This window comes from Semicossyphus pulcher, unplaced genomic scaffold, assembly GCF_022749685.1.
Source record: "Semicossyphus pulcher isolate SPU_LCO1_2020_fin unplaced genomic scaffold, fSemPul1.0.p SCAF_18, whole genome shotgun sequence".
In the NCBI taxonomy this organism is placed as follows: Eukaryota; Metazoa; Chordata; class Actinopteri; order Labriformes; family Labridae; genus Semicossyphus; species Semicossyphus pulcher.
The window spans coordinates 9,298,936-9,371,024 of NW_027211691.1; the positions used below are offsets into that span (position 1 = coordinate 9,298,936).

Here is a 72,089-nt window from a genome sequence, read left to right on the forward strand (position 1 = left end):
ATATTTTAGCATTGGCTATGTGCAAAATCTAGCATCAGTTCCTCATTGGAATTAAGTGAAATATATCCACCTGAAAATGCACTTAGAATATTTTTTCAGATTAATAAGATGTGTTTAGCATGTGTGCATGTAATGTTTGCTCTAAAGTTGCATTAGCTCAAGATTCGGTTTGCTTCCTGGTTGGATTAGAGGCCTGTGACACCAGTGTTAGTCTCTGGACAATAGGGACGGATGTTAATGTTATTCTAGTACATTAACACAAAATAGAAAGTGCTAAAAATGTGGCTTTAAAAAAGTTTAAGCGCTAAAAAAAAATATGTTTAAAACAGCAAAATAAACAACAAAACATTGTCAGTGTTTAATTATATTTTCCACCTACTGTTCTGTCCACAATATTCTTAATATTTTATGCATAAAGCTGTAGTTTGAATTAAAAAAGAAATGAAAAGAACATGTAACAGTTCACAAATCAGTTTTATTAATTTAAACACAATCAAATAATAATGTCAAAAACATCTGTACACATATTTTGCAGACACAACAATCTTTTGCGTTTCACAATGAGGCCCGTGTAGTTTAAAGTATTTCCAGTTTGCATTTATGATTGCAACATAATAAAAAAAAAGCGTGCTGTATGAATCTATAAAACATTTCCCCTATTTACCTACCATTACCTTGATCTAGCAGCAATATGTAGATACCCCCGGAGCGCGGGGGAAGAAGTTGTATGAGTAGATGGAGGAGGGTGAGTGGGTGGGGGTAGGCAGGGATCCAAATTGAAATGTAAAGGCCAACAGTGATCATGTGCAAAGGAGGGAAACATTAGAAACGCGACGAGTCGGTTTCTGTTTAAGAAATTCACAGTCGATAGCACATGTCCTGTCTGTTCACGAACCCCTCGAAGCTAGTGGCTTTTCTCTCACTGTTCATTATGGTTTCCCTGTCCACAGATGTTGAAGCGGTATAAAAAAAGGGCTTCAGCTATTTCAAAGAGGGACACAGAAATAAAAACACTACATCATACAAAATTATGCTCGCTGTACAAGAGTTGTTATAGCGCTTGTATAAAAGATAATAAAACCTATTCAAGCCTGCTTTTAAATCTCTTATTTGTTGTGGCTCAGGAGGCCGCCATGATTGAGTTCCAAATTTACGGGGTCAGGGCTGCAAGCTGGTGAAATGTAAGGACGCAAGTTTTGAGCTACCTTTCTGAACAACTAAAAACACTAAACAACTCTTTCCCTTTAAAAGTCTAAGAGGGATTGCAGTTCAGGAGACCAGTTAATGCTGTGTGAAGATGAAGTTTCCTGTAAGGACGAGAAACATCACAGGATCAAATGAGAGCTCATTGACACTTGACATCCATGCTTTTGGTCTTGACAGTCATCACAAAATCCCATTATCTACATATTTGTTTACTGAACAAAACTCGAACACATCAACACTTTCAGGCGTCGCACAAGCCTTCTGCGCGACGGGATGCCTTTGAATTTTTTTTTTTTCTTCAATGAAAAAGCATTGCCACCTTTCAAGAGCACGTACCTAAATGAATATAGGAAGGAATAGTCCAGTGATTACAAACTTACACACACCAAAAAAAAGATTTCCTCTATACACGATTGTCTCAGCATGTAAATAAAGTTTTTTGTACTTTTCTTAAATTATTAGAAAACCCCTTTTTTCTTCCATAAACGTCTTCCTCTCGCTGTGGTTGTACTTTGTAAAAGGCACGAGTCTTTTTGTCAAGGTACCTTTCTCGGTGGCGCGGCGCCACTCACAAAGTCTTCATAAATAAGAAGCACAGGACTCACAGGCCGACAGTTAACAGAGGAGCAGTCGCTTTGTCGGTCTGTCACATGACGGAAGAGAGTCAATCGTAGGTAGACAGATAAGGAGGGAGCAAGAGGGACGGAGAAATGTCACCACCAGTAGTTGTGCTCCTGCGTTCTGTGGCGAGGCGAGGCCATCAGTAGCTCTGCTCCCCTCACAGGTGTGAACCCCGACAGAGTCCCGGCACAAACAGGGGGCGGTAAAACACTTTGACAGCTTCAGAAAGCGGCCGATTCACAGTAACCAGGGCAAGCAGCTGCAGCGCCGTAAATTCACCTCTCTCCTTCGCTTCCAGATTAAAAAAAAAACAAAAAAAAAAGAAAGTTTCAGGTTAAGACAAAGTGTGACCGTGTGTCAGCACATTAACCGCCCTCCTGTTCTCCTCCTCTTCTTTTCTTCCTGCAGAGTGGAAGACGGACGCCAGGCAGCACTGAGGAGGGTGTAGGCAAGGGGGGCTTTTTTCTGAGCTGCAGGGTCTGCGGCAAGCAGGGGACGGAGCTGGAGGGCAGGAGGTGAGAGGTTGCAGGGTGTGCTGAGGCGGAGCCGGGTGTACGGTGGTGGGGCAGTGCTACAAGTACTCCAGGTCCAGAGCGTGGTGGAGGGCCATGAGGTCTGAATGGCTGGAGATCCTCCAGAAGGGCATGTTGTGCTGGGGGGGGAATCAAACAGCGTATAATGTAAAATATTGTAAAAAAATATATATTTATCACACTTTAAAAGTTGAAATAAGTCAGCAATAATTGTTTTGTTAACTTTTGGCTTTTAACAAATTTACCTTTGAAGAAAAATGGCAGAAAAATCTCAGATTCCAGCTTTAAAATTTGCTGATTTGTTGCTTTAATCTGTTTTTTTTCATCGTTTTAAATGAAATATGTTCGAAATTTGAATTTTTTTTAATGACTGTGAGCCATTCTTAGCGCTTACAAGAGCTGCTGAGAAGACTTTATTGTTCACACTGTAGCTCATGAATTCAATGAATGACCAGGAAAAGCAATCATATGAATAACACACTCCCACTGCTCCTCCAGCTCCCCTGTGCACACATCAACGCGGCCAAATACTTCTAACTAATTTCTCTCCTGCATTAAAGAGCACTTTTATTCCAGCCGCTGTCTTCAACCTCCTCACAAACCAACTCCCCACAGTGTCTTTTGAATGAACCTCCCGCCTGCCGGAGTGCGTTTAGGACAGTGCGAATGAGCTGTTGTTCCCGAGCAGAGGACGGGGGCAGAAACCCGAGTCGCGGGGAATGAAAAGAGCCTGTCAGGTAGAGTCCTCAGCTCCTCGGTGTGTGGAGCCCATTACCCTCCCCTTATCAAAGGTACGGCCTCTCCCAGGCATATGTTCCGCTTTGGAGGGCCTGCACTGACCCTTAAAAAGCTCTTTGCTTTTTGTTTTGTAAATTGTCTTTGCTTTTAAGTTTAAAAGCTGGAGATGTTATCTGCGCCGCGTCTCCCAGGCGATGCTTATAACTGAAGGCAGAATTGTTTCAGGGATTTTTTCTGTCTTTAGATGAAGGAATGAGGCCTGAGAGGACTTTTAGACATTCAGCTTTTGTAGTCACGTCTGATGTGTGCCTCCTGACGGGTGAAATTGTTGTGTTATTTCACGTCCTCTCTGATGTTGACACAGAAACCTTTTACCGCATGGCGTGTCGTGGGACTCACACCACTCAGACGCGGGGGGGGGGGGGGGAGCTCCTTATCCTTCCATCAATGTCACACTCCGACAACTCAAGACTGAGTAAAAATATTTGCATCTTTTTCCACAATCATCCCCCAAGACCATATTCCCAGGGTGTGTTCGCTTTTCATAACACAGAGCTATTGCTTTACACTTTCATCCAGGGGAAAGGTTGCTACTTCTTCCTAACCGCCGCCTATCACTCTTCATCTGTCCTCACACCTCTACTCATTGTTTACTGAGAAACAGGTGAAAAAGGAGCCGGAGGGTTTTCAAAGGGAAACTCCACGTCTTCACGCTGACACTGCGGCTCACCGACTCTGAGAGTGAAATGTGCTCTCGGGCCGCTTATTAATTCGCTAATGAATATGTTTGCTGTGTGCGGTTTGCATGCGGCGTTGGGTTTACATCAAAACTTGGCAGAAATGCTGAATTCACAAATCAGGAAGCAAGAGCCAACAGGTAGGAAAAAAAGTTCATCTGAACACAGATGCCGCCATGTTTCCTGAAAGACAGTGTTCTTGTGCTAACAGGCTTGTGATTGCAGTAAATACTCTAATTCCATCAACAATGATTTAAGTGTCTTTATGCACGCTCTGTTTACGATGTGCCTCAAAGAGCCTGCCTAGCATTACACACGCAGCATTCACGCCGCTCAGGGCACCAAGCAGGGATATATAATTATGCCATCTCTCCCCTCCTCTGCTCTGTAAACCTGAGCCGGCGGAGGAAGAGCGCTGATTACACACCACGACTTTCTCTCTTGTGCTCGGACGCGCTATAAGAGGATAAAAGTAAAGTAGGAGTGCTGAGAGGCCGAGCTGGAGCGCTGATCCCTTTCTTTGGAGTTATGGCAGGTATGTTTTTGTGTTCTGTAAGCATTCATCGTGAACTCCTGACCTCAAACCTCCTCGTAGCTTTGTGTATTTCTCACCCAATGATTCTTACCTTTTTTGAGCCTTGCTCCTCTTCCACACCGTCTCCTACAACAATGTAAACAACTTTCCTCCCGAACCTTTGAATTACTCGCTCGAAGCAGCTCTCCTTCCCTGTGGAGGAGTCGACAGCAGGATGTTAGACACACAGACCCACACTAAACACCATCAAGTTGATTCAAAGGCACAGGGTGACAAGAGCCCCTTTAAAAAACAGCACACACGCACAAAATAGGGCAGAGTGTAAACACTTTGAGCTCGGCGGGGAGATGCGATAAGATCAGCCTGGCGATAAAGCCGATGTGAAAGGCATTAACTCTGCCCTCACGCTCCTCAAACACGAGACAAATGCACTTAAATCAGTTAAATCACTCTTGCACGCTGCAGGCTCGGGTTAGGAGGAACCCCCAGCTACACTCGGCTACGTCTCTGCACTGATGGGGCCTGAAAATGGTGCGGGAGTGAAGCGGGATGTTTATTTTGCATTTGAAACAGTGAAGAAGGGGAAGGACGGGAGGAAAAAGGGGGGAGATAGGAGGAGGAGGGGGGTGCTGTTGCTGAGGAATGACATAAATGTGCAGAAGTGGTTTCATATGCAGAGACTGAACAGGAGAGGCCTGAGGAGGCCCAGCTCCAGGAAAATAATCCCAGGCTGATTAGGCTTATAGGAGAACATCAACCCTCTCCGGTGACTGAATCTCCCACCCCATCCACGCCTCTGTCCTGTCACTGAAGTAGCATGTGTGTCCTAACTTTTAACACTCAGCAGGCTACAACAGTAAGCTCTCATGTCCCCAAAGTGAGTGCTTACCTATTTTGGTTGCACTATAAATATTCTCAATAGGAAAAACTATTCCCAGGCCGTAGAGCAGGACCTTAGCCAAGGCAGGGATGAGCTGCGTGGTGGTCACCAGGATGTTCACACAGTTTGACCTACAGTAGAGAGACAAAGGGAGAGAGCAGAGGGATGAATCTAAATCACTCTCAGGGAGGACAAAGGAAAACATACATGCTGCACTGAATAAATGGTTTAAACATGAAGGATTCAGATCTATTAGCTCACTTATCTCTCAAAGTCAGAGCACAAAGCTCACCCAAAAGACAAATTTCTGCATTGGTGTTTTCTTTAATAGCTTGGGAGCACAGAGTTGACTTATTTACACCACATGTGTGTTTTTAAAAGTGCGGTATGGGACTGGGTACAATTTTCCTCACTGGAGTCCTACCTTGAGTGGATTAATGTTAGTGCTTTCAGTGCCAGTGTTAACCAAGAGTCCGTCAAGGCTTCAATTTCTGCTCGCAATTGCAACCAGGCTTCCCTTTTGGCCGGGCCCAGCAGACCTGAAACGCAGGGAAACATTGTTTGGATTGGACCTGCGCTCCGAATACCACTGAAATTTTCAAACTTCACCCCGACCGAGCGGTGTGGCATGTGTGCTTTTAGAACACACACACGTGAACACGCGCGGACTCTCGCACAAACACCCACATAATGATGGCACAAGGCATTTCTACAGAGCGCCGCTGCTTGTTTGGGGATTACCTCCGACGTTATTTTTGTAGGTGGTGTAGATTTCTTTTACTCGTCTGTAGCGGAAGGCCAGTTTTCTCATCCAGTCCACGCCTCCTCGAACGCCTGTGGCCAGACATAGATTGGCACTGGTCGCCGCTGCGTGGAAGCCGTCAGCGCCGAAGTTATACGTACTGAGAAAGACGAAGAAAGACACTATTAGCACAGGCTAATAAAGCTAGCTAATAGCTTGTTTTGACTGTTCAATCTTAAAAGTGTTGTACCTCAGGTCCTGGCCGTTGTCATCTGAAGACACGTCGTCGATGTGTACCTGGTCGCACTCCTGAAACACACAAAACACACTCTTTAAGGGAGGTTTTCTTTCTTGGGAAAGGACACAATTCACACGCTCATTTTTCTACATATTTATTCAGGAATTTGCGCTTTGGCTGGACACTACGCTCCTAAGCCCCCTTCGCCTTGACTCTCTCTTTATATCCTTTCATTTCAGACCTCCATTTTTCTCCCCCTCACAACCTCATCATCAGTGGGAATGGACTGCTACCACTAGAGGGGTCCAAAGATATGCACACACACAGACATAACCAATTAAGTCTCAATCTAGCAACTTTAAACACTCCCCAGGTTTGCATTTGAACAGCTATGTCTGCGAGTACTGATATATATACATACAGTAGAAGGATGTATGTGGGCTCGCTGGATGTATAAAGAGCCTTGGCACTAATGGCCTGTGCATGTGTGTGTGTGTGTGTGTCTGTGTGCATCTCTAAACATATGTGCACGCTCCTCTTCCCCCTGTGGGGGTGCCGCGCTCCTCTTGGAAAGGTAGAGGGATTCTGCAGCTCCGCACTGATTCCACCAGTACACAGTAACACAATCCAGACTTTCTGGTAAATGTAACCTACTAGAAAAATTGAACCTGATGCTAACCGCCAATGAAATTATGACCTCTGATTGCTGCTGCGCCACACACCAACACAGCCCCGGGGCCAGGCAGCCGGCGAGAGAGCTCAGGAGAAGGCAGACTGAAAATCTGTTATTAGTTTTCCATTTATAGGAGAGCGCGAGTGCCTCCCCCCCCCTGTTCCTCCTCCCTCCCCTCTCTGCCCCCCTCAGCCAGCTTGAAACGTGAGGGAGTCCTGCGTTGGCATTCGGATCAACACACTGCACATTGGGCAGAGCGGAGAGACTAGCTGAGCTTATTTGTGCTAAAACTTGAGGCTGCTAGCATTTAGCATTAGCCTTAAGAAGCTAATGTGGCGTCAAACATTTAATTTGTTTCATTCCGCTCAAAAAATGCTTCTGAATTTCTCTGGAAAGCGGCACATTTTAAATCACTTATGTAAACGCTAAAAGAGGTTTTCCTCACCTGTTTAAAGTTAAGTGAGAAATAATAATTTCTTGTGGAAATTGAAACTTGCAGGAGAGAATTCCTCCGGCCTCAACTATGAAAATTCCCCCTGATTTTTTAAGCTTTTAATTAAGGTTCATCCGGCTGTTAAGACACCCAAACACAGAAAGCACTTTTAAGTCAATCTAAGTGATGCCAAATGCTGACGTTATTGCATTCCTCTCTAATGCTGGAGCAGGGTAAGGGTAAGGGCTTTGGACTGTAAACCTTTTTTATTTTACTGGTTCCCCTCTGAACAAATTTTTCATCTCCCTGGATTTGTGGGGAGAGGGAGGGGGGGAGAGAGCGACGTGCGGAGAAACTCAAACCAGCTGTTCTTTAACAGAATTAAAATCTTGACCCCCAACCCCTGCTCTAATGCAGCCATTCTCTCGCCAAGCCTCTCCCAGCAAGCCCCGAGATCCAAAGAGGAAAAGACTTTGACCCCATGACCCCGCTCCCCCCTCCTCTCCAGGGCTCCGGCACCCCGATAAGGGGGGAGAGGTGGAGATGGAGGAGAGGAGAGCGGCGGGTAAAGGCAAGAGGGGGGAGAGTGCAAAGTGACCTCACATGGAGTGAGCTATGAGCCCCGCGTTCCAGGATATGGACTGCCAATTGGAGCTTTTAGCTCTGTTTGCAGACACTCACCAGCAGATCTTTAATAGTTGAAGAAAGCGGCAATTTGTCCCAGTGTGAAGATCTGCTGCCAACAAGCGTGTGGATCATTTATGATCACAAATTACCCCAGAATTCAAGCTAAAAGTATTGCTGTGCTTAATTCCTTAAAAGAGCAATTCGCCCCTGGAAAAAGCCACTGTCAGTCAAAGCTGGTGTTCTCTGTAATCGATAGAAGCAATGATATTTGAAATTGGCGCCATAGGTGTGGAGAAAGTTGCCCATTCTACATTCCTACATCACCCAGCGTGCATTGCGCCCCTCTCTCTGAAAGGAATGGCCCAGCAAGAGACACTGGAGTAAAAAAATACTACTGTTTTCTCTGCAGGCAATGGCTCAGTGCGGTACAGAATCCAAAATACGATGAGAATATACCGGTCTAAAAAATCTTCAGGTCTGCAGTCTACATTTCAAACCTGATGATTTTGAACGAGATATCACATCGGAGGCGGGCGTCCTAGATTGAGGAAGTGTAGTTTAGCGAGCTCCCTGGCCTCCGCCAGATGATGCGTTTTACGTAGTCTGGCGGAGGTTTTCCAGGGCCTGTTGGAGAAGCGGATAGCGTCCTCCAAAGGCGCAGAGCCAAATGGCATTTTTTTCCTACCATAATGGCATTAGCTCCCCATAATAGCATGATAGGACTGAGGTTGAAAATCGGCGAACTGGCCCTTTAAGTAGTAGAGGCATGTCTGTTTGTTTAGGACAACAAAAACAGCGCCCTGGGTTAAGCACCTCACAAAGCCGTCTTGTAAAGAGCTTCCATTCTGGTGCAAGTGACTGGAATGCTTCTATTATGCAGTAATTACCTGCTGATCAATCAGACAACAGAAAAAAGCTGCTTCTACCACTTTCACTTTAACACGACCCTTAAGCTCCACTTGTTTTCTACATCATTGCCTAATCGTATGCGGCCTCCTGTTAATTCCTCCCCTGCAATTTGGTTCTTTCAGTCTTATAGCTGGCACGGTTCATCACACTGATCTGAGAGTGTTAATTATGGGCCTTTGTTAGGCGCCGGAGCCAAGACTCTAACATGACCTGAAACATATATATACACGTCTCAGAAATTAGACTGTAGTCATTAAAACTGCTGCCTGATTATGAAGGATTTTTCAGGACCTTTTTCCAAATCCTCAAAGTGTTTAAATCTAAAACAGCCAAGAAAAATACAGCATGTTTGGTCGCCTGTACACCTTCCATCACATTAATTCTGTTAGATATTATGACGCTTAATTAACAGCTGAACAGGCCTCCAGATAGAAGTTCGTCGTGTGTGTGTGCTGTGAATAAAAAGAGGGAGGGAGGTTGTTGGGGGAGACTCCAACAATTACGCTTCCCAGCTGGGGCCGGTATAAACCTCTGCTCTGGCTTCCTGGGAGGACTGGGGAATGGTAACGGAGGAGGTGGCTGTGGGTAATGTCGTACAGTAACCCTTACACATACTCATTAGGAGCCACTTCTGAAGGCCTCGTAAACACCACGGAGGGATGGACGGCGCAGGTTCGAGTCAGTTAAGTGCAGTTGTATAGCGGATAAGTAGAGGAAACTATGTGGGGCTGTGACAGACAGACTCATTGTTGGATGGATGGATTATGAAGTCGTACACGTAGATATAAATAAGAAGTATACAGGAGGAAATAAGAGCTAATAAAAGCTTTAATTCATAAGCACTAAAAGTCGCTGACTCTGAGAGCTTAAAGGGGAAAATAACATCCATCTTTTATCATGTTTGCACAACACAAACACGACAATGACAAGGCTTCAACATGGTGGCACATCAAGAGGCAGCCTGAGAATTTCTTAGAACCTTTTGAACATCTCTCTTTTCCATCCAATCCCCCCGTTCTCCCCTGACCAAGCAAACAAGTGGTCTCTCTAAAACTTACAATCACCGCTAACTCACACCAGATGTTCCTACTGTACTCAGGAGTGAAGACCCTCCACCAGAAGCCATCGCAATTACTCCTTGTGCAAACACTGTGTTGTTCTGTTAAATTCATCTGCAGCGTTTTTTTTGTCTTTTATCGGTACGGTCGGAACAATCGAAGACGGGGTGCTCCAGGACGCTCCGATGTCTCCATCATTCACTCTCTTCCTCTGCCTGTCTCTCCATCTGTCCGCCAGTCTGCTGAGAACTCTTCACCGTGCAGGAAGTTATCAGAGCCCTCTTTGTTCCCTTGGCGTCTGTCATTAAGCAATCAGCGATGACGGCCCGAGTCTTCCTGTAGCCCTGGAAAGAGCTCAGAGTGGTGACTGCAGCAGTCAGAGGCCGGGAGAAGAAAGACGGGCGAGTCGGAGATACATGTTGCAAAACACAGAAAGGATTAAACGTAGAGCTGTTTTTCACATATAGGAAGCGGTCATAATGTAGACAGTGACCTTTGTTGCTGCCCACTCGCTCTCAGGTGAGTTTTCAGGGTGGGGGTGGGTGGTCAAAACCGCCCCTGTGAGCGATAACAGCCGTCATCACAGCATTCCTTGTGACCCTACAGGCTAATGCCATGTGAAAAAGGCTCATCCATGGTTCGCAGGTTTTCAATACCGCCACTCCACCGGCAGTGGCTGTCATCCCCCCCGCGGTCTGTGACCCCCAGCAACTTCCTTCTCCGTTCCCACCACAGGCACCCCTGTCTGCGGGGGGAAGGAGGGAGGGTGGTAGAAAGGAGGAGGGGGGGGCTGTGATTACCTGGGGGTCAAACACAGGATGTGGGTAACAAAGGGAGAGTTCTTCGAACCCACTTCATTCCAATCCACAATCTGTGCTTGAACAGCCACGGAATTCAAACAGCAGCGCCAAACAAAGCACAGGTATAGAGACGTGCATGCTGGTGCTACAGAATTCACACGATCGGGAGACTCAGGGACGCAGAGGCAGACGGAATATTAACAAAGTAGTCTGTAAGAGTTGGAAGAGAAAGAGATATCCCACAGGTAGGCAGCTAAAAGTATAAATTAGTTATGTGATGGATGAGCTGCGTTTCACTTTTCCTATTTATAGTGTTGCAAGTCCAAACCACACCTCGACGAGGGCGACATTAAATGCAATATCAAATCTCAGTCATTTCAGCATTTTCCCTCCTCGACACAGAGAGGCGGTTTATTCTTGCCAAGCAGACTGTTGTTTGGACGAATCCGTGCACGTTTCTCGTTCGGAGCACGCTGTGCAGGTGCCGTCACTCCATCTTTAATTCAGGACTCTTAAAAACCGCCGTTTGTCACCAGACTAATGTTTTGTTTTCCACGCAAACCTCAACCCCTATTGGTGCGCGAATCGGCAGTGTGTAGCAGAGCGGGGGTTGAGATTGACAGGGTGGCTTTGAAAGCAGCACTTTCCCTCTGTAGTCTTTCCAAAACACATCAGTAGTCCCGCCTCGAGAGAAGTGATGGAGTTATGTCGAGGAGCACGACAGAAGTGCTGCACCAGTGGCCAGGCGCATGATGAAATGCTCACATCAGACCCAAAGAAGCCCATCTGACAAAATAAACTATGCATGAAAAAGTTTTTTTAGTTTGCTGTTGAGGAATTGTTTTTTAGAGCAATGCAGATCAGGGTCGTTCAGTTTTCTCTGTTGTGCCACCGATCAACAAATGACTGAATTTCCTGATTCAATGAAAATCACAGTAAGCGTTATGTTCCACTTTACTGGGAATAGAACCACAAAAAACACTATCAAGGAAAACACCATAAAGCTCCCAATCATATGTAATAGCGAGTACAGAATCTGACTCACTACAGTGGGAAATAAAAACCAACGGAACGGCTCCGCGGTAAGAGGCTCTGGAGGGCCGTTTCAGCCGCGAGGAAAAGGTAACCATGCGTTTCACAGCATCTCTCATTAACAGGCAGCCGCTGGGTGAGAGTGACAGAGGAGGTTTCAACCCTGTGATTGCAGGCTGGGAGCTATAAAAGGCCCTCAGCTCGCAGCGTCACCGGGTCGATCCACAGGTACGTGTGTGTGTGTGTGCGTACTTTCTGTATGTGTTAAAACTTTGCAGTAGAGTGCAAGTGCGCAGCGTGGAGGCATCAGTGCACTAATTTAAAATGTTCCCACCTTTAGAGACCTCTCCCCCCACCCTCTCTCTCTCTCCCTGTGAGTGGTTTGCCCCCGTGCCCTTTATCCTCCAGACAGGGAGGGTTGTTTTCTCACCCAGGCAAGGGGGGAGACGGCAGCCCCAGTATCCCGCTGTGAGGGGAGCACATGGGGCTCGGTCAGCGAGAGAGAGGCCCCCGGTTCCCACATAGCGTTTGGGCTCTCACCTACAGTAAACTCACACCCTGAGTCACAGCAGAGCTGTCAGTCTTTGCAGTGAGCTCAGCCTCAGTGGGCTTCATTACACACATCACTTTAGACCATCAATTAAGTCCACTTATAGCTCCATGACACGCGCTAGCTAGCAAAGAGTGAAGCTAATTTACTATATTTCAAAATAAGACGTCTCAGGAAGTTACTCATTACACTCTTACTTTGAAATGTAATTAAAATGAGCAAATTACTACATGAAAATAATGGATTCTTTATTCAGATATAGCATTGATTTTACTTTATCTCTGTAACTTCTATAGGGGTAATTAATACAGTGGGGATCCCATCAATAGGGATCATATTGCCCTGTATTACTTTTCCTCAGTGAGAGCATTTTCATGGATAAAAACGGATCGTTCTGTTCTTTTAAAGAGCCGAGCGGCAAGTGGTTTGTCCGGAAGATCGATGGAGAAATTTGCGTGTGTTGGTTGGCAGGGGAAGATTATTTTTTTGGGACTCATCTTCAATTCAACCTGACGGTGAATGAAGAAAGGAAGCGCTGATCCAGAAAAGAGTCAAATGAGAAAGAGAGAAAGAGAGAGAGAGGGAGAGAGAGAGAGACGTAAGGGTGAAACTGATCCCTGTTGACCCCTTCGGCATGCCCTCTTTCTTTTTATGACTTTCCTCTGCATCGTCACTCACCAGCTCTATCAACACGGCCCAGCCTCCTCCACTCACACACACACACTCTCTCACACACAAGGCTGGAGTGTTTGCTCTGGCTTCTGCAGGCCGAGCACAATATTATGCCTAATTGTGATGTTTGGAGGCCTGTAAATAAGGCCTTGTGCGTTGTTTAAAAGTGATTATTTTACACGATTTAACACAAGCAAAAAATAAATTGGGGCGGCACAAATAGTGCAAGTCCTTATTTAATGTTCCTGCTCAGAGGCTGGCAGGACAACAGTGTTAAGACCTAGATGGAGCGCTCACACACACACCGCTAAGGCAACTAACTCTGCACCTGTGTTTCTGCACAGCCTCTGGGGTCTCCCTTTATGGCTTAGACTAAATTAGATGGACCATATGCATTTCTGCACATGCTTAAATACATAACTGCTGCTGGCTGCGGTATTTATAGTCTGACTCTATTTAGCTCTATCGGAGATGAAGGACTGTAAATCAGCAGAGAGGAAACACAACTGGTTAGGCATTGCTGAGAACTGGCACTTAACACTTGCACCGGCCGAGCTCGTTTTAAGAGGAGAGATCAATACGCCTTCGAGAGAATGTCGCTCCTCCTCTGGTATGATTGTTAATGACACACACGGCAGCGTCCGCACACAGCTTTACATTAGTTGTTCTGAGAAGGCTCGCAGCCGACCACAGAGCGCTGTTAAAGTCATGCCGGGAAAAATAAAAAAAACGCAAAGCTTTAAAGTGTCAAAACAAAATCTAATAATTTTGTCGCTGAGATGTAGCAGAAGAAACGTACGCGTTTCATTTTTGAATAATTCCATAAGCGGGCCGAGCTGCCAATTCATCTGCGAGCTGTTCCATCACACATGAAAAGAAATCAAAACACGGGACAGATGTTGGGCGAAAACCACATGTAAGCGTTGTCACAAACTGCCATCTTTTCAAATGATCGGGGCAAATCTGTTAAATAAAGCGCAGCTCCGATGGATCCTACACGGCCAGGGCATAAGGAAATATTTAACCAGCCAATTGAAGCCAATTAACTTTGATCACGATGACTGCGTTTGGAATCTCACTCACTTGTCCGTCTGGAGGAGTATGAACATTTCTCTCTGTCTCTCTCTCTTTCTCTCCTGTTTTTTCCCCCTCCTTCTTGGGTTTGTTTCATGTAACACAGACGAACACGGTGGTGAGTAATGAGACTTGGCAGACGGGGCCGCAGATCTCTTCACACTTAAGTATCAAACAAAACATTTCCTCTACTGTGAGGTCAGCAGAAAGCAGGACAGTGAGGGAGAGTGCTCGGGCAGCGGGATCGGATTCAGAGGGAGAAAGAGGAAGAGAGGAGGAGGAGGCAGGGACGGTATAAAAGATATGAAGTCAATAAATTGTAAAAAGATAAATAGAAAGAGCTAATTGGTAAGATTAGCTTAGCATTGAACAAATGTGGCACATGCTTTTCTGTACATACAGCCCGAGGCCTATAGGCATCCTGGACCCTCTGCTCTTTTACGTCTCCCCCGAGTGGAGTAGACACTCAGACACCCCACTACACACTATACACACACTTCCCTATCCTTGATCCCTCTATTCCTGTGCCCCAGGGGCAGATTTTACACCAGCCATACATGAATCAGGGAGGCAAAGAGGCGTGGGAGGGGAGACGGCGGGGGGGATTTCATGCTGTGACGGAGGGGTCCGCGGTGCAGTCGGACAGCGACACCAAGCACACAGCATGAAGCACAGACACGCAGACAGACGGAGCGGCCACGGAAACACCAGAGCCTGTCAAATTGAGGGGAGTGGGAGGGAGGCGGGGGCAGAGCTGGTGACCCAGGAATGACGGAGACTGACAGCACATGTAAAATTCATGGTGTCCCCTGAGCTCGGAGGTAATACTTCACCACTACGGGACTGATAAGTGAGGAACAGGCGTCACGCTATGAAGCGGTTGTTGCTGCTTTTACTATAAGCTTAATGGACTCTTCTTCTTACTCAGAATAGGAAGAGACTGAAAGAAGAGAGAAAACACAGAGACAGACGCACCTCCAAGTCGTTGAAGAATAAGTGTGTGTCGGCCAAGTTGAAGATCATTTCCTCCATCCTCAGGCCTAGTGATACAGATGTCGGCGGATCCTGAAAAACAGACAAAAACAAATCCTCTAAAAATCTTGGTATTTCTTTTTCCATTTTCAAAGAGTTAATGCGAAACAGTAAATAACCATGTTCCCTCTGAGTCACTCAATTAACACCGAATCCCTTTTAAATTCCTCAGTAGGCCGTTCCCATAAAAGAAGACATTAGGCTGACTTGAAAGTTTGGGCCTCCGTTTACGACCCTCCAAAAGAGACCAGAATAGGCATCAGAAATGCCACAGACTTGAATGAATGCAGTAAAAAGCATGTCTCTTCTCAGGAGGGGTGGTCGAGTTGGAAGAGTCGGGGTCACGGTCTTGTCGTAAATAGGCCATTCTCTGCATACTTGTGCCGGTGCATCATGTGACTTAACACAATTACCCCCTGAAGCAAACAGACTGAGATGTTTAAATTGTAATGTAAAATAATAACTAACCATAAAATTCAGTGTATAAGACGCACGTTTAATACATCTTTTTTCATAGAAAAAGTGGGGTGCGTCCTATATACCAGTATAAAATGCACAGAGAGGTATGGTCTTGTGTTACGGCATTTTACCCAGACGATGGCGCTATAATCGAGCTAAAGTTGTCGCTTGTTAAGTGGTGTTTCATGTCCCGCATTAAACCGTTTCCAGGTCCAAGCCGCTACAACGTCTCCTATTTACAATTTGTCGCAACACTGTTGTTGTGTTTTAAAACTAACTTGATTGTTGCTAACACTTCGTTCACGGACATGCACCGTCATGATCGCCAGTGCAACCACCGCCCTCACAACAATCAACATTACCGTAGGCTGCCAGCTACCGCTAGCTACAGCTACATAGTGAAAACAGACAGGCTGTAATTTGTGTGTGCTTTGAATGAAAATAAATTGAAATAGTGTTAAATAACTTTTAAGTTTATATTAATAAATAGCTATAGAAAACCTTTTCCCCTCTGGGATACTCACAAACACAGACTGTGTCTTATATTCCAGTGCAACTTATATTCTAGTTTTTACGGTAAGTTTTAAAGGAACAATATGTAATATATTTACTGGAATTGATCATAAAATGGCCATGATATGTCATCAGAGGTTATAAAAACATGCTTAGTTGAAATACTGGCTTCTCCGACAACAATGCTGCAGCCAGTATCTTCTCCTCCTGAAATTTCCATTCCGGTGCGGAACTAAAAAATTGGCACGCAGGACTTGTTGCCTGCAATTGTCAAAGCGCACCTCTTGCGCTCGAGTAGGTTCGGTGTCCTCAACCTGGCAACCCGCGTGAGCTTCATGTTGTACTAGAAGCGTTGCTCTGTTTGGGAGTGAGTGAGTGTGGGTTGTGGAGCAAGTGAGTGAAGGAGACAGGAAGTGAGTGTGTGCGCTTGAGTTGCGAGAGTGAACGGGGGTCAGAACGCTGAAGCAGGAAAGGCTAACATTTGAATCTGGGGAGGCAACGCCGTCCAATATTTTGAATTTAGACTGTAGTACAATTTTTAGACGCTAGCTGTCAATGTTACATATTGCTCCTTTCAGCTTCATTTTTTCTCAGATAGTGACCTCTGTCAGTAATATGAGACGTGCTGTAATGGTGACTGGGTTGCACTGTCTGTAAGATAACACCCAGAGAGGAGTGAACGACACTGTAAATAGTTAATGAACCTGTGACAATGTGTCTTTTTCCCTTTAAAATTGTAATGAAAAGGCAAAAAGTCCTCTGCGCAGACATATAACGTGTTATTTCTTATATATTTTAATTCATTTCTATCTTAAATCTCTGACTGGCAGATTGCCTTCAGCAAGCAAAGGATGAAGAGCGACAATAGCCGGCTGTGGAGGAGGATTTTCCTGCAGCTGGGTGAGACAGCCTTAAAGACGACCCGGCAGCACCAGAAGCAGGGATTACAGAGTTAAACCACCTGAGGACACACCTGAGCTTTCTGCTGATTAGCTGTCACACCCAACAATGCTTATGTTTTCACTAAAATGACAGAGGACAAACCACACAAGTAGAGCTCAATCCCCACTTCTCGCAGCTTTCTACTTCCTCTTAACCTCCCAGTTTGAATCAATCTTTCAGTCAGAATTCATCAAAAATAATTAGCAGCTCCCTCTCGCTAACCTCTGCCGCTCGTGGTTCAGTCAGAGTTGTGGCCTGGTTCGGTGGGAAAGGGCACTCTTCTACGCTGCGAGTGAATCCTTTCCAATTAAATCTAAACAATCAGTCAGTGAGGGAGTTAAGAATACAAGCAGGCCAGAAGGCCAAAGTGCTGCTGCTGTCATTGCTCCAGCACCACCTGTCCCGAGATGTCAGTGCCATCCACAGGGGCGCCAAGTCCTCCTCCTCCCGAGCCCCCTTACCAATAACAACCCCCCCATCCCAGCCCACTTTAAGCTGGAGCTCTGGCCAGCCCAATAGCGGCACAGCTGGCCTCAGCCATCAGCTTTATGGGGTGAGCTGCCTTGATGCCAATTAAAAGAGCTGATAAGAGCAGCAGTGTGTATGAGAAAGAAAGAGTCAGAGGGAGTGGGTGGGAGGTCACAGAGAGGGAGAGAAAGTGTGGATGCACGCTCAGATAAACATCTATTTATAGTAAGCTGAGGGAAAACTTTGTTGTAAGTTTATGTCACTAAGATGGAGATGACAAGAACGACAGAAGGAGCGGAGGAAGGGAGGGTTGTTGTGGTGGTGGGGGATGTTGGTCGGCCTCACTTTCCTTTCTGATGTAGTTTACAGATCTGCATTCGTGATAGCGTGCTTTGCGGTCGCTGTGAGTAAGCATGCCTCCCTCTCATAACTCTGCTTTATTGTGAGATTGTCAGCAGGTTGGAGCATGAGAAGAGGAGGAGGAGGAAAAAGAGGGAACAAAAGAGAAAAGAGAGAGTGAGAGGGACTCCAGCGGCTGTCACATCCTATATGAGCTCTGATGGAGCGGGCCCTTATGGAGTCAGGAGTGTTTCCTGTTTCAGAGGAGCACACTGGAGACTCTGTGTGTGCATGTGTGTGTGTAGTTGGAGAGTCCCTCATCACCGAGCCGGCTCCCTGAGCCTTGGCTCTCTCTTTACCCAGCATGCAGGGTAAAGAGAATAAAGTAAATAAACAGTGGAGGGTCGTGGGGCAGCCCTCTTTCACCCCAAAAACAAAACACTGCCCCCATCAAACACCCCCTCATACCAGAACAAAGGCAAAGAGCACGGGCCGCAGACACTGAGCTCTCTGACATATGAGAAGCAATATGTCATTTTTGACTTCAAACCCAGACACCCCGATAGCCAAAACAACCGGTGATTAGAAATGCTCGCCTCAGACACAATAATAATAATAAAATGCTGATGCACTTAGTTAAAGAAAGGTGAGTTTGTGGACTCTATCTAAATGGGAAAAGAAGAGCGGATGCTGCACTTTGAAGGCTATATAGAAACCTCTGACCTCAACCAAACCATGAGAATAAGATTCGCCCGTTTTTCCCAAATTGTTTGCTTTGAAAGTTTAAATTTAGAGAAGCAATTTACATGGAACAACAAATAGCCAAGCCTGGAAAAGTAAACTCTTCATCTTATAAGCATACACAGCGACATGGGATGGAAAGGACCTGGCAGTGTAATAATAGTATATGTTTGTGTATGTGTTTATATATACGTATGTAATAGATTTTAATTTGAATCCTAATTAAAGCAGGTTTAAGGGAATCTTTGTGCTCCAGTTTGACTGAAGCACATTTGGCGGCCCTCCTGCCGGGGTCTCCGGGGAGATCCCAGCCTGAAAAGGATGGATTGAGAAGCACTTAATTAAACTAACAATGTGGCATTTCTGAAGGAGAAAGGAACACTTAAGATGTGTCAATAGACATTCAGAGTGCAACTGTTGCGCGCCCCTGCAGCCGAGCCCTGTCCGGCCATGCAGAGCTCCAACAGCTGCAGAGAGCAGGCGAATACTTGCCAAGCCTCATTGGAGCTATTAAAAAAAAAGAAACAATTATGTGTACATTGAGTTCTGCTCCTTTTCTCACTATGGACTGAAATCTATCCTCTGCTCAATGGCCATTTCCCCCCCTCTCTATTTTTTTGCTCCTTTTAATATTTATGCGTTTTGCTGATAAAGTACACCGCTACTGCCACAGTCTGATGTCACTCACCCGTCCATATCTGTTGGCATAGGAACCCGTGAGCAAGGAATGGAAAACGATGATTGTTTCATCCAGGTCCCAGATGAAAACTCGCTGGATGGAGATGGAGATTGAGGAGCGGAGGGAGGTGGGGGGAAGGAGGAAACAAAGAAAAACACAGAGAAAAAGAGGCAAAATCAATGGTGCACTCTGTAGGGCTGCAAGGTGATCCTCCTGGTCAATAGGCCAGGAGCGTGTGTTTGTGCGCCACAGGGACCAGGATCCATTTGCTTGGGTTGGTCACCGCAACACTCCTCCCATCACTGCACCGCACGCTTTCCATCTCCTGCCCTTTACATTAGAGTAATCAATAGTGACAAACTAATTAACTAGATATGTTAACATGCCATGATGTCAGTGCTATAATGGGTGCTATTAACCTTGTTCAAATTCATATCATATTAATGAAGAGCCCTCTGAATTACCCAGAGATTATCTTGACATATGGTCGCTATCAAAGAGTTTTATGGCCTCCTGGTGCCATGGTGCCATTGTTAGTCACAGCTAGAGTCCAGTATTTGATGACTAGAATATATATATTATTCACCTCAGTGATGACTCACTTAATCTCACGCCCCATTGTTTATTCAGGAGGTATACGTGAGATCTTTATATTAGTTTAGCGAAGTCATATATTCCACAAAGCATCAATAATGCAGTTATAGTCAAGGAATCAAATATTTAAGAATTAATGCCCATCAAGTGTTAAAGCCGGTGTGGCAGCCATATAGTAAGTGGATTAGTGTCCGCGGGGCTCAGACAGGGCGAGGCCGTCTGTCGCCAAGGTAGCGGGCTCACCCTACCTCAAGGTCGGAGTCAGGCGGCGGTGATGGGTTGTTGTTCCTTCTTCCCCGGCCACGTGACTTTCCATCCGAGGCCCGGCGCAATCGATCCGATTCTGAATCTTTAATGGGGGTTGATGGACTGTGGATGGTACTGTACTCTGCTGAGAGGAAGGAAAGAAGGAAGACGGAGAGTGTAAAAAGAGTGTATCGAGGATGAGCCGTTATTTGATTTTAGCACAGAAGTGTGACTGACTATTTGTCTCTATGCAGGACAGAAGGGTTTTCTTAGACATATTCAGTGATTACGCGGGCGTTCAGGTAACAAACATATCATAAATCAGGTGCAAAACATGTATAAGTGACTGTTTCAGGTAGAGGTAACAGAGTAAAATACTTGATTCTGATTGGTTAATTATGGCATTCAGAGGTCTGTTATTTCTCAATAACAGACTGTGGTTATGAAGAAAAGAGTGTTGCTTGGGATTTGGCTCCAATAATGCAATCTGGAGGATTAACTGTCATATCAATCTGCCGAAAGAAGTCCGGTAAATTTGACATTGCTAGTTTACAGAGGGAAAAAAGAAAAGAAACTAAACAACGGAGGGAAAGCAATGAAGGTTAAACGATGAAAAAACTAAAGACGGCACATGAAGTAAACATCAAACAGAACACAGTGTGGGATGTTAAAGACGGTGAATGGAAAAGAAAATGTCAACAGACTCTGCACTGATTCCTCAGGTCCGGTTCACTGTGTCTTATGTCACCATCCGAGGAAATGTTCCATTTAATGTGAGTAATATTAGCTCGCTTAGCTCATTTTAATGTGAGTGATAACAGCAAGCTCATTTTAAGAAGGCTACAGAGTTAACCATTGCTATGGACGCAGCTCTCACTGTGAGTGTGAGGGACTATTTTTAAACGGAAAATGGAAATATAATCATTTTTAAATTAATAAAATCATTTCCAAGTCAATATGTTGTGTAAAATAATTGATTTTGTGAGGATGTAGCCATGTAATGTAGAGTGAGCAGGTTGTTATCGTGGAATGGAACCCCTTCAGGGTGAGACAAGACCTGCTCACTATACATTATCCCTTATATAGCAAACACTCCATTTATCTAAACTGGACGACTGTAAAATTAAATTAGTTAAAGCTTGATGTCTTTGCTGATCATTGATGACAATTTCAAATGCAGTCATAAATTCTGACTGACTTATAAAGATAAAATCAGAGCTTATTTGCCAGACGATGCATTAATGTCACGAATAATCATGGGAAACTCTACATCTGATTCTTACATCTCAGTTTTGACTTTATCCTTCTTGCTTGCCACACGGCAGAATGCTAGCTGTGATAGCATATCTTGCATCTGGGTTTGTACAAATAAAAATTCCTGGCTTTGAGCTTCTGCTCTCTTATCGGTTACAACTTGCAATCAGTGAGGAGGTGGGGGCTCAGTGGGCTGCTTGTTGATTTAAAATATAGAAACATGGCTCTCAGCAGGATCAAACACCTCATGTTCATATTTCACAAGGCGAACCAGCTGCCTCAGGTTTGATTCTTACCTGTGGGGTTCTCTGTGAGCGCCTGGCTGGTGATGCCAGTGGGTGGCTCCTGGAGGGTGTAGGTGGTGGTGGTGGAGGGCGTGCTGGGGCTGGTGTTGTTACTTGTCATGTAGGGTGAAGTGTAGGGCGAGCTGTTGTAATACTGAGCGTACTGCCCCTGGCCAAAGGCTGGATAACTGGGGTAGTCCTGCAGAGAGAGTGGGAGAGACAAGAGATAAAGAAATGCACAGTTTGGTGTAAGAAGGGAGATTTAGATCAAAACTCTGGAGACATAGGGTAGCAGAGTTGAGGAAAATAAGTAGGAGGTTTGGCAGAGTAATGTGAGATATGCCCTGCACCAGTGTTGCTACTTTACAGTGCAGATTCCAAAACATAAATGCAAACACATGTCCGCTCTGTCCTACATCTGGACAACGATCTGTCTTGTTTTTTCTTCTCCTTCTTTCCCTCTGTGGCATGAGACATTTGTGTTGGAGGAGGCACAGTAGTTAATCCTGCGCACAAAGCTTTTGACATCCTGAGTGATTTATGTTGGAATATGTCACGGATGAAATGTAACATATTGGGTATGCATGTTTCATAAAGATTTCCAGCTTGGGAAGAAGCCTGCAATTCCGACTTATATAAACTGATAGCTTCATACGGACACCAGATTGAGCAGAGAGACGTGAATATAACTACCTGTTGTGTGCTGTTGAAGCCAGTCGAGTTTGTCAGGGAGTTGTTTCCTGCGTACAATCCTGACGTTGTCGTGAAAGTGCCGCCTTAAGAGAAAAATAAAACACCATATTCGATCAGAAACACATTATTAAACCTGCATTTCTTCAAGCAGCGCATGACAGAAATGAAATGGCACATTGTTCAGTCGGGAGGCCTGAGGGAGCGCTCCCAACACTGGCCTTATCTTTCCCCTCTTCCTCTCTTATCAGTGATGGGATCAGGCCTGATGAGTGACAGAGGAGGGCGAGGGGTGGACAGAACCTGCCTCCAAAAGCCGCCCCAGCCCGCACAATGTGAGCAAGACAAGAGACTGTTGTGTGTGAGCTACTTGGGGGCGGACAAACGGGGGGTGTGCACAGGCAGTGTAGTGAGACAGAGATGTATAATAAGGAGGGTTGAGGTCAAAGTGAGTAACAATGACATCCAGAGCCAATGAATATGTATGTTCCTCTTTTCACAAAGGATGGTTCTCCTGGGTAATTAAGTCATTCAAAGGGGTTGATAGCATCTAATGGCTTAATAATATACATGACATGAACTATAGAGGAGAGGAGCAGCGGCGTGGCCCCCGAAGGCACGACTTCAGCACAGATTCACGTGTACTGTCATGTCAGGCAGGAAGAGCAGCTTTAAAGGGATCACAGGCTGGCAGAGAGACAGCAGTAAGAAGTGAGAATATTAAAGCTATACGCATGTGCAACAGTCAAATCGCAGGATGTGCGACAGTGAGGCAAATTAAGTGACAAGCTGCTACTCTATCGGTTTCTCGTTTTCCACAACTTATCTACAGGAAAAGTCTGTGTGAGATCACATTAGTGCTGCTCTTCATCAGAGCACACAGACCATGTGTCACCTGTCTGTAAACTGTAAACAAGCATGCGACGCTGCTGCCGTCACAGATCATGCCGGCGGGATGATCAAGGCAGACGCACCGTTACACGAGGTGGCTTATAAGTGGATTCCCGTTATCAGCAGCACCTCGCTCCACATATGGTGGCCACAACAAGTATTTAGCTTTTAGCGGCTTAACCTGCAGCGCGCACACGGCTTGAGGTTTATGTACTGTTTTTTTTTACTGCTTTATGTTGTCTGTCTGCACAAATAAGGTTTGCACTCAATTTCGTTGTACATGTACAATGACAATAAAGATATTCTATTCTATTCTATTCTATAGGTTGTGTGTGCCGACAGTAAGTAGGGGACTGCGAGCTATCATTTCAAAAAGTTACTGTCACGGGGCTGATCACGCTGATTAAACATACGTTAGAACACTGTTAGAAACGATAGATAAGATACCGTTTAAGTAACACAAAAGTCTTTTTGTATTTATCTTAGAAAGAAACGTGTCACTACACCTGAACTCTCTAGTTTTTTGTGGGTGTCAGAGTCGCTGAACTAAGTGTGATGAAAGTAGGAGGGGTTTGTAAAAAGTCATATGAACATGAAAACAGACTGCATTTATCTGGTATAATTTGCTGTATTTTTTTTTAAACCGCGATAAATATTGCAACAAAAGAACAATATCGCAAAGTTAGTTTTTTCCAACATCGTGCAGCCTTAGTATGTATAGTGTTCTATAAATGAAGGTTTCTTCAAAAATAGCTGATCTAGAAAAATTAAGAAGTATTCTAAATTTAACAAATGCATTCATCAAAAATCTTCACATTTCTAGATGTATTCTTAAACCACAACAAACAACAAAAACAACCTCATTCATCCCTTAAAAAATAAAGTCAAGCAGGTTACTTTTTTAAATGCTGCAGCCACAACCATGTTTATAAAGAGTTTGTTACACAGAGACTGTTGATCGGAGACATCAGCTTTGATTAGGGAGCATTTGTTTAATGAGTTAGAGAGGCCTTAATAATTACTGCAATTATTAGATTACTAATGATTATTAATTAAATGTATAACAATACAGTATAAATACATGTATAGCAATTATAAACCACCTAATAACAGTACATGAGAGGAGTTTTTCCAACTATTACAACTACAACCTCTGACCTTTATCACTCATTTTTGTTCATTAAAAGACAACTCGCTTCACAGGACATTTATTAACACTGCCACTGCATTCTTTAAAAGAGCCTCTTCACTCATCACCTCAGTGTTCCTCCAAAAAGCCAGAAAACATGGCCCGAGTGAAAACGAAGGGGGAGATAAATTTACTGTTCCTAAATGGGGGCGTAATTACACCTTTGTTCCTATAGACAAACAGAGGGAGCTCCTTTCATCCTCTGGTCATTGGCCCCATCAGGAGGGCCCTCCCACACCGTGACAAACGTGAAGCAGCTTTCAGAACGGGGGGGGAAGGATCAGGGAAGTCTGAGGAGAGGAGGGGGGGAATGAAGGGTAGCGTATGGAAGAAAAAGAGAAGACGTTGTGCAATGTTTAGCCTTGTCAGTCAGCGCTGTGACTAAAAAAGAGAAACAAATACCTCCAAAGCTCCCAAGATTACCCGGATCCACTAATTATTTGTGCAGTTTCTCACTCTCTGCTTCCAGTAATTACACACACAGCAGATTTTTACCTTCATCCATGCCTCCACTGGTTATTTTCACCAGAGCAGTTCTCTCCCTCTTTGTTGTTTCATTTGATATTTCAAGGCCTGCAGGGGGAATTTTAAAACTTTTCTGTTCCCCCGCAGAAAGTTCAACATCAAGTGAAAGTCTGCCAGAACAATAAGACAGAGACCAGGAGGAGTGAGGCCGCGAAGGACAACAAATTAGCCTAATGCGCAGTTCAAAAAGTCGTAAAAGCTCCCACTGGCAGGGTTTGAGGGTCGCTCCGTGGAGAACAAGGAGCCACATAAAAGCTGAGGGGACCCCTGCTTGCCCGGCGAGAATGAGCCCATGCTGTTGGGAGTGGTAGAGCTGGTTATAGCAGGGGGGGGAGAAGAGGGGGTTCTTGTGGTTCCCCAGGGGGCATGTTTTCTCTCCCTCCCCCTGTCCTGCTCCGGTTAGTTCACTCACTCTCGACCAGACATCATCCCTCCCTCCTCTCCTCCTCCTTCCCTCCTGCCTTCTGGCTCCACAATTGGAAGTCCATTTGCTTTGCTTGATCAATCCCCCTTGCCACGGGCTATGTCTATCATCAGTGCACAATATTTGTAGCAGAAGTTTGTATGCCCCACTTGGGAATAGGCTATCAAGTCCAGATGGGGCTGTCCTTTTAGAAAAGGCAAGCAAGGTTTTAGCTTCTTCAGCTCGCACTGCCACTTAGACAGAACGCTGGAATCCAATTATTCACCTAATTAGCATCTGCTCGGTCCGACTATCGGCAAGTATCTCCCTCTGATGTTTTAGGACACTCCATAAACTGACACAAGGGGTTGCAAATCTGAGGAGCACAAAAACAGCTTCATGATTTTGTGCGACAACTCCAGCGGCCACACAAAGCTCCATGGCATCGGGCGTTAAAGCAAGGAGCTAAAACATTAATCTAATCGTCCTCCGCCTTGACAGCTGGCCACAGGCTGGTGGCAGGGACACAGACAGAGAGAGGGAGTATCAGATGTGGAGAAAAAAAAAAAGAAGAGTCTTTGGTTGGGACACCCAGGCCCGAGGCACCTCACAGGCAGATCAATAGGCCAGAGAGAGTAATGATGATGGCGTGGCGGAGGGCCAGAGCCACAGTCAGAAAAACTCCAGAATAGCGATCACTCTGTCATCTGACGTGGCTGTCAATTACTGACGCACTTACAGCTACGAGGCCGACAGATAGGCAGAGATAGAAACACAGAGAGAACAGAAAGACAAGAGCAAGAGCATAATACTCTGAAGATGAATGGGCGCATAATACTGTCATCGTGAGTTAAACCACTAAGAGCAGGATAGCAGCTTCTGCATTCTGCCGCACATGCTCCCTCCCTTGTTCCCATTTCTTCCCCCCTCTCTCGCTCTCTCTCTCTGCCTCTCCTTTTTTTCAGGCGCATCGGCTGCATGCTGCAAAACTCCGGCTGTGGCCGACTGTATTTGCTTAAGAGGCGTGGAAAAGAGGCTTCCCCACGCCACATCTGCTGCTGAGCTAGCGTTATTTATTGTGAGATGCTCTGGAGGCTTTTCAGCAACATGTGGATATGTTTCTACTGTCGCACATTAGATATAGCAGGAGAGAACACAAAGACTACGCTAGCTGTTAGCTTACTGTCCGTCCCTAATGCAGGTGGAAGAGGGCTCCTTGAAGTGATGATAACAGAGGCTAATAGAAACATTACATGGCTCTGTGTTTAGAGAGGACAGAGAGAGCAGAAGAGGGGGAGTACAGGGTACAACAACTCATTTTTATCGGTTTGAAGGCCATAAATCTCTCTGGTCTCAGCTCTTAAACAAATACAAATATGATCACAGGGAGAGAAAAAACAAAGGCTGGGGAGTGGGGAGCGACATGGCTAGTGCCTCCTAAGTGCCTGCCATTTTTCCCTCTGTGTTGATTCTTTTAAGAGGAGAGGAGAGGAGAGGAGAGGAGAGGAGAGGGAGGCACGTAACGACCGCCGAGATGCAACCATCTTTTGGGGTGAGGGAGAGGGCCTTGCTGTGAATCAGTCGAGCTCTGCGTGCTAGTAAATCAGGGACAGATACCCTTTTTTTACGGCGAAGAACCCTTATTTGGATGGGCTTAGCAGAGGGAAAACATGGCAGAAAAACTGAGATACAGAGGGAATAAAGTGAGAATTGCAAAATAAAAGAGAAGACAAAAAAGATGAGTACTTTTACAATGAGGTTCAAAGGACAGAAATAGACGCACACACAGAGCAAGACAGGAAAAAACACACCAGCAACCACATTTCCATCATATTTTTAGAGTGTTGGTGAATCAAAATCTGCTTTGTGGTTTAGTAAACCTCTCACAATTTCTGCTGTAAAATTGGACATGTAGCCAGCGGAAAAAAGAGTGATGGCATCTCACACTCATTTCCACACCATACAAAATGTTTTCAGGAAGATGCTACAAGAAAAAAAAGATCCATGAAGATGTCCTCACCCTGCATCTGGTAACTGTAGGGGGCCTGTCCTGTCTGTGGCGTAGTGAAGCCCGAGCTGTAGCTCAGGAAGCCCGTCTGTCCCGGGGATTGGGACTGGCTCAGACCCCCCTCCGTCTTTATGCCTGTCCACAATGGACCTAAATCAGTTAGTGACACCAGATCGGTTTGATGCACAGACAACAGTCAACACAGGTTTAAATTACACAGCACGCTGCAAAGGGACACAGCTTCTGTCTGTTAGCATAACACGCTAATCGCAACGCACAACGCCAATTATCTGATCAAGGATTTTTACTATCATCAGTTTAGTAATATTATCTCACACTGCAGAGGAGCCGTCTACATTGCTGTTAAACCAAAAAGCATGTTAGATTATGTTTTTATAAGTATTATTATTAGTATTATCATTTAAGATGCACAAGTAATAAAACATTCTGCGTGTGTTTGTGAGTTAAACTCGGCGCTGCTTACACTGAATCAGTCACGACGCATTTGCTATGCAGCGGTAGGTTGCAGGACTCCATTCAAATAAACAGTATAAATTCCTCCACATATCTGAGAGTCTTTCGGGGTCAAAACACTCTAAAGACTTTGGACAAATAAAGCCTTCAGTGAGCCGTGTACTCTCTCGCAATGCCAGAGGAGAGCAGGTTTTGTTTGCAGATTTTTATCACTAATCTTTCAGATCTATCGGAACAGCTTGACAAGCAAATTCTGTTTTATTGCAGCGAAGGAGAATGTGCACAACAACCCCACGTCTCTGTTGCTCCTGCTTTAGTGGAGGAGTTTTGGGAACACGGTTTGTTATGAGGAAGGTCCTGGCTTTCAGAAGGGAAAATATTAAGTAGTCTCCTTCTTTGCATGCATACAACGTTAAAAGCATTAATAATATGACATGCATATTTGAGTGGGAAAAGAGGAGGTTAGGATGTGTCGTAGAGAAATCTTACCATAAGCCGGGATGCCATAGGGCTGGCCAGGCTGGGGGTAGCTAGCATAAGCTGCGGCCTGCTGCATTCCTGTGGTGTACTGCGTCTGCCCGTACGCAGCCATATTTTGGGATGAAGGGGTAGGAAGAATATGCGGATATGTTCTGCTATTTGAGAAAAGAAACAAAAGACAGCAAGTCAGAGAGGGAAGGCAGGAAGAAAGGGGACCGTGTTGTACCCCTACAACCAAAACACAAACTCTGCAAACTGACAAATTCCTTGTGATTGTGCTACTTCATTTTAAACACCGAGCCAAGCTGTGAGGCAGATAGCATCACACAGCTCATATACATAGTGCAAGAACAATAAATGGGAAAGGAAATTTTCGCAAGATAATAATTACAACAGATTTAAGAGTGCGCAAGCTGCAGACATCCTGGCAAACAAAGCCGGCCGAAAAGCCCCGATCTAGCAGAAGGATCTAATTAAAGATCCAAATGAAGTTGGATGCTGCTTATTTTTTTAAAGAAAAATAAAAGAAGCCTTACTTGGAAGGGTAAATCTGCGGAGAGAACTGGTGAGTTTGTCTTGGGCTGAAGCCACTGGTTCCAATAGCTGAGGAGAGTTAAAAAGAAAAGAGGCAAGCACATATTTAAACATTAAGAAATAAGGTAAATATTGTCTTTCGCCAATAGAACTTCTGGAATCCAAGGAAACAGTAATTACATTGCATTACTCTATTTATTTCGCTAACCTTATTTAAGGTTGAAAACCGGAGAGCAATAATGAAGCAAAATAATCAGGTAAGAGCATCAGGTTTTTCCTGCTGACCCGCGTATCTCTTTGCTGCTATGACGACCGCTGGTGTAAACACACACAGGATGGTCTGAATCAGAGCCGGCCTGTAGCTTCGGGCTGCCTCGGGCCTTTAGAGCCGCGGCCACATTGGAAGTGACATCACTGATTGCAGGTAATGAGTGCTACTGCATAAGCGTTCCTTCATGAAGCGTACGAGTTTGAGGTTCCACGGTGCTGTTAGCTTGTGGAAGCTCAGCCACGAATAACAAAGAGATGTGAGCTTGATTTGAATCTGCAGAAAGAATTAATGAAGACATGTTTGGCTTCTTTTAGATATACCTTAAATAAACTCTTTTAAATGGTTAAATGTGATTTAAATAAGAGATGTGGTAAATGTTGCATGCAGGTTTTAGTTCCAAATTTGACATATATATATGAGAATAAAAGTTTTTTTTGTCTTTATTAGATAGGACAGCTGAAGAGAGACAGGAAGTGTGAGGAGTAGAGAGTGAGGGATGATATGCACCAAATGATCGTCAGATCAGGAGTCGAACCTGCGATCAGTGCGTCGAGGGCTGTAGGCTCTGTATGTGGGGCGCCTGCTCCACCAACTGAGCTAAAGTAGCACCAAGAATAAAAGCTAAGTTTTAACTCCAGGCTGCAAGACTGCAAATTAGTCACTAAACGGTTGTACTGAAATAAATCAAAAAGTGCTTTAAGTTTGATTAATGATTGTTAGAAAAGTAGGCATAATGAACTACAAAATAAAATGTAAATTTACATATTTATCAATGCATTTAAATTCAATAATACATTTAAACTTAAGAAGAAAAAATTAGCATAATTGATACAATAATAAACACAGTTCTGCAGCACTGCTTCCTTCTAACTGCAGCCGAGTGGCACCGTTTTGAAACATCTGTCTAATTGGTCGTGACATGTAAAATAAGGGATTTGGTTGCGGGGGGAGCGCTAACTGCATGTAACTGTACGCTGTTACCCCTCACACACGTTATTAATATTGAACACTTTTCCCACATCAGCAGCACCTGCCGCTGGACAAAAACTCCGCTCCTCTGAACGGAGCTCTGGGTTTCCCCCGAGGAGGATACGGGGTGTAAGATTACTAAATTTCATTAATATTGTCAAAGACAAAAGTCGTAGCAGTGATTTATTCACTTCTAGCGTGAAGTATCGAGTACTTACTTAAACAGTTAAGGAAATAGAGGAAAATTAGCAGCGAGATAATAGCACGCAGTTAGACGTGGTGCTTTTAATGCATGTTTACAGGAATTATAAGAGAGCGGAACAGATACAGGAGAGGGCGGGAAAAAGAAATAAGCTGGAAAATTATCACATTCGAGATTATTTCTTTAACAATTCCTACAATGCTCATTATACTCAGAGGTTTTATATAGCGATGCCCCTTGTGTGTGTAAGTGTGTGTGTGTTATGTTTCTGTGCAGAGAGGAGGGTGTGAAATCCTGGCTCTGACAGGGCGATAGGGTAACAGCCCGTGGAGAGCGAGGGCCACTGGGACGCCATGTCACTCCACTGGACAGACAGGCTCGGTGCATTACAGGTCATAATTCAGTCCTCACTGGCATGGGAACCAGCAGGGATAACACACACACACACACACACACACCCGCACACATATAGAGGTTCAAGCAAGCACAGCATATAAAAATGCTGACAAAGGTAAGGTAAGAGTCGCTTGTACTTAAACACTCACACACACACGCATTATATTTGTGTTTAGCTGCAGGGACACTTCCTGAGGCCTCGGCTTATCAGTCACCCATCTGTAGGCTCATCTCTCTCTAATGAGTTCTGCAGCTGTGGGTGCGTCTGTGTTAGTGTATGTGTGTGTGAGAGGCAGACAGACACATGAGTGGACACACACACACACACACACACACACACACACACACACACACACACACACACACACCAGTGCTCACCTGATCCTGAGAAGCTGTCTAGAGAGGTGTCTGCTACCGAGGTGGCGATTTCGCTGCTGCTCATTGGCTCGGTTTTAACTGCAAACAAAGAAGCCACATTGTCACCAAAAGCACCAAATCAAGTCTGGAAAAAAAAAAGACAGAAAATAAAAATATTAGATTGATAACTAATTTACTTTTTAACTCATTTAACTCAATAAATTATATTTTGAAAATAAAGCAAAAAGTTACTCAGCTTAAATTAAAACAGGGAGGGAGGGAGAAGTCAAACAACATTCCCACACAATTTAAAATAATGTCACAATATTTAAATGCAATATTTATCGGTTTATAAATGTGTATATTTTTATTTCATTTTCAACTTTATTTTTTTTTAATGGATTTTATTTGATGCTACAAGAGCGTTAAGTTAACTTTACACAGATCTTTATCGTTCAGCCTGGAGAAAAGCCTTTTAGATTAAGAAATGTGCTTTTTTTACGGACTAAATCAAACTTTAATTTGACAGCTCACTCCACATATTAAAAATAACACACTCTTACAATATGTCGTAATAAATTACCGTCTTCTCTGCACTTAAATGTAGCATGAATCGCAAATAAAAAAGAGCTCCGCAGGGGATGTAAAAGTACAATTGAAACGTCAAGGAAATGTATGGTGTATAAAATCTTTTTAAGAGTGTAGCGAACGCTGTTTGACCTCCTCAGCGTCAGATCTGTAAAGACAATTTCACAGCTTTCTGACAGCTCAGGAATCTTTGAAATCAATCCATTTCTCTTCAGGCGAGCCGGAGGATTTTTTTTTTCTCCTCTTTTTTGGCAAAACAAATTGACAATGTGGGCGAGGGAGTCATGCTCCGAGGAATCCCTAATGGTTGAAGAAGCCATTTGCTGTCATGTTTTACATGTTTCTGCTATGCACAGTCAGCGCAAAACATATGTTGACAAAGGGGGGCGATTCTTTTAAACAACACACCGATGGAGAAAAAAAAATAGTGGTAAGGTGCATGCATAAACGAGCACACACTCAGGCCGCAGAGCACACAATAACCACTGTGTTCAGGAAACTCACAGTGTGCACGTTCACATTCTGACCATTCATAAACAATGGACTCAAATCCAGTGTGTCAAACCATGCTCCAAACAGAACACCACAACAATTATACCAAAGGGTTTCTGAATGAAAGGCACAATAGTTGAGGATTTTTGCAGCTGATAAACGCTGGATTTTGAGGACATTAGTTCAAATGTTTGCTTTCCAGTGTGGCTCTCTGGGGGAAACACCAACTATTGTCCTTTCATCGTGTCACAGGAGGAGACAAACCTGCAGCGGACTGTGAGTTAGAACCTAACAACCAGTCTGCAGTGGTAAGCATTGTGATGCTATCACCTACGGGAGAGAAAAAGTGGCAGAGGGAGACATGACAGTCTGCGCAGAGTCGGGTCGTGTCTCATGAACACACAGAAGATTACGTGACATGGGGGGGATGTTTTTAATATAGCTCTCGTGTTGGTTTGTGACATGGGCTCGAGTGCTTTACTAAACAAAGGCTCACATTTAAGCGCAGGTGAATCACCTGAGTAAATAACTACGTACTGTAGGGACCTCATGCAAAACTCTGTCATTTCCATGCTGTGGGCTTTGAATAATTACATGGTTACTTAAATAAACAGCTAATAGGCATCGGGAAACAACAACTAGCAGCACTGCACTGTTTAAGCTAGAAATGCTACGGCAGTCTGTGAGGTTCAAACTAATCTTAATATAAAGGGCTTGTTTAATATGACATTACTGCAAAAAAAGTATTGTAAATTCACCCTAAAAATAATAACAAATTGGATACACCATTCTCAAATGTAGAATAAGTACCACACACACACACACACACACACACATACCTTCAGTGCCATTGGGTGTCATGGAATTGTTATTGATGTGGGAGTTGTCGAGGTTGGGACCATTAGGAGATTCACTGCTTCCACTTACTCGGCTGTGAGGACTGGCTAGATCCTGCATTTCCATAGACCTGACGAGACACACACACACACACACACACACACACACACACACGCGCAGACACACACATGCACACAGCAAATCAAATTACATGTATCACTCTGGTTTCACGGAAGACACGCAGCCCTGATTCACAATCTAGCGGACACAGTATGTATAAAGCAGGAGGCCCGATTTAGATACATAAATGGCGATTAAGTTAAAAGTTAAATTAATTAGTTGCTTAGCAATCAATTAATTTTACGATCTATAATTTAATGCAATTTTTACTGTGTTTAATGTGATATTTTCTATTATATTACATTAAAATGTAATTTACAAAATTACAATGTGACAATGGAGGCAAAAAATGGCAGACGCACACACGCACACATGCACACACAGTAACAGTAAAACTACAAACTATGACAGGAAGAGTAAACATTTACACATGACAATTTCTTATTCTCTCACTGTTTTAAGACGAGCACACAAAGTGTTTACTGTCCACTTACTCGGCTGAGTCTTTAAACTAAAACGGCCTTAAGTGTATATATATGCTTTTGTGTGGTATTGTCGACTGTTAGCAGATGTCTGCTGGTTTGAGGCGATGCTTAATGCGCCTGTTAAAAGTGCAGCACTCTGATTGTGTGATTGTCAGAGCCCATGCCTCAGTGATGGGCAGATGAGAAGCTCATGAGGCATGTGTTTGCTCTGGCAGCCTCCTTAATTGTTCCTGTGTTTATACAAAAAAAGAGCACGACACTAAAAACGCCGCTCTATCTTCTGGTTTGTGCGCACAAAGGATCGAGTATAAAGACGGTACGAGTGATTTGAAAAGCACGGCCACAATCTCTAGAACCTTATTTGTCTCCGCCGCTGCTCCCAATGCAACAGCGAGTTAATGAAATTAGGACAAAATGTTTGCTGCCATTTACAATTATATTCCAGGGTTCTGGGTATCTCTGCTATCGACACACGTCGGCCTTTTACACGAGGCCACAGAGATAAATGCTGAGGAAACTCTGGGCAGGCTGAGTGCTATCAGATGGCACGAAGAATCCAGAATTATGCGATAAAAAGATTACATTATGATATGCATTTACTCTATTTAAGATGTTATTTCACTGTTATGATATTATGATACTTTGCTTGGCAGATGTGCTTCTTTCTTGTGGTTTAAGTCCAATTTAATTAGTAACGGAAAGAAAATATATTATAATCTTTTATCTTGCAAAACAGAAAGATAAAATAAATCTGCAATAATAAAAAACAATAAAAAAGGCTCCGTCTGCATTCGTCACACATATTTCAATAATTGATTTCTCTCCTAAAAATATCACACCCTCCACAGTTGCAAATAAAAGCACATTCTATCCTATTTTTCACACTCACTACTTAATCCTCCTTCCTCCTCCCTCGCCCAAACTTTTTCCCTCATTAGCTGACGCCTAAAAAGCCACACAACCCAGAAGGCTTAAGCAACCTGACAGTTGTTAAGCAGAGTGTCTGAGTGAAATCTCTGATGCCCTGCAGAGCGCTACAGGTCGCTGATGCTGTTGGCGCCGGCTCAACACTGCTCTTACCTGCAGCTAGATGGCTTTGAGTCCTCACAAAACCACACTCCCCTCTCTGTGCTCTGCCTCCACCTGCCCCCGGCAGAAACAATGTCACTCCTTGTTACTGCAGCTCGATGTCACAGTCCAGAGCCATCCGTGACACAAAAAGGCTTGTCTGAGAAAACATTATTGTTATTCGGCCGCAGAATGGGAAGAGAGGGCTCGCGGGTTGGAACAGAGGCGCACATTGTCTCCTCTCCGAGCCGCGGCTCTTACTCCACTGTTGTTTCCTCCTCCAGGTCCTCCCTCCTCCTCCTCCCTGAGCGAGGGGAGCACGGCCAAATGACGGAAAGGTGATTCATCATTGGTCTACGACAGCTGCAAACTGGATTAGCCCTCCCCCAATCAACATGCAAAGAGGCTTAGCCAAGGTAAGCAGGAAGGGTGGGTGGGGGGGAAGGTAGGCAGAGGGTTGAGGGGTGAGGGGTTGGGGGGGGGGGGGGGGGGTGCCTGCCCGCTTTGCTGCTTGAGGTAGCCTGCTGCTGCTGGAAGGGAAGATGGGACTTGTTGAGCAGAGGCAAGTCAAGCGTGACACCCCCAGCATCTTCAGCAGATCTTTCATCTGCAATTGACACTATCTGAAATTTATCAGCACTCCCCCCTCGCGGCATACTGACAGCTCCTAATGACCGTCAGGGCTGCTTCCCGCGGGCCTGCCCCGGCCTGGGGCCATGGTGCAGAAACACACAACTTCCTAACTTCACAGAAGGCAGAAAGAGAACATAGACACACTCCACCATCTTTCTTTCTCTGTGGCTTCTGTCTTTTTTTTTTTTTATTCTTTGTTTCTGCAGACGCATAACTCACGTCTGCATCTGTACACACACACTTACGCACAGGGCACTTCAGAGGCCCCCAGATCAGTGGTGCAAAAGCGCACACACACACATATGCAGGGCACTTTAGAGGCCCCCAGATCAGTGGTGCATCTCAGACAATGAACGAGACTGGAAACAAGAACACGGAGAGCATATGGAGCCACATATGTTTCCTATGACGCTGCGAATGCCTCTATTACTCTCCTTTAGCTGACAGTTACATTTGGCTGTCCACTCCCGCTCTGCTCGTCTCTCTGCGAACATCAAGCAGGGCCATATACATGCGCGGCTATAGCACTATATTAGAGCTGACTCCGGCCCACCATAGGAATACAGGGTCCATAGGAGGTCAAAGGTATTCAACTGGTCAGGAATAAGGGGAAAAAGAGTATATAAAGTATTTTTTTTTCAGAAATCCTGGCATGATTTTTAATGGCTGACTGTTTACATGAGCCAGAGTAACCTGAGCTGCATGGACTTAAGTTTTTTTTCCTCCTTTTTTTTTTTTTTCTCAACAGGCTTTGCTCTTCACACCAAGGGAAAGCCTTCATGAATACCATTCTAGCTTTGCAAGTTGCCTCCTCTCACCGTGCTGAGCTTAAAGCTTTCTGTGCAAAACACAAAACAATTATGCTTCATTCTTAGTCAGACGGAAGCAGTGCCTCCTCCTGGCATTTCCCAATGCTCAAATATGATGTTAAAAAAAGAAAGACAAAAATATCAATGGAAAAGAAAAAGTCATGAAGCCATGAAGTCGAAAGAGAAACACATTTTGCCACAGCACATTAACAGCGATCACAGAGCTGTGGAGAGAGTGTGTTGTGGTGGACTGATGTGGTGTAGTAGGAGTGTGTGTGTGTGTGTGTGTGTGTGTGTGTGTGTGTATGTGGCTTGTTTTCTCTGTTCAGCAGTGCAGGCCAATGAAGCCATTACCATGATGGTGTGTCAGCCATAGCCAGCAGGTGAAAGCAGCCAGGTGAGGAGAAAGATAGAGAGAGAGGGAGGGGGGAGGAAAAAAAAGGAGGAGGGGGCAGGGATTTAAAAGCAAAAACAAGCCTGTCTTCTGCGCCGCTAAATATTTATTGTTTAAAGGAAAATCTCTGATGTGCATCTTACTTCAACCTGAACTGTCTTTGAAGCTAGCAAGAACAAAGCCGGGTTAGATGAAGCGCTGGAAGTGTCATCAAGAAGGGAAGTGCCACAACACGTTGCGCTCACGGTTGTTTGCTGGCCCTTGTTGCGCTTTACTTATTTCCAGACCTGCGTTTCCAAAAGTAAACAAAGCCAAGCTTTTAGCGGGGATCACCTCAGCATGCAGGCCGTCTGACACGGCACAAATCATTCCATCACCTTTGCTATGTTATTTTTTAAGAGTTACTAAGAAAAGTTTATGTTTAATAAAAAAAAAATCAAAGATAGGAAAAAAAATAGGAGTGACTATTCTTTGTTTGTTTTCGTCCTTCTCCCCTCCCTGTGTCATCCTCCCGAGAAATAAACTTTGAAGGATCACAGCCCACAGTCTGAATTTTACAGTCTGTGTAAGCCATGTGTTGTGAGTTACAACTTTTTGAAAAACAACGCTTTAATCAAAAATCTAACTTTATAACAACTAATCCCCACTTAAGCTGGTCAGCTGAATCCACATGGTGGCCCAGGAAAAATAAATCCACTCTCAAAGAATGTAGATGCAGACAACAATTGGACACAGATGTGAGTGGATTTAGGCACAGTTTACAGAATGCTACACTTCACTGGTGAGTCGATACGTGGCTGAAAAAACGACGGCTGCCAACAAATGCAACATCACATAGCATGGTGTTTTATTCCTTCACAATAAGATGCTTTTTTTTAGACGTATAGAGGACATTTACAATAATGTAGGGGGACTTTTTAAGGTGGTTTGTCAGAGATAAAAAATAAAAACACATTTTTTTGTATGTTCAAAAATGTATCGATAAAGCTGCACGACTCTAATTAAAAGCACAATTATTAACACATGGCGTTTGTTGATGTGCAATTTGTCTCTCTCATTTGGTCCAATTTGACATGCTGCTCCGGCAATTCGCTCAATAGCTACATTAAATCTGTTAATACTGTGCTCTTCAACCCTCTAAATTATTTCCAGAAGGCCGGCTCGCCTTTTGAGGGGCCATCAAGCAAGATTTAAGGTGCACCTTTTATCACAACCTGCCGACCACCGTGACCAACGCAGACCGAGAGGGGCTTTACACGCAGAGATGAAAGAAGGCCCGGTGGACGAATCTTGACGATTATATCACTTGAATGCTCGGGGCGTGTTATTCTAATTGGCCCTAATCTGAGACAGTTATCTGTTATGTTTATGAAATTAGTATCTGCACAGAAGAGGAAGCAGGGGACATTATAACAATGCTCAGATTAAAAATGATAGTGCAGTCTTTAATGCAAAAAAAAACGAAGAAAATTCCAGCTCAGTGTCTTCCATTTTATCTTGCACAAGCAAACATATCACCATTTACAAACAAACACACAAGTGGCTATTAGTGATTGAAGGCCTGTTATGGCAATCAACACAATCTTTAAAGCTCATTTCCTGTTCTTTCAGCCACATATTCAACATCCAAACACTGGCGTGTTAACAAAATAAAAGCCCAAAGTGTTTAGTAAACAACCCCTGCCCACTAATCACCCAGTGTGAGCTACTTAATAGCAGCTCCACTATTTCCTTCTTCTTTCTCTCGCGCTCTCTCTCCCCCTCTCCTTCTTCCTGGATCAATTAGCCCTCTGTGTCTTTCACCATTTTCAATCTCCTCTCCGAGAGAGGAGGAACGAGGGCTCAGCCCCGGCTAGACACATATATACGGAAGACATCAGGCCTTTGGGCAAACAATGCCACCGTCACCGCCGACCACTCCTGCTTGTACACACTGCTGCTGCTGCTACACATGCACGGAGAGACCCTGATGTGTGTCCCGGCGCAAAGCAAATACACAGAGTAAACAGCCCCAAATCAGCCGCTTCATTATCTGTTAATTGGATAAATAAGGTTATTGTGTGAGTGAATGGCTGCAGCAGGCGGTCACACACACTGTCATGTTTGTCTACACGGAGCGGAGGCCACTCTGAAAGCTCTCCTGACCTCTTTATTTCCTCTCTTTCATCTACAAACACACACCTTACTCAACAGCTCAAAAGAGCAGGGGTTTGGAAATTACAGGAATTAGAGGATGAAAAAGGAAAGGAAAAAGCGCTCAATTTAAAAGAGATGAAAAGTGCTGTACACACACGTAATAATTCCCTGACTTGTGATGTAAGCCTGTGATCTAACGCTCGACATTAAACCAGAACATCCTTCAATTAGAGGAGCTGGTGATCACAGCCGGTGAGTCATCTTCGCTACACGCGAGACACTGGCGAGCGGAGACGCAGCACGGCCGGGAGTCCGGGGGCCTGTTGTCTTGGTGAGACGCTGAGAGGCTCTCAGGTCTCCCCGCGGCATTCCTGGCCTCAGCAGATGGCATTAGATGTCAACTGCTTTAACTGTGTTGCTTTTTGTTTGTTCTGTCAGTCAAAAAAAAGACGACTGCAGGGACGGGAGTGTTTGCCTTGCCTGATCAAAAATGTAACGTGGGGCCGAGGAGGAGAGGATCCCATGTTTGAAAGGGGAATACAATTACAGTGTTTTATTTTTATAAGCTTATTTCAAAATAAAAGCATGAAAAAATCTTAGGTTAGGAATTTTAGGATGGCAATTTTATGTAAATGTAATTTATAATTACAGACAAAATTGAGTGTTTAATTTCTAAACTATTGGACACACTGCATGCTTTATAAAATATAATGTAGTGCAACATTTTTTGCAATTATAAAATCTATTGTTCTATATTATAATTAGTTAGTTACTTAAAGAACATGATTAAATTGACAGCTTTATCAGATTTGGATTTATTTTAAGTTAATTAAAACACTCGTCTGGAGCAGGAGTTTTCTCTGCGATATATCTTTTATTATCAAAACAATACAGATAAAATGTAAAAATTTCCTTTTTTGTTGAAATTGTTATAATTGTATTTTTTGAGTGGTTAGACAGTGTTGCTTTTTTTCTACAATAATTAAGATGTAGTCGGATGTTTCTCCGTCACTTTAAATGACAAGATTAGTGTAGAAATTAAATTAAAACTACTTTAACGCTCCCTTCATATTACGTGAGAATTATAAGGTTAATTACAAGGTGATGCAAGTTTGTCTAATGTTTAAGATAAATCCCCTCACACATTAAAAACACTCAAAAGCCACACAAGTTAAGAGAAGACATTTAGAAAATGTACACATGAGCGTAACGTAGAATTTAAAGTCATACTCACTACAATTTTGGTGAATCCCTGGGTGTTTATCCCTTCTTAGGTCTTCTTTTTAAAAATAAATCTTCTACAGAATCAGTCCCGCAGAACGGACAACAAAACTTTCTACAGCAGCTCTTCAGGTGTCGGTAGAATCTGTAGCACAGTGACCGTAAACTACAACACGACTTTTTTCTTTTTCATTTTAGGTGTTGGAACCCATGGAGCCCCCACGCGCTATCTCAGGAGACCCGGTCCTAGTCAGAAAGAGAGTTGTCCGATTACTGCTTCAGGCAGTGACTAGTGAGTGTCTGAGGAAGAGGGAAAAAAAGAGAGAGAGTGAGAGAGAGAGAGAGGGAGAGGGAGGGAGTGAATGAGGGAGGGAGAGGGAGGCTGCTGCCGTTTGAAAAAGCAGGAAAGTTGCTCGGCGGTGCTCTCTCACAGGAAGACTTTGGGTCTGGAGGAGGCACAGGGGAGTTGTGCCTCACACCAGCTCCCCATATGTCATTCACTCACAGCTTTAAGCAATAGAGCCCTCTCCAGATTGTATCAGTGGAGACTTAAGACAATGAAACGGCAGATCTCTCCACCGGCCTGCCTGTCCACTGGAACACACGGCTCCGCTCGCACACCCCAAGGGCCCACACTTTTCTTCTCCCCCTCATGTTTTTGTAATGCTCTTTTTTTTTTGTCTCACCACAAACCACATTTTTTTCTTCCACTCTTGCGAGTCTTGCTGGATTTCTCCTTGTCACAGAGGGACTTCAGAGGGTAAACAATAGCTTAGGTCATTAGCTTAGGTGATGGGAAGCCAGAGCGGCCCGAGCGGCCCGTTTCTCTGTCCGTCTCCCAGCGGCAGCCTAGTGGAAGTCCTCCGTCAACACATGCGCGGCACGTCTGTGTGCGAGGTAATGACTGCCTTCTGTCTGCTCCAGGTTATTATTTCAACTGTGCGAAGCTGCCGCACAAGGCCACGCTGCTACTGATGAGCTCAAACTGGTGATTTATCCAAGCTGGTGATGAGGCTTGTACAGCTTTTGCTTCAATATGTCATGCCATTTTTTCCCCCCCAAGAATATCACTGTGTGTAATGGATGGTTTAAGAGGTCAATGGAGCATTTAAAATTTGTTTGATTTCCACGTAATAAAACTGCGGGTGCAATAACAACTGTACTACTGAAAAATGATTACCCAGACAGAGGAAATCATACATTTACTACGGTAAAGAGGTGGTGAGAGAAGAAGAACACCCACGGCTGGAAGAATAGTTTACTGTGTTAGCGGTTGGCTGATGTGTGCGCTGCTTGTACCTTCTCATCAGCGGGTGATGATAGGAAATAAAAAATGAAGAAAGAGCACATTCAAGTCCTTTCTTCAGACTTTACAGACACATGACCGATTTATCCGCCAATTCCTTCTTGATCAACTGTGGAGTTCACAACCCCGTACTGAAAGCAGGTCACCACCGAGCAGCCTCTGCTGCAGCAGCAGCAGTCAACAAGGAGCTGACAGAAATAGACCCGAGCTGGTTTAAACACACTGCAGTAATAATGCAAATGCATGCGCTACACAGGTGAATCCATAAGCTCATGTTTCAATATCCTAGCATGAGATATATTGCACAATGAACCGCTTCTTGATAACTCGATTGACTAATAGAAGCGCGGGGACTCTCAGGTAACGATTTCTAATACACGTGCCAGTCCTGCGTTTACTCTGCCGCTCCGTTTTTTTTCAATAAGCAGCTGTATAAAATTAGCCCGAGATGTAATTTTGCAAGTGAGTTATTTTCAAATTGCACAGTGTAATTACGCCGAGTTGTTTATGTCTCAACGACTAAACTCAGATTTTCCTGCAGAGCTCTCCTGCATGCAGAGCCGTGCAGTATGTTTTGAATCAAAGGCTCCAATCAAGCGTCGAAGTTCTACGAGGGGATGTTCTTGTTTTCATGTTGCGCAGCATTAAATAGAGTTTGTAAAATCGAAGGTAAAAGGTAGTTAGAGATAAACCTCATTAGCAGAATAATTTAAAGCAATATAATAATCTTTCCTGCAGCTATAAAAACTGTGTACTTAACAGAACCTTCTTCATCTGCCAAGTGGAGGCTTAACAAAAGATGCACTGATACCGTCCGGCTGACATCAGCGCTAAATCGCCACTTGCCAAAAACTAAATCAAGTCAGAAATTCGAGAAGTGAGCTAAGATTAAATGCGAAGCCGTTCTTTATTAAGGATTATCTTGATGGGACTCGATGGTCTTCATGTGGGGCTGCGGGGATGCCTGACTGCAATTTAGAGTGAGGAGAGATCTGCACTGTCCTCCTCTGCCAACAGGTTATCCACTCAGCTTCTCACACGCATGGAAATAGACTCAAACGGTTGATTCCTTTTTGGAGATAAGAAATGGAGAGTTAATGTTCATCTAACTCTGCTTGGATGGTTTAAATCCTCTCCTTCGTCTGGTGTTTACTTATCTTGACGGAGAGGACATGAGCAGCGCGAGAGCTACGGCGACGCTGTGACAAGGGATCAAATGGTGCAGATGAAACGAAACGCTAACACCCCGGCGACACAGTTGCAATATTTTCATATGCATATGCTGCAAATTTGTTTGGTTAGAGCTACTACAGTGTTTATACAATGTCACACATCGGGGGGGATCAAGTTCCTTTTTTGACAGAGGTCTCAGCGGAGCGTTGCGCTCCAAACGTTCCCCCCCAAGAAGGGAAATCTGAACTTGGGATAACTTTGGACAAAATAACAGCTTTTATATATTTACACAGGCATTACAGGTGAGGTTTTCACCTATTGACTAAGAGGAAAATACAAAACTCACCCTCCAGCCTTGCCCCTGACACAAGTGGCACATTAAAGTTTGCTGGATGGCAATTTGTCAAAGAGCTCTGTGAGTGCTTTATACTGGATATTCCTGTGTTATTCAACGTGCATAGTTTCCTATTGAAAATAACCAAGTGACATATCCTGACTGAGGGAAATTCAAGATCATTTTCAATACCTCCTGTGTTCCCTGACTCTGTAACTTAAACATAGCAACAAAGAAAAACAAAAAGCAGCATTTCGACGCCCCAAAAAAAACCTGTTACCTTGACTTAAAGATGTCTTTCCTCACACACAATATAACATGAAGCCATCTATCTGCCACGCTTTCATTCAACAAAACCTTTGATGATGACAAGCTCCCACCACAAAAAAAAGATTTAAAGTGCAGACAGATAATTTTGAAGTCCCTCGAGGTAAATTAGTAGCGAGTCAAGTGCTTTCAAGTGGTGAATGAAAGTTCGAGTGAAGCCCGGATTCCTTATAAACAAACATCAGGTCGGCCCGCTTCGCCAGGGAGCAGCGATGAAAGTAAACACGGCATACCTCGACATGAAAATACATCGGAGCTTCCCTGCGCTCGAACAGGAACAAAGGAAATGGTTAACCTCAGCGGACGTCACAGACTTAAATTAACAGCGGGATCTTATTGTTGCAGCCATTTTTGTTCCAAACTAAACAAGGAGGACGAGCTTTGAATAAAATCTGCATCTTAACAGTCTTTGATTACAACGTAATAACTAGTATTCTGTAAAAGAGGACTCAGCGGGCACTTCTATCCACACATAGACCATCAGAGACAAGTTGTACTTTATGACCACAGAGGCACACCTGGGGAAAGTCTATGAGGACCCCGAAAATCCTCAGACAGACACTTTATTGCTCTCCATTGGCCCCAAAAAAGCCAAACAAGCACACTTTAGAGACCTATTACTCAGAATGAGACATCACTATGGCTGGAAGGATCGCCGCGGGCAATATGCTCAGAATATACGGCCTGCTAAAAGATGAAGAGAATAATAAGAGTAAATTCAGCCACACAAACACTGTTTGCTTTAAGCTTTATGTCTGCAAGAGAAACTGATTTTACTTATACAAATGTGACTTAATATCCACATCAAATATCTGTGATCAAACAGTCATTTTAAGATTTGCTTTATTTTGAAAAGGAGGGTTATGTTTTTGTCTGTTAAGCTGCTTTTGTCAGGCCTCCATAGTTAGTAATTTAGCTGAAGGTTGGATGGCCCCCTGCCTCAACCATTTTTCAACAAAACTACAGAACTTTCAAACTGTACTGCTCATCATTTCTGCATCACACACGGTGGATAAATGCTCTCCTTTTTCCCCAAACGAATAAAATTCAGTGGTTGGTTGGAGCTTTATTTTACTCAAGCAGACTAGAATGAAAGTAAACATGTTTGCAGTCTGGAAAGGAGATTTAAAGAGCAGCGCCAGTCTCGTTTAAGACATATAAAATGCTCTGCTTAAAATAATAAATTGTGTCTGATATGTTTTTTTCTGCAAAATATGTTTAATTACCTTGTAAAAATCCTCCCAAAGCATCTCCTCCTTCTCCCTCATTAAAAATTCCTGAATCTGCATAGGCCCCGCCCACTATGCACATTTCCAACCGCCCCCTCCGTCGCGAAAACAAAACACGTCTCTGCCATCGTTTAGTGGCAACTTGTTGAAACTTAGCTAGCTTGAAATGTAGTACTGTTACAGCTGGCTCGCACATCGCTGAAATGGTTGCCATAGGTTACACATAATGATATGCATAGCGTCGCTCCGTCCATTAACGGGATTGGCTCCTTAGGTTTGTGACGTCTCAAACCTGCCAATCTGAAAACGTGTTGTTCAGCCTGTCCTTGGTACACTGCAGTTTAAAAGCAGACAGGCCCAGCCATGGAGATGAATGCTTATGTTATCTCTGATATGTCTTGTAGCACATGAGAAACACCACATGGAGATGTTTACAAGGTTAAACACTGGATTTTCAGTGGAGGGAAAGTTTAAGTTTGACATTTGTGTCTTTTATTTTGAAAAACAATTTTTAATAGAAAACAATCCAAAATAAAGGCAAATATAAAATGAAGTTAGGCACAGTATATTTTGGCTTTTCTTTCTTTTCAAAGCTGCCCTACCCTTTGATCATTTACAAACTGAAAATAAAAACATTTAAATGATTGATGATTTCTGTAAATTGAATGGAGTCATTTCTGCCTCTAAATACTCAAGCTGTAAAGCTAAACACGCTTTTGAAGTTAAGCAGATGTCATTCATTCTCAATAGAATTGCTCGAATATGCAGATGGTGCAACTTTCTGGTAGTAATCTGGTATTCTGATTTAAAGCTTCATCAGCAATGCCACTAAATCTAAGTCAGCTGCACCCTAAAATACCAATATGTTTGGTAATAAATTTCCAGCACCCCTCTAATGGCAGCATTTGTCAGGGCCGCCCCAACTGTCTGCGACGGCTTCTGACTTGCGCGACCCGGGCAGCCAGAAATGTGGCACTCCCCGTCTCCTCCACAGCTGCCTGCGCAGTTGGGCCCAGGTCAGCAGAGCGCTGGGGGCCGGGCTGCTCATCAGCAGGATTTAGCGGGTCTGGCCTGTGAGGAAGAAGGAGGGGCCGGTCATATCAGTAGGAACTTATGTTCACCACACCACCAACTCCCAGTGGGTTAGAGTACAAAATGCAGAGGTTACAGACTTCTGCCTTGCAACCCCACCCCCTCAGGCTGCCTCTCTGTTCCTGTGCTCCCCCCCTGAGTCACTCACCAAACCCCCACTGGTGCAGCCACTGTGACATTTGTGAAGCCAGGAGCCCACATAACAAAAACACATTAGGCAAATGTCTGGGGTCAAACGTCTGTTTGAATTGGCCAGATGAAAGCCACTTAGATTGGGCCTGTGCCATTCTGCTTAGCTACTAAATACAGTTACAAAAGAGGCAGAGCTGAGCGAGCCAGCGGTTTGTCTCACTGACAGAATATGGTTCCACATTCAACTTCTGCTCCCGCGTGTGCCAAGGGAAGAACACAAGAGCTCAGACAAGGCTATTTAAGCCTGGGGTGTTACCAATCAGCTTAATATCCTGCATAAATAAAACAGAAATACTATAGACCAGAAAATAATTTATATTTAACCTACATTCATCAAGGGGCACATGCAACCAAACACAGCAGGGGTATTTGCAGTGATGAATGGGCATTCCCATCGGACACCAATATCAGTAATTTTTAACTCCTGGACGGACTTAACAGCTGGGCTCATCGGCCTCCTTCTGCATGTGCACTTAAAAAAGCCGAAGCTCGGATTATCCCGGCACCAAATGTCACTCGTTTTATAGAACAGCAGGAAACATGCTGAGCTGCGCAATTTTTTCACAGCCTCGAGGACGGTGTGAACTATTAGCGGCTTGCTGAACTTGGTGGCCGCCTCCGATCATGCCGGAGTTTAAGCATGACAAGACGTCCGGAAATAACCGAAGCAGTAATCGCAGTTTAAGACCATCCTGGCGTTTATGCTAATACAAACCCTGAAGTACCTCTTGGTGACTTCTGTGCGTGTGTCTGGGACTTGTCGCTGCCGTCATGGTGAGTAACGGAGACAGCCTTTCACTTATTGGTTTTACTAGAGCACTACTGCTGCACTATCAATATCCAGTGAGCAGGAAGAGCTGTCCAAGTGACTTTACAAATGAGGAAACAAAGACGGCATCATCTAAGGTACGAGACAATAATAGTGGGAGGAAATAACGAACGAAACAGTAATTCATTGGAAGTAAACGTCAGACCTTTCGGCTTCCTATTGCAGCTCATTTGGACAAACCTATCATTGTGAAAGACATCAATAGAACCAACTGGACCAAATGATATGCCAACTTTCCATGTTTGTTTCCTCTGTATGTGTTTGGAACAGCAGTGGGACGGCTAAAAGGTGACTTCCTCCATGAGGAAATGGAATTTGCAATGCATTTTTTTTACAGCACACTCTGCCTTTGTACTTCAGAATATGTTGTATCTCATCTCGCTAGGGCTCCATACAAGTGATTTGAGAAAAAACAGTCTCATAACAGTAGATGTCTGAAGCAATGAGCAACATATTGGGTGCACAGTAGCTTTATGTTCATAGTAAGACCTTAATTTCACACAAATTTGCTATTTTCCTGCACTAAAAAAAGATTTCCAACAACAAAAATGTGCGGGACAAATCACATGGCCTCCTCCAAGTCGTAGATGTGCGATTGAAAAAAAAAATGTTGCAAAAAGTCTATGCTGTGCTTTTATTTTGAAGGACATGGGTTTCCTATGACGTGCGCGCGTGTATCTCTCCATATTCCATATGTACGGGCTGGAGAGATAGGCTCTGCACTCAGAGAACCAAGGTTACAAAGTAACCAAGCGTTGATACACACTCCATGCATTCACTGATTGGGTTATCCCAGCTACAGTTACATTCTTGAAACTTGATGAGCCCTGCAGTAGTTGCATTTAATATGCACTTTTTTTCTGTTGAAAAAAAGGCTGCTAATTGAATATTTTAATCTTACGCACTGCCACTTGCAGGTCATTTTACCTGACTTTTATACTGTTATGTTTTGTTCCATCACACTGCACCAGTTTTCATTAAATAAATTAGAGTCGTTGAAAATGTCCCGAAATTTGGGTTGTGATTTGGATTAAGGAGGTGGTGGGTCCTGAGGAGAGACCAGTTGAGAACCACTGCTTTAGAGAATACAACCTGAGTGCGTAAACAATCACGTAGTCTGCTTGGGTCGTTTCCATTAATAAATCCACTGCTACAAGTGTTTCCTGTAAATTTTTCATCCTCTTCAACTGTACAATTGTATTTGTTTCAGAGCAGTGTTACTGGAATCTCCTACAGCGCACAGTAAAAGCTGCAGTGCAGGAGTGAAGTAACAAACGGACTGTGGAAGGTGAATGACCACAACAATGGACTTAAGAGTGGGCATGACGCTGAGAATGTATTGACATGTCAGATTTACGTGCATTAAAAAGCTTTAAAGACGGGAGTGATTGATTGTTAGTTAACTTAATGTATCTAGTCCATAAACTAAACGGATTCCTATTGATATCTCACCTCTTTTAAAAGTCCATCTCATTCCATCTATTGTGAAGCCTCTTTGAATATTGTCTGTGGACTCTTCCTGTATCTACGTTTGGTTATCCAGAAGCAATAATGTGTTACACTTTATATACACTGTATTTCTAATCAATACTACAGGTCTTGAACTGAAATTTTAAAATGTTTTCGGGACAAAATGCTGCAGCTACAGTCTTATAAAGGCAGCTAATGAACAGAGAAGTGAAGGGTGAATAAAGTGAGAGACAGATTTTGAAATTGGAGTTCAGTTTGCTGCTGCCGCCAATGCCTAAAGGTAGATCCCATCTTGAACTTTGTACTTGACACCTTTGATAATGAATCTACCTTCTCCACCCTGTGAATCAGACATAAATTATCACTTTAATATGGACGGTTCTCTGATTAACCTATTGCTCAAGACGCACACACACGACCGGAGACGTGATGAACTGCCAAGGACCTCCGATGACGAACATGTGAATCATCAATACCAGCAGCTCAACCGTCTTTGCTAAAAACACAAACCAAACCACAACAAAGAAATTCCGGGGCAATGCCTCTGACTCCAAAATAAACATTACGTTTTGTTACAAGGATCCGCTTCTGGGTTGAGGGGGACAAAAAAGGCAGACAGTGGGGAAAACAGGGGAGAGGAGTGTGAAACCTTCTTCCTCTTGACTTTGTGAGTCAATTTCTGAAGCCCCAGGTGTTTTTACTGTTCTCAAAACAGCTCTCCAGTTTGTTTCAGTGCAGCAAAAAGCACAAGAACATCTCACTCTTACAAATAAATGAATTAAATTGTTGGTAAAGCTCTCAGTGCTGACTAGTACAAGCGAGAAAGGCCTATATATAGCTCAGCAGCCTGCCATGGAAACAAACAACCGCTGAGCCGCGGATCAGTTACAGGAGTAGCAACTTTTTATAGGTCACCAAAACTTCCAGTTGCCTAGGAAACAATGTGAAAGAATAGGGCACTTTTGGACGTGGAACAGGTAATACTGGTCGGGGCAATTAGAGGGCCCATTCTGTTGAATGGGAGTTATCAGAGAGCTGGCTGGGGGTAATTGAGGGGTTTGCTCATTCAGTGGTTCTGCCAGCGCTGCACCTGGGCCGAGGCACCTTGAACAAGTCACAATGGAGAGAAATGCCGGTTTGTTTTCTGGAAGCCAGGGGAAGTATCTGCTGGAAATCTGTCAAAGAGCGGGAGTGGTGGTTTGACAAAAAGCCACTATCTGAATATTGATTGGCATTTTGACTCGGGTCATATTGTTCTTTCTGGAGCCAAGATAAAGTTGGGATAGGAAAGCTTTAAACATGTTGCCTTTCTGAATGTTACATAACAATAATTTATGTTCATTTTCACAGTACAGCCCATTGTCAAATACCTGACTACAGTTCAAACGCCTCTGCTTTAAACTTTTCCTGTACCTGTTACTAAATAATTCCTGAGAGCTGTGACTCTCCGAGCATCCTGGGCACATCCATCGCATGATGACTATGCAATTTACAAAATTACAAGCTAGCTGAAACCCTGCCCTAAAGAAGCCCAAGACTCTGCCTGAATTATTAATCGACTATTGATGAAGGCCTGATAAATGCACTTGGCTCACCGTCCCAATGACATTCTTGTCTCCTGCCCCGGGCCACTTGTGCCGCTCTGCCCGCCTATACGTTTCAAAAGTTAGGAAGATGTGAAATGTGCTCATTTAAATCACAAAAGGTAATTGTTTTCAACAAAGTATCACGTTACAGATCTCTACTGTTACTGTTATCTCTCTCTAGCCCGGGAACTCAAATAAGCACACTTCCATGCCAGCTAATTACAGTTTCACACTGTGTGACAGTCGACAATCTTCCCCAATTCTGTTGGCTGGACACCAAAGTCTTCTAATGTGCTCACACAGGGGGAATCATCATGCCAACCTGATGGAGGTGCGCAAACATCGGCAGAGAATTACAGGCATAATTTTGATTACTTCTCTGCCTTTAGGTATTAATATAAAATCTACTAAGTTTTAACAAAGCAAAGAAAAGATCAGTGTACACTTGGAGGATGCAAAAAGTGGTCTTCTAAGAAAACTTATGTACACACTCCATGGTATGCGTAAAAACACACACATCTTGGTCTGATGTTATTTTAGCAAAAAAAAGCACATGATCAGATGACAGTCGAGCCCTTCTGACTGACCTCTGTGCCTGGCCGTCCATATCTCCACCACCATCAGATCCAGCAGCTGCAGAGCACTTAATAAATTGCACCTTTAACAAAAGGAAAAGGTGATGAATTGAAAAATGTTTAGCCCGTTCATGCATTATTAACGCAGCCTCTGCCTCAAATCGGCCGCTGATAAATAATTAAAATTAATCTCATTATGGGAGTTTTCATTATGGGATAATTTAATTAAATGAAAGGCCAAGGACCCCTGAGGGCCTGGAGCCGCTAGGGGCCCCCGTGCCCTGCTCCTCTAATGGGTCGAGGACAGGAGAGTGCATTGGTTATACACAGGAGCCCATACATTATTTAATGGATCTCGCTAAGTAAGGACGGATCAATGATAACTTGTCATCTCGTCAATGTGTTGAAAGGATTCCAGAGATCGCTACAGGACGAATCCCAAAACTGGAAGAGAGAAATATCGCCGCAACAGAAGAGCAAAGGTTTGAATATTCTTTGTTTGTGCATATAGAAAGGTAAGACCGAATGAGGGGGACACTTCAGAGGGAATAGAGTCTTGACATCTGTTGCCTGGTCAGATGTGCTTCAGTGCGAATGGTGAAGGGTACAAGGTGTACATCTGATACCAAACAATAAATGATATCACAGTCAAAGAGGAGCCATTAAAGAGCATCCTGGTGATCGAGAGGAGGAGCTGAGGAGGAAGAGGGTATCTGGGTTTGTCTTGTCTCCAGGAGCACTTAAGCACTCTAATTATCACACAGCAGTGAGGATGCACACTGCTCGCTCACTTTGAGACTGCTTTACCTGCTTTCTCTGCAACGCATGGACTGAGTACTCGACTATTAACACAAGCCGCTTAAAGTTTTGAATATGTAATATGTATATATTCTCCCTACAGAAGATCTCAAAACATGTCAAATGTTTTGCAGCAGCCCTGAGAGAATAAAATTCAGCTTAAAAATAACATTTGATTTGATTATTTCTATACTTCAAAATAAATGTTCCATAAAAATTGCATTACTCAAGACTTCATTGTTATTGCCAGACGACTGCAAATTAAATGAATGCAATTATTAGGCTTTAACAACGCTGTGGGAAGTGTGATAATGAAAAACATATGTGAGAGAAAAGCTCACAGCGTGTATATGCATCTCGGGCCGGCGTTTCAAAGAGGAAATCTTTAACATAAACATTAGCATTTTGTGAAAACAACTGAGTAATTAGTTTAGGGCGTAATAAGCTGGAGGAGGCACACAATGAAAGAAAGCATTCTGGCTTTAAAATGAATAAAAATTGATTGTGTCCCAATAAAAAACGAATTGGCGGAGTGTTAACTGGATTCCACATAAACGTCTGTAGCAGTCCCCGGCCGCTTTATTGTGTGCTAATGCAATAGAGAACACTTAGCAATAAATGCTCCTCTCTGATGAGCTCACAGAGGCTTTCCAAGATGGCCTGATGAAATTGTAAAAATTAGATTTGAGGGAGCTGCTAATGACTCCTAAAACAAAGGAAAATCTCTAAATAGAATTAGCCTGCCCTCTTCTTCTCTAAATACATCATATGTAAATTACTGTCATTTGGAGAAATATGCCTGCCTGGAAGGTAAAGCCTTCATTAGAGATCTCTGTAGGTTTGGGACTCAAGCAGGAAGTCCTCCAGGACATTTAAAAAGTTTGAGTGCTGAGAGAAGGAACAGGTATTGTTTGCTTATGACAACAGATCAGAGGGACGGCTAAGAAATCTATTTTTTATGACTTTACCAAATGGATTTTGTTGAAAAGCTGAAGGCAAAGATATTATGTTGTTTCACTCCACATCCTTATCATGTTTAAATTTGCACTACCTCAATACAGCGGACACATACAGGCTTAAGGGGGGATGGGTTGACATGTATGATTTCATATGTCTTGTAAGCTACTGGATGTCAGTCGGTCGGTTGGTTGGTCGGACGTTGGTCAGTCGGTCGGATTGTGGTAGGTGGGTCGGACAGTCTGACATCCGTTGGTCGGGCGTCAGTTGGTCAGTCGGACGTCGGTCGGTCAGTCAGTCAGTCGGACATCAGTCGGTTGGTAGGTTGGACGTCGGTAGGGTTGGTAGGTCAGTCAGTCAGTCGGACATTGGTCGGTCGGATGTCGGTCGGTCTTATAGTTGCAAGAACGCCAGTCAATGCACTGGTCCAATACAATAATTTATTATCCCCCCAAAAACTACTTATTTCTTCTTCTCTAAAAGAGTAGCCTACACAGCAGAGCAGCCTACTTTAGAGCAGCAAAGAAGAACTTGTTTCAGGTAACTTATCATGTCATAATAACCAATAAAAAAGTGCACAGTGGGTGTAATGTCAGCAATTAGTGTTTTTCCACCAATAATATGAAGGAAAAAATGATCACAGTTGTTTCTGAGGAGTTTTCGCAATCGGACAATACTCAAGTCAAGGTATCAATACCAGTATCAGGAAGGACAAAAGGTATCTCAACATCTCTAATTTGTATTGTATCAAATTGTGCTTGACATAAGCTAATGTATAGTTTCTCTTCACATAGCATGCTCACTTACAAAGTCCCCAATGAATGAGGTCATAAATGCAGCTCCTCTTGTTTATTTTAAGCTTTTAACAACGCACGTTGGTTTAAATGGATTTCAGTTATAATGGCTTAGCTATTTTCATTTCATTTGCATGATTATGTTCTATGTTAAAATAAACCTAATGCCTTTTCTAATAATACAACAGTTAACAAATAATCAGTTGGTGTTCCTTGTTGAGTTGATGAGTTGTTTACACAGCTGATTAAGTTTCATAAGTTCAGCACTCTTCAAGTTGACAACTAAATTATACAACAATTTAGACTACAACATGAAGCTGACTTTATACCAGTTTAACTAATAATTCTGATTCCTCCAAGATGAACAACAACACGTTGCTATCTAAATGTTCAGGAGTGTTTACACAAGTCCTGCCACCAATTATTTCCCCCTCCAGAGATCCTCCACTTAACCACTCAATGACCATCCACACCACCCTCTATTGTTTGTGCAGGTCAAGAGAAACAGACAACTTGCAGGAATTACCCACCAATTAAACAGGATAAGTTGTGTTTGCAGGAGCTGCTCAACTGTTTCCTAATACAAACAACAGTCCTGCCAGTTGCCTAGCTTCAGGACACATGCTCTGTGTGTCCCTACCAGGTAAGTAATTCACTTATCTGGGCATTGTTCTCTGTTCATCCCCGTTTGAATCACACGGCTTTGCTGTGAGATTTGCCCAGCTTTAGGTAAAACCTCCACCAAATATAAGCACAGACCTCACAGGGGGGTTTCCCAAAATACAAGCATGCAGAAGGTTTGGTGACACTAAAAGTCGGTAATAAGAGAGATAAGAAATGTAGAGCAGATGCATTTTGCATTGTAATTTTTTGCTGCACATAAGTGTGTTTGGCTGCAATTGAGACTTGTGTGTGTGGTGGTGAAGTCTGACAGGAGGATCACATATGGAGCAGCAGCCAGACTGCAGCTGTGGGGTATTTCCACTGTCCATAAGCACCTATCTATTAATGGGCTTTAAGCAACTTGTCAAACAGTTACTGCACATTTATTAACACTTAGATGCAACAATTTCCCATCAAAATAAAGGCATGCAGATACTCCAATGTATATTTATCCTGTTACCTTGCATGCATATACAGTAGAAGCTGTTAACAACTGAGCTACTAATGAAACAAGGCAACAACATGTTAATCTCTAATATAGTCACGAACTAGCGCCTGTGTTTTGAAAGTTTAGATAAAAATATTCCAGAAATAAATGATTTACACGCTAAAAATGTCCGTTTATGATGCGCACTGATGGTGTCACATTAGACGTATCTACATATTTAATCGCTCCTGATGTTCTTGAAGGACTCAAGCAGCGGATTACAGTAATTGAAAGTCCATACTGCGACAGAAATAACTGTTCTCACACAGGGGCTAGACCCTCTGGTGCCTTTTGCTGTCTGTTGGCGAGAACTAAATATATTTTCTGCATTCTGAATGGCATTCCTCTCCAACGCATACGTGCCAGGAGTTAACAGTGTATGGGAATAAATAGCTTTCTCAGCCAAGCCTTGAGACACGTCAAAGATTGATGCGTATGTTATTTGTTTGTTTGTAGAAATCTGTATCAGGAATATAATAAGCAAATAATGTAAATAAGCAATCCTGTCAGTATCTTAATTTTGCCTTTTTATCAGTTTACATTAGTAATAAGTGGGATAAACTCGCGCTCATACATATTGACAGAGTAATGACCCTTTTGGCAGAGCAGCAGGGCCTAATTTCTAAGGATCTTAACAGTGAGCCAGAATTATGTCACTCTGACCACCTGTTCCTCTGAAAAACGTCACCGGCCTTAAGTAGTTCCGGCACGCATCCAAAATGTGAACTTCTGAACCGGAGTGCTTACTTTCTCATTTGTGTAGAAGCAGGAGGCGGCGGCGTGTAGCAACAGCCACTCTAATTTCGTGGTGGTAGAGGAACGGTTTACATAAGGGATGTGCTGTTCTGTGCCTGTCACTCAAGCGGCCTCTGATTGGCAAACGCAGAATTGAGGTTGACGCTGTTTCATGTCACCTAGAGGCTAATGAGAGATTAAACATCAGTAGCAGAAATGCTAAATATTGTTCCAGTAGTCCAGCACATGAGTTCACACATGCATCTGTGGAAATAACGTGGCAAAATGTCCTTATTGGGCGAGTGGAAATAGTACTCATAATTAGAAGCTTATTCAAGCATTTTCTTTCTTGTCTTATACAAAAGCATCTGTGCAGATTAAATGAATGACACGTGATAATTGTTCTGACCAATGCTCACTTACAATATCGGCCGAAAATAGAAGAAGCAATCATCTCAGGAAAGACGGGCTTCATGTATAAATAATTGCGCGTGTATTAGTTTTGACAGAAGGTCACAAATATAATAGCTGAGCTCAACGACACTAATCCTCTCTCTGTCAGGGGAAAACACAAAATGTTCTGCTGCTAACGCCGTCTTTCTACGGGACTGGCTTGCATTGCAGGTGTAGTAGTACAGTATATTTCTTTTGGATTTGAGGAGCTCTAAAATAGCTGCGCAAGCGTTTGTGGGCCACACACAGCTGTTAGTGGTACAGTGCTGCTTACATCACGGGAGTTTATGCCAATTAGCTTTTCTCCATATTTGTAGGGTGTTTGTCATGAATGAATAACACATAAAAATAGACGGTGGTGTCGCTGCATGCTCGCTCTGAGTGGCAATAAAAGGAGAAACGTGATTATAAAAGTTTTCAAGACATAAATATCAATAGATGTTATATAAATTTACAATTTTCAACACAAAATTACTCTCTATAAAGAGCTCCAAAGAGAGACACTGCTTTGACTACACAGGACATGTCCCTGAGGTCCAGCATGTGGTAGCAGGGAGACCACCATACTACGTTGGCCTTGATGAAATCCGCTCACACTAAAGCCGATGTGCTGACAGTGGGGATCAGGGTGGTCAGAGTTATTCCAGGGGTCCTGCCACTCAGCCCAAAGCCTGACCTGTACAAGAGGCTGATAAGCCACAGACACAGAGCGGCGGTCTCTACTCTGTAAACTACAACAAAACCTGAAGTAATGTTTAAATCTGTGGTGCGACAGGACAGAGACAAGCAGGCAGGCAGGCAGGCAGAAGAGGGCACTGTTTTTCTTCATTGTTACTCACAGTACAGTACAATGATTAAAGTATATAATAAACACAACATGCAGGACAAATAGATTTAAGCTCTTTTATCTCTGCTGCCATTGGCCTTTTAAATAACTATATATTTGTAATTGTTTGTGTGGTTACTGCTAGATGTGGAACAAATTAACCTTTTAGGAAGATAGAGACATCCCTGATCCTTGATTCCAATCCTTAAATGGTATTAAAGAATACACTGAGAGGATTATGCTGCATATTCGTTCGGGTCTTCATCTTCTAATAGCCAGAAAAATCAACAATATTTCAAGATTCAAAGCAAATCTCTTCAGGTATTATAGCACAAAGTCTGTATGAATGTATGAATGCCTGCGCATGAAGGCCGCTGCTCTCAGTAGCCACATACCCCGCTCCATTTGCTCCATGTGTTAAGGTGTCTATCATGTGTGAAACAAGCTATTTTTCTTCAGCCGTGCCTTTTTGACTCGGATGACATAATGCTTCAGAGAGCGGGAGGTGCTGGGGGGGGGACTTTCCCCACTCGTACTTTTATACACCTTTTTAAGAACAGCAGCCTTTCACACCGAGTTCAGCAGGAAGAAGTAGTAAAAAGAAACGGGCAGGACCTACAGTATTTCATAATTAATAGGTAGCAGTGAGGGGAGAGCGGTCCACGCTGACGTAAAAAGATCAACAACGTATAAAAGTGATCATTCATTCTCCAGAAAGTTACAGAAGAAAACCCCGGTGCCGTGTGTTATTCTTTTCACAAAGACAAAATATAACAAATTTGAAATATGCATCAGGCTTTTTATAATCTTTGATTGCTCTGCTTTATTTGGAAGTCCTACAGAGCAGCTACTCTGCTTGCCTTTATGATTTAATTTGTAACTGAGGTGGTCCCAAGCTCATACCGGGTCACCACCTGCAAGCGGTACTGTAAATTACTTGGTGGGCCTAATTGTGCATGTCCGCTGTATTACTATAAACCACTAGTGCTGTGCTAACTCTATTGTCAGGTACTTAATCAAGGCCACCAGATTTATTTCCCCACACTAACTCTGGGGACAACCACAAGCAGGGGCCTGAGTAATTGGATCGTTTTTTGCATCTAAAATTAACCACCTATCCTTAGTGAGAGCCGGGCTTTGGAAATGATAACAATAATGATATCAACCAAAACCATATGAGGCCTTGCCTTTCATTCTGGGAGTTGCATAATTTGTAATAGGCACAGATGTGGCTTGGACTGACCTCACCTAGGGGGGTATGGTGCCATTATGCCAATCAAACACTGTAACACTTGATCAGTCGCATGCCTGAAGCAGACTGGAGGAGCTCAATTATTCAGTTTCTTACCTCACACGGACACAGCAGCAGAAGAAGAAGAAAGGGGGTGTGAGGGTTGGCCCGGTCCGTTCTGCATGGACCTGATGGAGGAAGCGACAATGAAGAGAAATTAATAACCAGAGTTAAACTTATGACAGACATTCTGAGGAGGGAATCTTTTGCTTTCAATCATAGTCACTGTTTTTCAATGCAATTTTACATATTCAGTATTTTTTAGACACATTATAGAGAGACTGATGATAAAATAAGTCTGTAAAAAGAGCGATTAATACACAGGAACGTGAAAAGGCAAGTAAGGGCCCGATTTGATAGAGCGCGTTTTAGCAACTGGCTTTTTTTCCTGTTGTTAAGGCAACCACCAAATCGTTACCTGTCAATCTAACCGTTACTATTCCCATTTATTTTGGCTATCTACAATACTTGTATAATATAATGTTAAATAGATTAGTTATAACTGCATAAAAACAGACGACAGGCAGAGGTGAGAGGCTGTTCCCAAATACATTAAACACAAGGAAACGGAGATCCATCTGGGTACTAGAGACCCCCAGAAAAAGCAAAGATCACGCCAATCACTCGACAGAAGTCCCGCCTCTCCATTTATCCGATTGGACAATGAGAAAAAACAGCAATGACGTCGGGTTTTTTCAACTCGAGGCGTTCAGAGCGTTTCATCAAAAGCGCAAAGCGCAGAGAGCGGAAAAACGCGAGGTGCTCAGCAATGCAAAAGCAGCACGCATAGTGTCCATCTCATTGAAAACAACACAAAAGACGCCCCCAGCTGCTAAAACGCATTGTCTGATCGGGACCTAAGGAGGTATAACCTGCAGCTAGCTACTTTTTGGCTGACTGCAGGGGATCAGCCCTACACACGGGACTGTATGCGACTGACTGAGTGACGGTACTTTCACAGCCATAGAGAGAGAGAGAGTGGCGACTTTGCAATGGAGGATCATGGAGCATATTGGACCTCCACTGACGCGACTCTCTGTCTATACGGCTCTGGATACTTTGTTCAGGGAGTAGGCGGGGCTGCTCCTCCGCTGCTCGTCCGCTGTCCTCACCTACGTCCGCAGCGCACAAACACGTTGTCATCGGCCTCATGAGGACAGTCCTTGTAACACACTGCCCACAAAAGCTCACAATGACCTGATGTGGTCAGCCACATGCTAGGTCTTGATCTTGTCTTGTTAAATTATTTTTTAAGAGATTACAAAATAAGATATGACTCGTAAAAAATGCTAAATCAAATAGAATAGTAGTTGTAGTGTTTGTTTGGATGATTTTTCATGCAGAGGAAGGTGCCAAGCCTATGTGGACTTACAAGACAGTGCAAACAAAAGAAGTCAAGAGGTGCGAGAGCAAGATAAAAATTGCACCTTGATTAATGTCAAACAATGACAAGCCAAACATGAACACAGTCATTTTCTTTAGATTTTACAACTTAAGCACAACTAAGGCACAAAGAAATATAAAGTGTACATATAAAATCATACACATTTTGTAAGTTAGCTTGTAAAGATATTGCAAAGCAACAACCTCAACACTTTTACATTCTGGATTTGCTGCATCTTAAAACTTTTAACACACAATAATCTAATTGAACCATGTTTTCCGTCCAGTTTCATTCATTCACTGACTGTATATAGCTGTCTGTAATATTACGAGAGCGAGAGCAGAGTGAGCACCGAGCATGCAGAGGGAATGTGGTCTGTGTGTGGGGATGTCAGGAGCATAATGGCCAGCTGAGTCATAGGTTATAAAAAGCTGTCATTAGGGATTTCTGTCCTCAGCAGCTCATCACACAGAGCTGTGAATTATTTATTACGCTGGAAACTCAAGTGCCCCGTTACTCAAGAGCGCATGGTTTCCTGCACTTCCCTTCAGCTTGTTTAATAAAAGCATTTACTTGTTGTAATTAAAGTCGTTGAGATGATCCGATATAAAAATAGGAACTGATTTCATTAAGCATAACAGTGGTTATTTTTTTTTATGGATATAACCAATTATACTCTCACAGTGTGTGCGCCTAATGAGAGGTTTTATGCAGGGAAGGGTACAATCAGGGTGTTTGTGTTATTAAGATGGGAGTTGTGTTTTCTTTGCCTGCAGTCCAAATGAGCAGCTAATTAGCATCAAGAGTGCATTAATATATTTCTATTATGTAGCTGCATTTCTTTTCAAACAGACCAACGAGTCAAGGCTAACTGCAACAATTTGTTTTTTAGCATGCATAACGTCATGGCAACCACCCAGGTAACTTCATGTCCTAAAGAAACTCCCAAATCCCTTTCATTTCATTTCCCCCCTCCTCAGTTTTTGATAGCAAAGTCGATGCAAATCAACTCAGGCATTTTTCCTCACTCTGTTTTGTTCCCAGTATATGAAAATGGTTAAAAATCCCATGGGTCAGTGAAAATGATCCCTCCACTCCAGTCGCCTGCTCTAAGTCAGCCAAAACATTCCAGACTTCAAAAGGCGGCTTTGCCTACCAGGGCCATTTCAGTGTCCCAACCTCCACGGCCCAGGAGGACTCGGGTTATTTGGATAAATTAATTTCTGGAGTCTGCCTGAGTTGCAAAAACAACCTCCTGCCTGACAGCAAATTAGTCTAACTGAAAAACCTAAAATGCGTATAAGGAAAAGGAAAACAGCGGCTTTTCTTAAACGGAAAATTGATTTTTGTTTATCGCCCACTCTGCTGGGTTTATATGTTATTGGAAATTGTATAAAAAGAATAAAAAATACAGCTGAATACATCTGTAAACCTATCTGCTGGCAGGTGAGGAGTTTCAATAGGCAACATCAGCGCACAGGCTGTAAAACACACATGCTGTGTACAGTACACAGCTGACAGGCTGTGCGCCATAAAACAGGCTGATGTTAAAGTTTAACAACTGTCAGTGGTATTGAAAAAAATGATAAAAATCTGAAATCGGTGAAGAGTCAGGCACATATAAAAGAGAAAAAAACATAAACCTGAGCGCATGGACTGGGGAGGAAAATGGTTACGGAGGGAAAATTATGCAAACAGATGAAGACAATCCAGAATTAATGGTCCGCAACATTTTCAGGCACTCAAAGAGCTGTCCAAGGACACCATAGGGGAGACTGCATGGCCCCAGTAATTGGAGGAGCATGTAACTTCAAAAGTGAGGAGAACAGACTGGAGAACTTTTCCTCTGAAGTCAAGTCTTAAAGAAAACGTGAAGCACATGTACGCTACAGTAGGGAATCTGGTACATGTGTGAATGAAAATTGTTCTGTTCATTGCCGCAGACATGATACACTGCAGTGTTCCTGCTGCGCTACCACACGTTTAAAAGCCGAGTGAATTCGGAGTCTTTAGGTCACAGCTGCTGCATCTCAGGTCAGAGGCTGAAAATATGAAATGCAGCAAAAAAAGAAAAAAGTGGGTCAAAACAAAACAAGACTTTCCCAAATGCCAATAAAGACGCCCATAAAATATATAATTCAGAGGATGTGACATCACCCAATGAAAAATAAAATGCTTTAAAATGTAATGGCTGTAAGTCACAATAGATGTGTCATTTATAGGGTTATGGAGTTGGACTATGTTCCCTTTCTTTTATAGAATGGATGATATTTCTGTAAGGCAATCCAAGGGCAGGAAAGAAAAAATGTGGCTTTGCGTTTTTCTATGTGGTCATGTTGTGGTCATATGTTTGATTGTTGGTCGGTTAAAAAAAAGGAACCTTGGGCTTTGCTAAACTGTGATGGGCATTTTCTGTCATTTTATAATACAACTGATAAAAATAAAAAATAAGATCTGCCAACTATGATCATGTTTATCGTATTCTAAGTGGGAAGAGGTTAACTTTCCCATGAACCTGATGTTTGTTGATGGACAACGCGTCTCCATCTGCTCTCATTGTATGAAAGTGATGCCAAAATAGCCTCCGTGACGGGCGCTGCCATTTTGTGATGGTGACGTCATTTGGAGCAAGTGACTGCGCAGTAGAGATCGGCTGGTGGGGTGGCTGTAGCCACTTCTGCTAACCAAAACACACACTTTACTTACAGATAACATAACGTTTTACAGCATCAAATAACTAATTAATACTAAACTTGTCAGAAAAATCAACACTTGGACGTAAATTAGTCCAATAATAACTAACTATAATGACAGAAACCATATTTGAGAAACATTTATTTGGCGGGTATTTTGATTTTATAGTTTGACTCATGTCCCATCTGTTAACATGGAGGAGGCGGGCTTAATGACCTATACTGCAGCCAGTCAGCAGGGGGCGCTCAAAATATTTTGGCTTCACTTTTAGCGAGCTGTCATGTCGTCCATCTTTTTATACAGTCTATGGTCCGTACACTGGAGCATAAAATGTAACAAACTTGCACAATGTGAGCCTTTAAACCTCAAAGTTACATTAAAAAGACAGACACTAGATTAGACAGATGAAGCAAACATCATTAATGTAGTGTTGTCCACTATTTTGCCTTCTGACTACAGCACTACATGGTTTCTGCAACCATGGACACATGCACTTCAAGCACAACCTCAAGCAAGCCAACACTCAGCAGTGACCTCATCATAACGTTTAACCAGGTGCGCAAATATGGCAGCTTCTTAGATTGACATTTAGACATCAATAAGAGTACTGAAAATGCACAACTTCTCTCAGTTTCTACTTTCAAAAGTTGCTTCACTGATTCTTATTTAGTCCTGCTGCACTGCTACAAGGTCTGCTCCTGCAACCTAGCCTGTAATCATGATGGCATAACGTTGACATAACCTACACTTCTGTCTCGATGATGTGCCTCAGCTATACATCATGAAAATGAGTCCAAGTCGGAGGAAAATGAAGACAAACTGTATCATATTGGAATGGGAAAAGCAGAGGGGGAACACAATCTTTCCAAGGCCCTTTGGTCTGAGGGAAGAACACCATGCATGCTTGAGTCAATCCAACATACACTAACTGAGGAGAAAATGTCCATTTTTAACCTGTTATCCATCACTGTCAAGTGTGGTGCACAGTAAAAGAGGAAGTAATTAGACAGAAAAATGACTGCAGCCCAAGGCAGAATAAATGAGAAAAAAACCCAGGTAGAACTGATGTTAACTTAAGGCAAGGGATATTTTGATAAATGTTCTGTATGCAACTTGTACTACCTGCATGGCCCTATTTCTGGGAGTGAAAGCATGTTATTCTTGACTATATCTGCAATTGAGGGAGAAATTGAGACAACACATGTAATAATGTAGGCCTACTGTACAATGCAGGTGCATTTAAAGGTCTACAAATAGGCTTGTTTGATTGTAAGACCAACTGTTGAGTTTTGAGTGGTGTAAATTATTGTAAGGTTGGCTTTGCACAGAAAGCATCTAAGCAAATTACGCTTTAGAGAAAAGATTAAACATTTTAAATAAAACGTAGGCCTATTTAAATAACGCTTAATAAACTTAGCTTAATAAATGCTAAAATAAATACATTACAAAAATGTTGCAACTTAGTTTTAGGCCTACATTTTCGTAGCCTATAAAAACCTAATTTACCCAACTTTCGCATCTCACTGCGGATTGATACACAGTCTATTGATCCGTCTGCCTCAGCTCATACTGAAGTCATGGTGCTGTGGCTGTCCTTCTCAATGTAGCTGCTGTCTCCGCCCCATTGGAAACGGCTCAACACCACGCTGTCAATTCACCACTCAAAACAAACAAATACGTACCAGTTGTAAAAGAGAAGTAACAGAACAGTAGACAAAACGCAAATAGAGCCGTGTCATTGCTGCCTACCTTAGTGTTTCTCCGCTGTCACCACATGCAACAAGTAGTCTCTGTCCATAAACATGAATTTCACGTCTTTTTACTCGTCAACGTATTCTCCTTTTTTCTTTCCCTGCTTGCTGGGAAATGTTTCCGTAACCAACTCAAAAGGGAACAGAAGCAAAGAAAGCTTTTAAACGTCCAACATAAAAGCTAAAAAGTTTTAACGGCAGCGTAGTCGGACGGTTACATTGAATTGACAAGATAGATCCGCATGCGCGTGCGCGCGCCCTGCTCACTGGTATCAAATGTAGCAGGCACGAGGGAAATTTTAACACACTGTAGTTGTGCAATGCGCGTTTGTCTCCAACAAGTTTTGTACGTGACATTGCCAAAATGTTTTTTACATTTAACTGACATGGGTAAGTTCACAAAACGATTCATTTTAGATGATTTAATATAGCTTTATACTGTAATTGTCACTAAATTTCCTGTTACTATATTATGATGCTTACATACAATAAACTACATCTCTCTATGTCACTCTGGATATGAACTAGAGCGCCACCTATGGGTCACTCTAAAGCCATTAAAATTATTGGAATAGGAGCTTCTTTTTGAAATATATAGCCCTGCAATTTTCAATAAAAATGGCAGATGCTTTATGCTTTTTTGTGGTTTCTAGGTCAAGACTTGGCTCTAGGGGTGGTGAAATCATTTCCCCGAAACAAAAAAGAAAAAAACAAAATAATAATGCACAGATAATATTTAATTCTCAGACTTGTCTAATCAGTTCTCTTTTTTTTCTTGACTCAAAAAACTGATTCAACTTATAGACATGCAAACACATATGATGAGGTCAAACAGAGAAAAGGCGTAATTGTAAGGCGTCACATGCAACAAAAGCTGGGCTACACTGCTTAAATTGTTGTTCTAATTTACTTTTAGAATAGGGCTAAGTCCTTTCAAGGCGCATGCAGGAATAAAGTCTAGTGAGGCCAAAGCTCAAATGACAATAAGTTGTTCTTTATTCTATAAGTGTCCTATTTAAGTATTAAGGCATGACTAGACTTTGCAGCACACATTAAACACACACTGTATTTTTAGCAGTACAAAAATAGTTTCTGCATCAAGAGTTATACACGAGTTGAATGAATGCATCATTCATGCTGGCGTAAATGGCCTCCATATAGTAAAGCAATTGTCATTCTAATCCTTTGATATTATCAGCTCATTGCACTAGATGATTAGATGGACAGCCCTTAACAGCCTTCAGCAATGCATCACAAGACAATTCCGATGATTTGTTGCATCAATTGACTGTTGCCATAATCTCATTTCGGCTGGAAAATGCACTCATCCAAAGGTTCCAGTCTGGGCCTTCATTTCAGCACAGCAGCCCACACACCTTCAGATAAAGGGGTTCGAGTGGATGCAAAGTGCCACATATCCTTGAGAGCATTTTTTAATTTCTTGGTGCTCCATCTGTTGAAATGATAAAGTGCAGCCATAATGGAGTGCAACAAGATTAAATTAATCAGGTTTGTCCATTACACCGCCGCAGGCTCTTCACAGATGATTGCAATTTTCTCTGTCAGGCCCATTATTGTAAGATCTGTTTAGTGGGTTGATGCAATTAAAATGGACTTAATGTAAATTTAACAATACAAATAACACTTCTGTCTGTGTATGTTGAAGAGGGGTGCGGCCGGCTGGAGGGTCCCGAAGTGCAACGGTAAACACCCACTGTAACCATTTTTAACTTCAAACAAACCAGGGTGCTATTTGATTAGCGTGGGCGCTGTGATCAATAACTATGTTTCATGTTTTCATGTTCTCCGTGATGTCAAAGGATCCGGTTACACAGACCACCCTTGTCTGGACATGGGCTGTAAGGAACACAACACCTTCCACAAGCGTATCATGATGTCCATAGATCATTTGAACCTGCAGAGGAGGGGGGGGGGGGGGGGGGAGTTTAATGGAGTCGCTCCGATGAAAGCGTATAAAGTGCACGCCTTCACTCTTGTGTATGAATCTCACGGTTCACTACAGTAAGGTGAGGCAGACTTGAGAGAATTTTTTTTATTAATTTTTCCCGGAGCTGATCTAATATTTTCCTGATTGGTTGCTTCCTCCTGCTGGATCAGGTCGCTGCCAAGGGACAAAGCCTACAGGATGTGTGCTTTACAGGAGGAGATCTCGGCCTAGCGCCACAAAGCTCCCAACGCCACTTAAACACGGGAACGGCGGAACTGTCACGCTAAAAATGTCAGATGCTTTTTATTCTCAGCACCTCTATAATTTTTGATTTATGCCACACAGTAAAATCTAGCAATGCTTTCTCTGCATGAAGACACTCCTGCATATTTGAGGGACCAGGTTTTTGTTGGTACGTCTGCAAGGAGACGCATTTTTCATTCATCTATCTGGAACCTCCGAGCCACATCTGTTTTAAGTGATTTCACTGGATTTAAGGCAGTTGAGCTTTAGGTTATTGTGGCTAAATGAAGAATTACCATAACCAATCAGACAATACACTTTATTACATTATATGCTGCATTTCACGTTGGGGTAAGGTGTTTTGTATTAGTCTCCTATCACATTACAAGCAAAGTGAAACACCTGGAGAAAAGTGCAGATTTTCTTTGACACATTAAAGGGCGGAGGCGATGTTATTAATATAATATTCTTTTTTTTCCCGTCTTTAAACTTTTTTTTTTCATCACACAATGAGTTTACTAATACCTGTGTGACGCCCAGGTAACCTGAGGAGGTATGCGCAGTGTGTTTGTTGGAGGCACCTTTCACACGAGGTGAATTCCATTGGTCGTGGCAGGCCAACAACAAGTCAATCAATCACAGTCTGTGCACCAGTAATTTAGGAGGTGTCACCTTATCTCTTTTGTTAGCCACAGGGACAGCAGAGACAAGACAACAAAATGCTTTTCAAACAGCTGAGGACACACAACAAGTATATTCCCTCCAAATATCGGATTCTGATACACTTCATGTGGTTTATATGAATCGCTGAACAACATCAAACACGATTTATGGCCGAAACATATTTCTTATGCTTGAAAACTAAAAGCGATTTTTACATCTACAATATTATTGAAATATTTCTTGATTGACATTGATTGATAGAATGGTAACATTAAATCTAGTATGTAAGTAAGCACGGTGTAAACATGGCAACATTAAAGTCAGTTCGTCAGTTAAAGGTCCAATATGTCATTTATCATCTTGATATTTACTTTTAGGTTTTAAAAAAATGTTTACTTTTGTGTTCGTAAACTAACTTTAATTTTTGATATTTACTGATTTTCTCATGTTTCTTGAAGTTAAAGGTTTAAAATGAGTGTTTTGAATTTTGGTGGTGGGGGTAACCTTTTGTTTACATTCGAATCCTTTAAATTTGCATTTTCATTTAAATAAATGTCTGTTAAGTAACTATCTATCACTGAATGAGGTAACACAATGGTGATTGAGTCTATGGCCCACTTATGAAAGCCTTTGCATTTGCACTATATCGTATTTTTATGGACTGGGTGTTTGTGTGCGACTTTCGCAGAAAAAAATCTCTCAAGTGGCACCCAGTTAGTGACGTGTTTTCTATCACCCAGCAGTTGTTGGTCTGCCAGAGAGGGTAGGCGGAGCTAAGGGACTGCACTTCCTGTTTCTGTTAGCGTTGCGAGGAAACGGTAATCTGCTATGGCTGAACAAACAAAGAAAAGATTGATGACTACAGATACAACTTCGCTCAGATGAAGGCTAACAGTCTAAAAAGGAAAAGCAAGAGAACCGTGACAAAGGGAGCCACGTCTGGTTAATTTCGGAGGAGTGCTCACATTTTTATCAATTATTGGCAGTGAGAGGTGCTCAAGCGCATCAAAATTGAAATCTTAGACATTGTATCTTTAAAGAGCATCTCCAGTCATGTTTTAAGACATATAAAATGCTCTGCTTGAAAAAATAAATTGTGTCTGATATGTTTTTTCTGCAAAAGAAGTTTAATTACCTTGTAAAAATCCTCCCAAAGCATCTCTTCCTTCTCCCTCATTAAAAATTCCCCGATCTGCATAGTCCCCGCCCACTGTGCAAATTTTCAACCGCCACCTCCGTCACGAAAGTGGCAACTTGTTGAAACTTAGCTAGCTTGAAAGTTAGTAATTAGTAGTAGTAATGTTAACATTAAGTAGTGAGTTAGCAAAAATTACGATGACAGTTACAGCTGGCTCGCACATCGCTGAAGTGGTTGCCAATAGGTTGCACATAATGATATACATAGCGTCACCCCGTCCATTAACGGGATTGGCTCCTTAGGTTTGTGACGTCTCAAAGCTGCCAATCTGAAAACATGTTGTTCAGCCTGTCCTTGGTACACTGCAGTTTAAAAGCAGACAGCATGGAGATGAATGCTTATGTTGTCCCTGATATGTCTATGTATATATATGTAACACATGAAGATGTTTACAAGGTCAAACACTTGATTTTCACCGGAGGGGGGCTTTAAACCATTAAACAATCCTGTAAAAATATCGTCCATAATCCTTTATATAAAAAAAACAACAAATATTATACCAGATTTACGTCATAATATTACTGTATATATGAATATATTTGTAATGCAGATCAAGTTATATGTATTTAACAAACTACACAAAATATTAATATATGTAATTCACCACAATGTGTCCTTTAATAATCAATTGCCATCTGTGGTTGATATTGATATGTGTGACTTGCTGACATTCTGCCCAAATGTATAAATACAATAACAACCAAGATGATTCATTACTCTGGTGGTAACTGGCCTCAGGGGGAAGTCTGTCCAGTTTCCAAATCAAATACCCCTGCAGGTATGCAAAACCCTGAAAAATGCACTTCAATCTGTCCTCTATCAGCGGTTTTACCGGAGAGGAAGTACGGCCAATGTTTGAGAGCGGAGCGCAAAATAATGAGCCGTCCACTCCAAAAAATGTTTAATACAAACATACAAGCACCGGCACCAAATGCCAGAATCTCCCCACAAAAAGAGCTTTGGAGGGCCCAGTCCAGCGGGATAACATAAAGTATGGGAAATTTGTAGCAGGGGGAAGCGCTCCAAAAAACTGCTCAGTACAATTACTCGGTATGTGTGGATGCTTTTTAATATGTCATGAAGAAAACTGGCAGTGACTGCAAGACTTCTTCTTCGCCTTTCACGCAGTCACGATGGTTTATGGGACGCTCTTTTTAAATCAAACCGGCATCTTTCAAACTTTTACTTTTAGTTGGGAGTTGTTTTGTGATAACTTTTTTAACTTTATAAATGAGCACCATAGCAGAATCCTTTTGGCTCACTTTCTGAGGATATAATGTGTGAATGCTACAAATGGGGTTACCTTATTGGTTCTTTGGATGTAATATAATTTGACTAATGTGCCATCTTTAACCAACTTCTTAAATCTCACTACTTTGCTTCTTACTGACACCATTTTCTGCCAGGTTTGGCTTACATATCTGTGGTTTTATATACTAATACAATAACTGGTAGATGTTCAGACTCAGAGTACTTCTTTTAAAAACATTATACGTATAAAACATAGTGCTGGCAGACTAGATATTTACCTTAAAAGCACTTATGCGCATACTGTCACTCACATGTACTATCATGGCATATTCTACCAGGAGGTTGTATTTCATGATGATGTAATAATTTTCTTTTAAGGGGGAAAAGACTTATTGGATTTGTAAAGCATCCACCCTGCTGTTTTTTAATAAAGACAAAGTTACCTCTGCCATAAAAGCAGGCCACAGCCCATATGGTGGAACTGACTTAATAATACACCTTCAGCAGGGCTTGAATGTATTGAAAACATCTATATCCTGAAGTGGGAAACACGCATTGAGTAAAAATGTGTTTGCCTCGTAGCAATAGGTCAGCAATAGGTGTGGTTGAGTCCGCAGACGGATAGTGATCATGTGGATTAAACTGCATTTAGCCACACTTGTCTCATGGGATTTTTCCTTGGCTACATGCGAGCAGACGCCAAGCCAAAGCCCAGCTCAGTATTTTGACAGCAGAGCCAGAAAAAACAAAAGTGTTTTGCTTTTCCGTAAAAAAAAAAAAGCGAGGCAGAAAGAAATGAAGATGTAGTGGAGAGAAACGGTAGTCCCCTCAGCCACTGCCTTACTCAATCCATATGCGAGGCTTAGAGGCAGGAAATACCCACAATTCAGTGTAATCAGGGTAGAGGCCGCCTATACCCCATTGGAACGGACCTGGTGGAACTGATTGGGCACCATTAGGGCGAGCAAGAGCTAAATGTGCAGCACACGTAGAAATGTTACATTTTCATACAGCCAATCAAAGTAATGGAAGAGAACAAGTTCTATCTCCCATGAAAACTTAAGTAGGAATGGATTTGTAAAGGTTTTTCTGTATGATTTTTAGGTTCACCTTTAAGCTAGCAGCTTCATTGCTCTGCCAAATGTAGTTGACGACCTTCAGTAAACTTTTATATTAGTTTAGAGTGACACATTTCAAAGTTACGAATGTTTGATCAATGCAAGGGCATGTGTGTAACTGTCGCACTCCCAGTTAGCTTTGAGTTAGCATCTGTATTCTGTCCCGCTGCATCGCTAGCTCACAAACTGACTCTTTACTGCGTTAGCATTCAACCACATGTTAAACTTCAACAGAGCAAATTGTTAAGGTGCTTCCCTAAGTCTGTAACCGTTGTTTGACAGGCCGGTGGGTTTGTTTCATGAAGAAGGAGAACTGCTGGCACGCTAAACCATAATAACACTTCCCTCAAGCTAGCGCGCTAGCTGTAGCTCCATGTCAGAACCAGAGAGGGTTTTCCCCGTTTTACAAACAGGGGCTGGCTGGCTTGTTGACTGTAAAGCTTGACGTTTATGGAATTTGAAGGGTCTGCATGTTTACTGATAGTTGGTTTTTGGTTCGTCCCCGTTTTGAGGAATTATTGGGGAGGTTGAAGAGAACAAGGGGAACGACAGCTGATGTGGTTTGGTTGAAGGGAAAGGGAACATCTGCCTTTCATTTAATGTGTGGCCCAATAAAAAGCCATGGCACTGGTGCAATATCTGTCTTTCTCTCTCTGACTTCTCACACACACTTCAAAAAAAGCATCATTTTGTTGACTATCATGCAGCCCAGAACTACTTTTTGGTCGTCCTGCGCTGTGAATGTAAACACTGGACGGTACAAGTTGAGTAGGAGCGAGGGCTGGAGTAGTTAAATCCTTGATTTGTACCTCTCGAAAACTCTCACAAGTCCCCCGTGCCCCTCCACCCCCGCTCTCCACCTCCTCCTACACAATTCCCAGGTCAACAGAGCTCTCAATATGAGGCGCGTCTGGTCTACTGTGACAGCATATGGTTATCCACTCAAGGTGTCCGGAGACACTCGTTCTTAATACATTTCCAATAAACAATAGAGTACGAGGTTTATTCAATCAAAGCAGGAAGAAGAAAACAAAAAAATATGCTTCTTTAAGTATAATTTTGCTCATAATCTGGCATTCTGTCAATACTTGTAATGCTATAGTGTCTGCAATCACAATATCCACTTTTTAGCAGTTAAACGTCTGGCAATAAGGGTGTACACGAGCGAAGAGTAAACACACTAAATTAGACACTGATCATATTTTCAATCAGGAGGCTAGAATAGCAATACATGACCTTTTATGGGCACTGTCAGTTACCTTTTAAATACACTCACCATGGAGATGATGTTTATTTTAAGCCTGTTAGAGGCACAATTCCTTAAGTGCTCAGCAGCTCTGTGCAGATGTTAGCAGTGTAAACACATAGTGAATATTAGAATGATGTAAACCCAGCAGGCCTGCAGTCTATTACCACCTCTGCTGCTGTGAATCTTTATTTATAATGCTCAAGCTGTTTTTATTCCATCATAGCGTGTCTTCTCCTGCAGATTGGACTTACATATTGTCTGATTAGTTGATAGACAGATGCTGCCTCTCCTGGAGTTTGTGTACTGCGGCTGTTATGGCGACAGCGCGGCAGGCATGATGGAGACGTGTGCTCGGACTGATAGCATCTCTGAAAGGCAGCTCCCCTGGGTTAATGGGGGAGTTATCCTATTAGAGCCCCTCCTCTGCTCCACTCCTCGTCTTTGTGCCGGAGAGCACCCATCATTGTCTGCAACCTCCTGGAAGTGGAAGAGGCTAATGGTCTCTAGTGCGCAGAGTACAGGCAGGGCCGGACTGTCCACCAGGACCAGCGGTAGAATGGCCTGGCCAGCTGATTCGCCTTGTTTTAGCTCAAACAGTAAATAAAACTTTAAAAATGTTTTATTAGAAATAGTAAAATGCTTATTTCACTTAAGTTTATTGGCAGTAATAAACCCATATAATATACATAATAACAGTATAACACTGCGTGGCAATTCCTGTATTGTAAGTACTGTTAGGGCTGCATGTTTTCACTGTTTGTCCCTTTTCCCCTTCTGTTGTTTCTTCCCAGGTTACGTTGGGTGGGTTATTGTTTGCCCCATAGGGCCACCTTAGGGTGGTGTCTATACATTTTGTCGATAATTCTTACTCTAACGTGGGAAGGAAATGTATCTGAATACTTCCTCCATCACTGCTAAGCTGATTGTATGTTAAAAAAACAAATGAAGGCATAAACACTACAGCAATATGCGTCTCAATTCAGGGGCTGCATCCTTCGAAGGACACAGTCTACGCAGGCTGCGTAATTTGTAGACTGCTAACGCTGCACTGAAATGAGACGTCTGGTCTAGCTAGCAGGCTAACTAGCTAACGTAACGTAACTTAACCTTGAACTCAAAGTATCAAGGCCTCTTTCGTAAACCTTTACATTTCAAAGTGTATTCCACAGCCGGTTATCTTGTTTGAATTGGTGCGCTATTACTCTCCAGATTTGTTGGGCCATGTAAGATGCACCCGATGGATCCTACGTTGCCCAGGAAAAGGAGGACACACTTGCTCGCCACATCTGAAGTCGCCTCTGAAATGGGACAGCCTTCGACGCGACACTGTGACACAATCGGCTTCCAAAGGATGCAGCCCCTGAACTGGAACAAAGCTTGTATCAAGCTATGAAGAAGGGCAGGAGAGGTGTGTTCAATAAAATAATATTGACATATGAACATTTTCTGTTTTCTGTCAGGTAGAGGGAACAACACAAGAACAGTCAGAGCTCTGACTGAATGCCAAATGCAAAAAACAGAATGCAAATATGCAGGAAAATTATGTATTTATTCCTGTGGCAGCCTACTATTAAACGTTAGGACTGTCTTTCACTAGTAGTAGTACTACAAATAATCAAAAAACTGTTGAAAAAATATTTTAACTGAACTGAGTTGTGAATAGTTGTGTATAAGTCTCCTGTCTGTCTCTTA

The 72,089-nt window shown here is 43.0% G+C and overlaps 1 protein-coding gene across 5 annotated transcripts; it reads right to left on the reverse strand.

The window, feature by feature from the left end:
- Window positions 1-468: 468 nt before the first annotated feature.
- Window positions 469-40,065, reverse strand: eya1 (EYA transcriptional coactivator and phosphatase 1). 5 transcript variants are annotated; one of them, XM_069667379.1, is made up of 18 exons: window positions 39,795-40,065; window positions 32,918-33,045; window positions 32,343-32,408; window positions 31,020-31,097; window positions 28,806-28,872; window positions 28,279-28,421; window positions 27,328-27,450; window positions 22,303-22,385; window positions 21,622-21,808; window positions 20,074-20,216; window positions 19,241-19,324; window positions 15,034-15,123; window positions 6,243-6,301; window positions 5,992-6,152; window positions 5,675-5,789; window positions 5,260-5,381; window positions 4,462-4,562; window positions 469-2,479 (listed from the first exon to the last, which is right to left on the reverse strand). In XM_069667379.1, exons 2-18 carry the CDS (start codon window positions 33,039-33,041, stop codon window positions 2,399-2,401), a joined length of 1,827 nt encoding a protein of 608 aa, XP_069523480.1. In that variant the 5' UTR covers window positions 33,042-33,045; window positions 39,795-40,065; the 3' UTR covers window positions 469-2,398. The 5 variants fall into 5 exon arrangements, with proteins under 5 accessions (XP_069523480.1, XP_069523478.1, XP_069523479.1 ...); XM_069667377.1 differs by having other exon boundaries at window positions 28,279-28,424; XM_069667378.1 differs by lacking the exon at window positions 39,795-40,065 and adding an exon at window positions 34,601-34,907 and having other exon boundaries at window positions 28,279-28,424.
- Between the last annotated feature and the right edge of the window lie 32,024 nt (window positions 40,066-72,089).

Bases quoted from the DNA above. Each gene is read 5' to 3' on its own strand.
- eya1 (XM_069667377.1), bottom strand. From the start codon at position 33,041: ATGGAAATGCAGGATCTAGCCAGTCCTCACAGCCGAGTAAGTGGAAGC. The intron at 22,386-27,327 runs GTGAGGACATCT...TTTTCTCTTAAG, and splicing joins CTACAGTTACCAGATGCAGG to GCGGCACTTTCACGACAACG. The intron at 2,480-4,461 runs GTAAGAATCATT...TTCCCCCCCCAG, and splicing joins AGGAGCAAGGCTCAAAAAAG to CACAACATGCCCTTCTGGAG.